This window comes from Homalodisca vitripennis, chromosome 5 (genome assembly GCF_021130785.1).
Source record: "Homalodisca vitripennis isolate AUS2020 chromosome 5, UT_GWSS_2.1, whole genome shotgun sequence".
NCBI classification, from domain to species: domain Eukaryota; kingdom Metazoa; phylum Arthropoda; class Insecta; order Hemiptera; family Cicadellidae; genus Homalodisca; species Homalodisca vitripennis.
The window spans coordinates 94,892,134-94,964,222 of NC_060211.1; the positions used below are offsets into that span (position 1 = coordinate 94,892,134).

Below are 72,089 nucleotides of genomic sequence, written 5' to 3' on the forward strand. Positions count from 1 at the left end.
TTATTAAATATTACTTCTTATTAACATATTAGTTAAGTATAACAATTTAAAACTATATACGTATATTTTGGGTAAATAAATACTGAAAATTTTGGGATTTGTATGTAGGCGAGGAATAAGTTTTCTCTTGTCAAAAACTAATGCAGCCTACAAAATTACCCCAGGATGAGTGCCTATCACATATTTATTCCTTACAAGAATCGAGTTTAAATATATAAATGTCCTCGGATATCGAAACTTTTATTTTATTTTTATTCCGTTTTGCCTCGCTTATGAAAAAGACGACAGTCATGAAAGGAAACCTCTCAGGGACTTTCCTCTATTCTTAACAAGAACAGGCTTTATTTATGCTCCAGAGTGGTGTACTGTAAACAGGTTCAGGAACATTTTTTATAGGCTCTACTTTTTAACTAGTTGATTAGTATTCCATCATCTTATAAATAAAAATGAATCGCTAAATGTGTTGCTAACTGCTAAACTCGGTTTGCAGAACCAAATCGGCTAACTCCTTTTCTTAATATTCGTTAGAGTGTGTACATAAGGTTGTCATGAAGCTAAAAATTTGAAACGTTTGCAGAAATGTTTTACAATTTGAAAAGATAATAACAATATTTACGAAAATAATCCAAATTTAACTGACCATCAAACAGCTGTTGACTGTTCGTACTGCAGTACTATCAGCTGGAGATAGCCAAAGAGACAGAACAAATGGTTTACATTTAAGTTTTAGAAACTATCAAATGTACGAAACAAAATGCATACTCTTACAGTCCTTGATCAGTAGTGTAATGCGAATTGCAAAGATGAAGTTAACAATCTTGTTTTTTCTACAATTTGCATCAGTGACTAGCTTTAAACATATAATGCATTGGAAATAATAATTTAAACGATGTTATAAAACTCACCTGGGGACTTGAACGCTCCATATAAACCCATGTTAAATTAGGTACTTTTGTGTCCCATTATCTTAGAAAGTAATAAAGATACCAACCTGATATTTTTATCACTTACCTATGTGGTCCTATACAAAGCTACTGATCTATTTTTATGAACTTATAACTTTTTTTGGCCAAGTTATGATTTTTTTTATCTAGCGAGTTCAAAATGACCCTGAAATATAGGCTTTTTTTCAGTAAAATGAGGCCTAATAAGTCAATACTTGTTATAATTGTTTCTTTGTAGATCAGTAGCATCATAGATAAGTACTAAACATCCTGTAAAAATTTCAGCTTGTTATCTTTAGTACTTTCAGAGAAAACGGGTCATTTGTGTGAAAAATCAAAATTTTCGGGAAAACGCAAAAAACCAAAAAACTTAGATAAAAAGTATATTTTTCACAATACCTGAGCTCTAAAACCCTCCAGGAACATAATGTTCATCATTCTCCTCTTCCTCTCCAAGAGCTCTCCTTCTTTTCTTCACTCGACTTTCCTTGGTCATCATTTCTGCCGCTCGTTCAGCTTCTCGTAGTCGAACGGCGTCGATCCGCCGTAGGGCCGTCAGAGTGTTTCTTACCAATGTCTGCGATTCCAAGCTCCTGCAGAACCTTCAGTCTTCCTACATTGCCATCATTAAACACAATGACAGCATCTCTGACCCCTACTGCTAGAGTATCTATGCCTACAAACACTTTTTTAGGGATTCTCGTCCAAACAACATTATTGAACGACTCGTTCACATTTTGTGTTTTCCCATGCAAACATTTGCTTAGCAAAATGGGATTGCCAAGGCTTGGTAAATGGGCCTTTACAGCTAGCATTACAGCCTCAGGGATTGAGTTTTTGTGCTTGTAAGCTTCACCTTTAGCTTTGGCTAACTTATATTTGCACCAAGTCGTCGGAGCCTCTGGACACATGTTGTGCAATGTTTCATGATTGTCATCGGTGGCACACTTATGGAAATAATGATGCCCAAACTGCTTTTTTTCATTTTTTGAAGATCATCACAATTGTCTCTTATAGCCTTACCATAGAATCCTTGAAGTTCATCGATAACTTTGTCCGTTAGCCTACCAGCTCCTTTTATAGGCTTGCCATCTGACAAAGGCGTATTGCCTAGTTTTTGTTTCAGCTTTCGCATCCTAGTCCCCATCCTCTTCATTACATGACCAATACACTCTAATTTTTTTTATTTCTTTGTCCCCATATGGTTTTTTTTGATTTTTACTTCTTCAAAAGCTTTAGAGGTCTCCGTCACCAAGAAAATTTACGTACCGTACTTTCCGTTTCACTAATGAGCGACCAAAACATGGTCACTTGCCGCAGCAGTTTTCCATGCCGCCACTAGATCCCTCATAATTTTTTTTTACATAGACTAGCATGAAGCTATTTTTTGAGCTTTCACTTTTTACTTTAGTGCATCCACTAACAAAACTTTTGTCATTATTTCAACATCCAAAACTTTTCCGGTATCCATGGACGTCACGGTCGCATAACCGTTCTTGGAAACAAAGCCGCGTCCTTTGCCAGCTTCCGTCGAATGCTATACTAAAGGTCTGTCTTTTCTTCATTTTCATCAATAACCTTTTTTATTTTCCTCTACAGCAATTTTAGTGGCATTAGCCATAGATTCCTCTGCAACAACCTCTATAGCCTTTGAAGTAACGTTTGTGTAGTTCCTTTCGGGCTGTACTTGGAGATGGTAAATTTAGCATGGCACACAACATTTTCCCAGCTTCCAACCCTTTAACCAATACATCTAAGACCGTAGAAGAACCTAATGTTGGTTTCAAACATACTAGAGTCTTTACATTTATTGGATGTCCAAAAGAAACTTTCATCATCACACGAGGCACAACGTAAACTTAGCCTACTCACCAAACCATAGCGATCGGGTTCATTTTGCGATAAAGTGACCGAGTCCCCACACTGTTTACAAGCAACATTGTCAAACATAGCTTTTAGCAAACTAAAATCTACAATTATGTTCTCACTTGAAACTTCAAACTCATCATACTTAGTGGCACTGCTACCTAATTTCTTCTCAGAAGAAACTGGGTGGCACTACAACTTTTGGAGTAGTAGGCCGAGGCCTAACTGTTGAGTCTTCATCTGGTGAAACTGATGGTAACCTTTTATAAAACCTATTACCTTTATTTGGTACGTTTTTTAAAGATTCCTTTAGGTCTAAGTCCATTATATTATCAAAGATCACTTTGAAATAAAAGTCTATAAACACTGAGTCAACTTCCAATAATAACAAAATATTGTCAGAACAACAAAGTTGCTAGGTTACAAACAATTGACAATAACAAAACAAGCAGACATCTGTCAAAACTGCTAAGGTCATAGAGAAACAAAACCTAAGAGTAAGTAAATAATGAATCAGTAAAATCAGCACTATAAGAAAGCTCAACACTGGATACAGCCGTCAATGGCGTTGCAGAGGCAACTTCAAAAATTTATTTGAAGCATTTAGAAATTTTTTTGAGTGATAATATTAATATCATTGTATTCCGAAAATGTCAAACTACAATAAAAAAAAATAAAAAAAAATAAATGTTAAAAAATAATTTTTTTTTTGTCCAAGTCCCCTTAATAAACAAGACAGCGTAATGTTTGTACACAACGTATTCGATACTGGTAGGCACCCTTCACATTGTGTACAGCATTTTTTCTGGAGTTTAAGGAAAGCATGGGGATTGATACAGACATGCCTCAATTAGCTATACTTTCCTAGATTACAGCCCGAAAAACAATAAGACTCCTAATTAACGTAAAATTTATTATAAATGATTATTTTGAAATGTTGAATGGACTTAGGTTCAAGGCCTTTACACTCTTCCCTTATACCGGTAGCTGAACACAAGTGACGGCAGTACATGTTTTTTGAGCGAAGTAATCTCTTTAAGTTTATGTATGTATATACTATTCTTGATCGGGGGGTAACTAAGTTAAAATTAATTATATCACCAGAAATGTCGTATATCGTAATAGATGCTTGGTAAATCTAAGTTGGTTTTCGGGTTCTATATTCGTATAGTATTCATCATTATAAAAAGGCAAAGTCAACTAATGCACTTGTAAACGAGTATCTTATATCAAAAATAGATTACTAGGGTCGGTAATAGACGCACTGTGACCGAGTTGAACTTTAAAAACAACAGGAAGTTAACTTACACGGTTGTGGTAAGACAGTCTAAGCGTAGCAGCTTCTCGTATGTATCTATATTTTCTTTCTTCTATTTTCTATCGAAACAATACGGCAAACTCAACTTACAGTACTGTACATAGCTGAGACCGGAAGCAGATTACAAGGTCCGGTAGTATACGCTTTTTGGACGAAGTATATTATGTAATGAACATTTGTATAAATTTTATCGGGGCGCGCCAAGGAAAATTCAACTGTTGCACCATAAAATTCATTAGATTGGAAGTTCGTTGATGAAAATTGAAAATTCCTTAGGCTAGACCTACGTATGTACATGTATTTTCTCCACCTAGCAAGGTAAACTCCACTATTGAAACTAGAAATATCTTAGGCCGCAAGTAATTTTAAAGAGTCGAAAGTAGATGCTTTTTGTCCTAAGTTGGTTTCTGTTGGCAACTCAACCAAGATTTTCTTGGTTGAGGTAACTCATCAAGTACGCCACTGGAAATACGAGTACCTTTGACTCGAAGTGAATTTAAACGTTCGGAAATTTAATCAACCGTAGTAAGTTTTCGAGACCTTTTAATTTATATATTTTAGTGGTCAGGACAGGCAAACTCAATTATGGTGTGCAGAAATGAAATAGATTCGAACCAGAAACGCATTGCTCCCACAAGCGTAAAACCCGAAATAAGAACCTATAAAGGTTTTATTTACCTTTTTAGATCTCTTAACTATGGACACTGACTGAAATAATAAGTATTAGGTATATGCCTACCTGGGTAAAATATCATAGACCTACATCATAAATACTTTCACTATGAAGGCTACTCCCCTCATTTTTAAAAACTACTCACGAAGGCAAGGATAACTGCTAGTAAGAGCAATAAATACTTCGGCCACATTTTTAGATGTCTTTGTTTGTAATTGAAACCGATAACTCACCCATGTCATACTATCATTAGAGCAGGTGACGTTGAGTTGCCCAATCTTCTCCGCCAGGTAGCAGGAGTAACCGGCACATTGGCAGAATGGGGTAACTGGATATTAACATGAATGAGAATCATCCATTCTTAGCACGGTGTACAGGTCGAGTGGACTCCATTCCGACTCACAATAGCTGTTTGTTTTTAATTCCCGCTCATAATACTGGAAGGAGTGATTAAAAGGATCAATGTACTGTAGTGGGGTAGTGCGGTGAGAGGCCAGTGCCATACGGCCGGTGTGCCCGGGGTTATACCCACCCTCGCCCGCCACCATCTGGCAACAGTAGCGCGAGTGGCACGCGGCCACTTGTTTGTCTTGCTAATGACGTGTTAGCCTTGTCGATCGTGTTAGCTGTTAGTTGGCCGCCAGATTAGCTCTCTGCGCGGTGTGCCACTGTCTCCCCCCCCCCCCCCCCACCAGTCATCTTGTAGTGGCTAACATGATCGTGACAATTAATAGAGGCTTTGGTACTACGCAGCATGATCCAAAGTCAAGTAACCTTTCCAAAATTTTATCGGATTGGATAAACCTAACGCTGTAATTCTTTAATTCGTTATATAATTTTGGTAAAGTAGACCTGCCCATATATGGTATAAATCCTTCAGAAAGAGGTAATCCATTCTTTCGGAGCTGAATATTTTTTTCTTTCCTTTAGGGAATAGTAAAACATAAAGATACAGAACTATCAAGCATCCCAACTTTAGTAGGAAAACTAAAGTCAAGTTCATAAAAAGTAACCACTAAAGATTCTGAAGCATTTTATTGCAGTTTTTTGTCTTTAGATTTTTTTAACTGACTAGGGAAAAGAAGGAACGTTAAAAACATAGGACTGATTGCCAATTTGCTGTATCCAAGGAAAATTTTTTCGCCAGTTTTCCACTATTTTCGCATACACGAAAAAGGAAGCCCTGTCATGAAAACGATATTTTTCAAATAATATAAAACAATAGTAATTACATTAATTGATACGTTTTAAACCCGTTTTTTAATAAGTTACCCTAAGTATACAATTACCAAAGTTTTGAGGAAAAGGCTTAATATTGATGGTTTAAAACCTCAACTATTGCTTGCTATGATGATAAATGCCCAGATGCTAAATTAATGATTTTGTTGCTGTTATTCTTTATGAAGATTGACTGGATCAACATTGAATGAAGTGATTTGTTTATAGTGTTTAAGTTACGTTTCATTTGTCTTGAAATCTGCAACATCATAATGTTCGTATATTTTACACTTAAAGCAACGAATCAAGAGCTGCGATTGAATCAGTAACGAAGTCCTGATCAAAATAATGTGAGTCAATATTCGCTTGGACGTCTAACAGGGCGATTCAGGGCTCAGATAGTCTGACGTAAAACTCTTTAATCCTTTATTAATCTCATTCTTGTACTGTATATACTTTTGTAAATAAAGTTATTTGAAAGCGTGATCCGACTTTGTGGACTTACTGTATTCCGTGAAATAATTCGGTAAAATAACCTGAAATAACCGTGATAAACGATTTAATTAACAGTTGAAGCAAGCATGCAGGAACTCTAATGTCGAAGTTATTAACTTTTTCTGTTAACACACTCACGACGTAATGTTTAATGAGGCTCTATGTTATTTTTGAAACGGAAGTTTGATTTTGTGTTGACGCTGGATCAAGAATATATACACGTATGCAAGTCGGAGAAGCCTATTTCGTTCACACAAAAAGTAAATACCTATGGCTGTTGTAGTTTTATTCCGGTCTAAGATATTTCTGGTTGCCCATAGCTGAGTTTGTCTAAAAAGGCCTATTTCAGTCAAAAACCAATTAAGATTTGCCTTATAATAATCTTTAAATTTGTAGCTAAAGTTGGATAGTAACTGTGTCTTTTACACTTGTACTACATTAATTAATAATGAAGCACTGCATACTTAGGCCTAATATTTTGCTCAAATTTAAAATTACAAGTATATTTGTGGTATAAAATCCTATTTTATTATCTGGATAACTGCTGTGCTTATCAGTGACTAGAGAGTAGATTAAAATAAGAACTGTTTGTTACTTTTAAGATTATTCCATGCTTTCGATACCATAACACTTATTCTCAATGTTTACAAACATTTACTATCTGCTGATTAAGCCAAAAAGGGAGTTTTCAAGACTGGCCGGCGTATCCCAGAGGGATTATTGAAATAGAAATAAACCTATGTGTTAATTAGGGCTCCTACGAATTTTCATGTAAAAGTTCAATAAAATTAGTTTAAAATAGTACAAATAAATGTATTTTTTTATTTATTAGTTTATAGTTATTTAAAACCCTTCAAAGAGCACACTGGGATCCACAGGGCTCCACACAAGTTTCGTTTTAAAATATCTCAGTTTAGGTCTATCGCTGAAAATTTTGTTATATTTATGTAATTACGAGTATATTTGGCACACACAACGTTTTCAAGACTCACCACTGGCCGCCTTAGTTGCCAGCTTTCAGCTGAGTTATTTGTAATTGGGCTCCAGTAGATCCCTTTATGCCTTTTAAAGGTTAATTATAGCAATATAATCTAACAATATAATAGTGAGAGATATACAAATACAGGGTGCATATCAGAATAATATGTATTGTTACTCGCATTCCAAACATTTTCTTCTATATACTAACTGGATTTAGAGGATAGTTATATTTTTCACACCCTTTTCGTTTCGGCGTATACAATTCATCAAGCAATCTGATAACACCAGAATTTAAAACCAAATAATAAAATATCACTTACAGGAATTTTTGGTTACTTTAATACATTTTTTACATTTGTTTATGGAACCAAATAGTTTTTGTTTTTACTATCCAAAATGATTTGGAATGAATCCTTATTTAACTATTTTTTTTACATTAATAGATCAACAATTACATAATTTTGTTTACTCAAATACTTTTACATTTTATCGTACATTATATTTTCTAAATATTAAATATATTAATATATTGTTTTTGCCTAAATCACACATAGATTTTAACCTACTAATGATAAGAATGTATCATCCAAATCTTCGATCAATGTTTTGGATTAAAAAAGACGACTCGGCTTCTAAGGTAAAGTACTATCCTACTAGTGATTTTACTGTAGTAGTCTGATTATTCTATAAGACAACTCTTACGATATGTATTTAGCAAGATTATTCTTTCAAAAATTATATTTCGAAGGAAAATTATTTATTGGCGTATAATTATCAATTATTACTTTGATACCAAAACTGTACTTCATATTTCAGATAGGATCCACAACTCTAACTGTTTTAGAAACAACTGTTTCTGCATTCACAAACCATTCATGACTGCTACGGATGTGTAATTTCGAGTTCGGTGTATTAGGACAACATACAAACAAATAAATCAAACATTGCAGCAGCGCTATTCGTTTGTGTATCACCCGACCACTTATCGCCAACGATCTACAAATGTTATTCTCCAGATGGGGAGTGCTAGCACTTTTTAAAGGGTCCAATGAAAAGTACAACCACGACGGACACCACCACCTCATTAGGCGATCACAATTGAGTCAACAAAAGACCACTGTTGTGACGGTCGAGACTGTTCATTCCGGCAATTTGGGGGCTAATCTTGCGTCGAGTCGTGCTGCGGATAACCCTAACCCTTGTTCACACTCGAACAGCTGATGAGAGATTTCACCCTCACGCGTGACAGCTGCGAGTCGCTCGAGCCTAATGCAATCGGCCGTGTGATTGTACTCTCTGTCGCTAACAAGCCTGTCCTCTTCTCCACACAATCACATTGTCGCCATAATCAGAGACCCCGCTGTTCGGTGAGTCTATCACCCCGTACTCACTTTCCCCGGCAATCCGGTTTACTAGGGCGATCAGATTTTGCCACTCTCTCAGCGAACCGTACATGAGTAGACGCTGGGGAAGGTCTTCTTTGAAAAATGTAAGGAATCTTGAGTATTAATTGAAATTGTGCGAATCGTTTACCACTTTGAAGCTGCTTCATAAGAAAGAACAAGAATTCCACATGATATTGTACTGAGTTTAGACCAAAACGCATTGAAACATTACCGTTACGTTTCCCGCGTATCTGTTTTGTTTTGAATATTTTTCCTTAAACAATTCATAACTCAAAAACATGTGGCACTTCTAAAATTCTGCATGGCTACTTATCCCACTTACAAATGGCAAAATATATTGTTCTCGGTTTAATATTAGGGAGTTGAAAAAATAATAATTTCCATTTCGATAATATGTCAGCATAAAACTTTACTTAAAATATCAAAAAGCTAACTGAGGAAAATATCTAAGAATTTAATTTACCCTGTTTTTTGTAAAACTAATTTGTCATGAAAGGACAATAGTTTGTCATTATCTAGATCAATACTACCAACAGATTCCCTGAACAGGTTTCAAGATTTTCTGAGTACTTAGCATGTTTTTGGTTGGCATGGCTCTGAAATTAAATGAAGTTATGTGACCCAAGATATCCGATGTCTCATAATCGGTTTTGGAATAGCGTATTCAAATTTAGTAACCATTATTTTATGCCTTTACTGTAGTGAGACTCTCATTGAATCGCATCATTCTTATACCTTTGGATGATGAACTATGAGCAAAGGTATACGTAAAAAATTAAGCACATACTTTTTGAAAACTCGATGTGGAAAAAAACTTTGGCGAAATAAAATTAAAATGCAGATACCTCTAACAAACATGGAGGCTAATTAAAGTGTATGTGTTTTATTGAATAATGCCAGTTCAGGTTAATTGAATTATTGCGAGGAGAATATCATCTGATTTGAACCATACAGCCAAATCGTTCAATAGGCATACGTGACAACAGTAAACTGCAAAGTAAAGTGCTTGATCAATCTTTCCTTAACACAAATAGCTAATATTAATTTATTTATTAATTATTAATATTCTTTTAAGACTAAAAGATAGCAAAATAGCATAAGTAGAATGTTAAATTAGTTTAAATATATTTATACATCAACATACAGTAGACACCAGCACCTATAATTTTAACTAATTATGTACTTGTAAATTTAAGAATTAGTGCTAAACTGTTATAATGACAAAAATACTTTAATTATTCATATTTGTTTTACATGTGTGATTCCCATCAGCAATTTTACATTACTCGGTTTGGCCAAATATTCTTAAAAAAGAAACCAATAAATTGAACTGCATACAATTTAAGGGCCCAAATGACACTCGTGTATGTAGTTTTCCTCGAGATGGCATGATTGATACAGATGAGTGTTCCCTCCATACCATAACAGACTTCGAGGTGGCTTGTAGAATCATCTTACTTACACAGACCACTCAGTAAAAGTGTGTACGTAAAGTCATGTACGGAAAGAATGTGCATACTTCTATTAATAATACTGATGTGATTAATACTACAATAACAAACAATATTTCTTATTAGTATTAAACAATGTAAGAAGTAAACTAAAGAGTAATAAAATTATAAGACTAAACAATAGCATACCGAGGCATTTTTACGTCTTCTTTCGCCTTTCTTTAATACTATTTATTTTAATATTTATACCATAATATTTTCACAGAATAACGAGTTCGTAGGATATTATATCACAAGAAAAGAAAAGATAAATCCAATTATGTAACTTAATTTGTATAACAATTTCTTTTATTCCCTCACAACACATAGCAGTGCAATAAACGTGTTGAAACTAATGTGTTGAAATTAAATATCATATTATGATATATTATGATATTTAGTCTCTCTTTTATACACAAAAAAGTATTTATTTCCCAATAAACAGATTTATATAATTAAAATTGTTTTACTGGACATTGATCATTTGTGTTGTAGTTTTCGTGTTGTTTTGCGATATAAATATGTCAATGTTATTTGCTAAGTATCACATATAGTCTTACTCAACTTTGTAATGTGATCTTGTTTCCATAAATCAATAATCTCATAGATGAGCAAATGTTTTAAATGGCATAATAAAATCAACCTAACATTTCTAATTTTTGAAATTTTGCAATTTTATGTTTAATTTATTTGTAGTAAATTACTAATTTAAAAATTGCTTTCTTCAAAAAATATTATTAAGCAATTAACATTTACAGTTTATTACTACTGTATTCTTTAGCGAATTATTTGAAGCGAAATTACAGTTTTGATCTAACAACTTATCCCTCCACTATTCTCACGTTTTAATCAAAAAATATGTTTTTAATAAGATATTGCAAAGTTTGTATATTTCAGTTCTTGTAATGTGAATAGGCCTGTTATGCAACACATTTAATTGTAACAGTCACACATCTTTCAACTATGAATAATATGAAAAAATTTCTGCCCGCTTTCTATGGGCGAACAAGCACACTACTCAGTACAAGCGCACCATCTGTGAGCGGATTTCTGTACTACACTGCTGGTGAGACTGTTGCGCGCTACCTATGGGAGAATCCATACACTAAAATGGTTGTCTTGTTGAATATTGTACATTAATCATAATTTTTTTATTATAATTAATGTTTTTATAAAAATAACATTCTATATCTTTATTTAATCATTCATAATATATTTAATTTATTCTTATTTTATGTTATATTGTACAATATTTTATTGTAAAAATTTAATGTACGAGTAAATCGGATTAGAAGCCAACTTGCAATAGTGATATTTACACTAGACATGAATATTGAATAAATGCCTGTTATTAAAAGGTTGAGGACTCAAGTTCTAATTATTTATCTTAAAATATTTGCTTTATTTAGTCGAACTTAAGAAAATATACTCGCATATTCTTAATTTTACAGATACCGTACTGTAAAATTTGGAAAATCGAGTTTCTAAGACGATAAAGTGTTAATGATAACCTATAATGTATATTACTGTATTAAATAAGTTCTCTAACATTTTAGGATGGCTTATAGAAGTTCTAGTAACTAACACGATGTTGATGAATAGATAATTAATATAAATCGATGGTCAATCAGTTGTGTAAAACGATGAAGCGTTAGAAACAAAGTGTGGATAAAAATGAGTTGTTAATCACACAAAGAGTGTGTAACAAGTTAAAGCGTTTAGATTGCCACTCTAGCCTGACTATAACTTCTACAGAGATCCTGGTATCTAAGGAAAAAACCTTAACATTTCATAAAGATAACAAAAATATCATCATTACTTAGATAACTTGGTTAAAATCTAGTAGTCTATGGTAGTTTTGGATCCCGAGCAAAGTTTTATATGTAAGGATAAATCTTTCTTTCTTTAAAGTATTCTATCACAATGAATTAAGTAATACTCTGAACAAGTCGAGGAAAATGTGTCACTAAATGTGTTTCATTACAGACTCCAATAGGCTATAATGTCGTCATACATATGTTTATATTATGTGTCGGACTCATCTATTCTAAAACTATGTTGTGTAAAAAATTATAATCAGTGACAGATCTTTTCATAGAAATGGGTACACCGAATTCACAAGCTGTAAATACTGTATCGTATACAGCAGTCAGCAAAAGGTTATCAACCAGCTGAAATGAGTAGAAGTTAGTAGAATAACATTTCACAACATATAAATAATAAAAGGTACTGTATTTTTTAACACACACACACATACATACATACATACACACACACACACATATTTTATTATATATATATATATATATATATATATATATATATTGTAGTAACAATAATCCTTCCATGGTGTGAAGAGTTGATTCAATGCAAATGTTGAGTTAACCACCCTCCTCTTAGTGATTCTGCACTTGATGAGACAATGTGAACACCTCTTCATCTCAATCGACTTTGGTGCCTCTGATTTCGAATTGGAGCAAAGAGATAATTTTAAGCTTCTTGAACGAGTTTGAGCGACTCTTTTGAATCTCTTCAGACGGACATGGACTCCAGATTTCAGGAGTCAAGTGTGTAACAGCGTAAGATTTCAGACCCTCTAATTAATTTGTACCGTTTATTTTTCAAAACGTATGGAATGTTTACAGTGTTTCAGACTAACTGGATCGATTTTGCTAATCTTATATGCCAAAATATGATCTTCGATATGGGGGAATTGTCTGGATTATGCTAATAAATGCACTTTTAGACGTTAACTAAAAAAATACTATCTTACTAAATGATTAATATTTAGGAAAATTCTCCGACTGTGTTATATGGTCTTAGAATTCAGAACAATTTTGCGGTCCAGTATTGATACAAAACTTCTTTACTACACGAATTTATTGTAGCGAATGGTTTTCTTATATCCCAGTTGCGACAGACGGACAGACAGACCTAGGCTCTGCCGCACAAGCTAAGCGCCACTCATGTGTTTAACGCCTCAGTGTTAACATCAGCTGAAGGCCGATGTTGTACCTCATAACACGTTAGGTCCGGGAGTAGGCCACTCACTCTACACCTCCGTACAGGGCGGTCAGCGGCATTCCAACAGTTCCTGGAGTGGAAAGTGAATTGCCTTCCAGACAGTGGATCTGTTATACCTGTACACCAGATGACAATCTGTCAAACATGACAGAGAGGTGTTCCTTAAAGGTCAAGGGCTACCTCACGCCAAACCATACGTAATAATGATAGGTCGAAGCCACAGGTGCAAATACGTTGTCTTTAACCAACTAATGTCTTTTGCCACACACCTTGGGTTTTTCAAAAAATGTTTTAAAAATTGCAACGCGTTTAATACATAAAAATATGTTCAAAACCTTAACAGTTATAAAACATCCGACATATCCTTCTTAAAATCATAACGTCTGTCTGTCCAGGTTTTCCTTGATTCAAGAAAGGAAGCTATTGATCATATTGATTGAAGTCCTTAAGCCTCCTTGAGGTTATATACGAATCACACTCGCTTTCTCCACATACAAATTTGGAAACGATAATAACTCGAGTCAATTCCCTGTTTCCAGAGCAAAATATTGTAATTTGTAAACCCTACAGAACATTTTCCTTGCAATGAATAATTAATTGTGTATTAAAATTTTTCTTAGATTTTGAGGCAATGAAGAAAATTTGAACCAATATCATGGTTTACAGTTTTCATTCCTCCTTCCATGTTTCGGACATTAGGTTGCCGATGAAGCCGGATTTTATACCCTGGCGAAGACTACAGGTAACCGGTAACGAAATTGAGTCCACGCCATAAACCTGTTGTGGACCATTTATTACCTACTCTACCCAATCAAAGGCTGACGCTGAATCCACCGTCAACCCGGTGAACCTACTGACTCAGTGAAGAGTTTTTTTAGACGAGGAGTTAACAAGATACCGTGCACACACTACACTTGAACTACGGTTATTTAGAGATCCCTCATGTTTGTGAGGGGAATAATTAAAAGTTGCATTGACTCAGTACATTACTGTATACCGAAGACGTTAAGAAGTTAGCGAAGTATTTAAAACTTTAAAACTTATTATTACATAATTTATATTAACACCCTAAAAGAATTTGTCTATACTAGTGACTAGTACAATAAAAGATTTCACCCAAGGAACAATATCCTAAAGTTTATGTAAGAAGTTTTGTTAAACCTTGTATAACCATTAAGTAATTTGTTGGATACCTCTAAATTTGAATTCTCATTCAAAATCAAAGTCACGTTGCCAGGAAATTAGCACTAATCCGTAGGAAATAACCGTGGAATAACCAAAACATTGAATCGAAGAAAGTAAAACCTACCCAATAACAAGTACATAAATATTTTGTTTTTCATACAATTTCCAAAATATGGGGTTTTACTTGATAAAAATATATTAATATTTGAACACTTATAATTATTTATTGTTTACAAACCAGATTTTAAAATACTTTCCAAATTGAAGGAAACAGGATTTTTCCGGACATTTGCCATCGTTCAGTGAAACAAGAAAACAGTAAACACTACGTTTCGAGATCTGCAATCTGATCTCTTCTTCAGGTAAAGAACTAACCTAATACATAATTACAAACTAAGTTAAAATAATTATTTTAACTTAGTTTGTAATTATGTATTAGGTTAGTTCTTTACCTGAAGAAGAGATCAGATTGCAGATCTCGAAACGTAGTGTTACTGTTTTCTTGTTTCACTGAACGATGGCAAAATGTCCGGAAAAATCCTGTTTCCTTCACAATCCTTCCATCGTCAAAAATAACATTTAAACAAAGAATTGATTCTCGGTACGGACCCGGAACCAGTAAACAAATCAAAGACCTTGAGAGCTTGCATCTTAAATTAACTAAAACACATTAATCATTTAACTTTCTTGCATAAATGTAAGGTTGAAGACCTTATGCCTATAGGGTTAACTCTAAAAACTCCTTTTCATAGTAGGAAAGCCAGTAAAATTTTGTCTTCTGCTTCTAAATCTTTACTTAAAGAAAGAATTGCATATCATCATCGTGAAAGATACCTCCTCCAATATAGTATTGAGTGTAAAAAAACTGAATTAAAAACACTGATCGGTACAGAATTCAACAACATTCTCGAAAGCATCCAAAATAGATGTATAAAAGTTTCTGAAACAGATAAGAAAAAGAAAATCTCCAAACTGGAAAAAATTAGGCCTAAAAAATGTAATTTGCCTAAGGATGGCAACGTGAATACGGATGCAAATAATAAAAATGTAATCAACCTCTCTTCAAAAATCCTGAATGAAGCGGAAATATCAGTCTTATCCAAGGGTTTAAACTTTTCTGTGCACAAAAATCGGTAAAGGCACTGGATTTCGTAACTGGAATCGAGTCGGCTGTTTCACAGTTACCTGAGGAACAGGGTGACCGATTTCGTTGTGAGGCCAGTCCTTTTACTCAGAAAAATTCCTCCCACAAAACCCAATTTGACAATAGAGGAGAAAAAGGCCAGGTCGATCCTTGGGAAAGACGGACACGGTCAAAATCTTACCTGCCGACAAAGGCAACGCTACTGTGGTACTTGACTCGGTAGCGTATAAAGAAAAGATTGCGGAAACTTTAAATACTGGCAAATATACAGTTTTAAATAAAGACCCGACTGATTCATTGAACGCAAAGTAGCAAACACCTTAAGAAAACATAAAGAATTTTTTTCAGATAAATTTAGATCTAAATTAACTCCTCACCACTCAAAAAATCCCCCATATGTATGGCCTTCCCAAAATCCACAAACCTACCATCCCTCTTCGGCCCATCATTAGTTCTTCGTGATTCACCTTGCAGGAATTGTCTAAAGTCCTCTTGGACATCTTAACGCCATTGGTAGGAAAAACTGACTCTTTCATCAAAAATTCCAGGGATTTCGTAGAGAAGTCAAAATCCCTAAAGTTGACTGAAACTGACAAACTGGTAAGTTTTGATGTCGAAAGTCTATTTACAAATGTACCAGTTCCAGAAACTCTCGGAATTATTAAATCACGTCTCAAAGAAGACCAAACATTAAAGGATAGAACTAAACTTCCCGTGCCAGTAATTATGGAACTGTTAGAAACTATGCACTCAATGCAATTATTTTGAGTTAGAGGGTAAAATTTACCGTCAAGATGAGGGGATGGCAATGGGTTCTCCACTGTCTCCTATTTTCGCCAATATCTTTATGGAGGAATTCGAGCGAAAAGCTTTGGCTTCAGCTCAGTTCAAACCGAAGATTTGGTGGAGGTATGTGGATGATACCTTTGTTATTTTTTCTCATGGAGACATTGAATTAAATAAATTTTTTGAATCACATTAATAGTATTTCTCCTTCCATCCGCCTCACAATGGAAGTGGAAGTCCAAAACAAGCTTCCCTTTTTGGATGTGTGTGTATTAAGAGATAGGGATGTCCTTAAGACAACTGTTTTTCGAAAGAATAACACACACAGGAAAATATTTTAAATTATCAATCCAACCATCAAAAATCTGTCAAAGAAGGAGTAGCCTACTCGTTGTTTGATAGAGCAAAGAGCTTGTGCTCAGATAAAGATGGACTAAAAGAAGAATTTAAGAAAATTGAATCGGATCTCAGAAGCAATGGATACCCTCAATTAGTAATTAATAAGTGCAAACGAACCAGAAGAATCATTCCTGAGTCAGAAAAAACAGATTTGTGATAAATTTTGCGTTTATGTCAATCCCTTATGTGCCGGGATTATCGGAGAAAATTAGAAGAGTAGGTAGAAAGTACAACATTAGAACCGCGTTTAAAACACACAACACTCTTAGACAAAGTCTTCGTAAAAACAAAACCAAAAAATGGCACACAGGATTCCAAAAACTGTGTTTACAGTATAAAAATGTAGCTGCAATAGGGAATACATAGGCGAGACAAAAAGACCACTAAACGTAAGGATAAAAGAACACAAAGAAAACACGAGAAAGGGTTTCACAGAAAAGTCAAAAATTGCACACCATTGTTGGTCCGAAGACCATCATATGAATTGGGATGAAGCCCACATAATACACCGGGAACCACATTTCTTCAAAAGGAAATTAATTGAGGCAACATACATTAAATTGGCAGACCAACCAATCAGTCAACCATCAGTCGAGATTAGGCCGCTTTGGTTGCCAATTCTAAAAAATGAACTAAAGAGAAAACCAAAAGTATCAAACGGATCGGGTAATTTTGTAATAAACCAATGTCGGAGTCACAATATGGTTTTAAGATAGTTCATCTCGCCTATGAACCAAATTAATTAACCGAAAGGGCCGCATTCCTGGTTCCCCTTCCCTTGTATTATCCGCCAATCTTGTATTTAAAGACCAGCCGTCACGAATTGCCATTGGCTAGTCCCTCCTGGGTCAGTCCGTACGGTGGGTCAGTAGATCGGAGTGAAGACGCATTTGTGATCCTGTTTCCGTATTGTTTATCTTTTAATGGATTAGCTGTATGTTGTATAGTTTTGATATTATAAGTGGCATGTCTTTTAGTGGTTAGTTGAAGTTGACAACCAACATGTAGGAGTTGTGATTCCTGCACTTAGGCGATGCCACACACGCTTTAGTAAAAGATTTGTTTATTCACCCCCCCCCCCCCCCACCCCCCCCCCCCCCCACCCCCCCCCCCCCCCACCCCCCCCCCCCCCCACCCCCCCCCCCCCCCACCCCCCCCCCCCCCCACAGTAGCAGTAGAAGTTGGATAAACTATTGTTCTTTAGAAATCATAACAAATAAGAAATTAATAAACCACTGACTAGGAAAATTGAGGAGTACAAAGGAACAAACTTCCTAAAGACCTGAATGATCTTACCTTAGAGATCTCTAGGGTAACCTCTAGAGATCTCATGCTGAACAAGAGTAATATGTGGATATCCAACCAATGTAAAAATGCTGATATCAAACAAACCACATAACTTAAAATTTCTGAAATTCTGGGATCAGAGTACCCAGCTGTATTACAGCTCTACATCCACTACTGAACTATCACTTACCGTCAACCACCAGTTGAGTACCCTCCACTGATATATCACTGATAAATCGACCATAGGTTGAGTCATACTTCAACAGGTATGCCATATAATCGGTTTTCATGTATTTGTCATTGATAGCAACAATCTGAAATTGACGAATACATTACTTTTTATATGTAAATAACTTGTCAATAAAAGCAAAAACTGAACTGTTTTATTCAATCTAACAAGCAGTATGTGCCAAAACCTAGAACTACTTACACAAATATTCTGGTGAATATGTTAATTTGTCTAACCATTTCAATTTTAAAATAAATGCCAATTAAAGTAATTACTATAAAATGTACATTACTTTAAATCCTTGTAATTGTAGCAAACTCTGAGCCTAAGAAATATTTCAATCAACCAGAATTGTGAGAAATTTTCAGAGAAATATTATTTTAACAATTATAAAGTTTAATACTTTTCCATAAAATTATTTAAAAACATGATCAATGTTTATCTGTTCATATCAAGATAAAATTTGTGAAGGTTTCTACAGGATCTTATCACATTTTGACTATCAAAAATTAACATATAGGCATGTTTTACATATTCTTCCTAATGTTCATATATCATATGTTACCTCCAAAATAAATTTGTAATATTACTAGTAGTAGGAAACACTGTTTAACAAGTTTAACACCTTTCAAGTACCCTAATAATATTAGACATTTTTTGTATTTTTGATTCCTGGAAATGGAAAATAGAAAATTTAACAGTGTAATTTTTTACATGGATTCTAACACAAACATAGCCTTATATATTTTCTAGAGTTAATAATTCTGGACATAATAACTATGACAAAGGATTTTACCTCAAGGGGACAGCCATGTTCCACTGCAATCCTCAAAGCTGTGCGCCCAATTCTACCAAAGCCGTTGATACCAATCCTAGGCACACTATCATCCTTGTCTCCTGAACTACACTGATCCTTTGGCTTTGGCTTTTCTCCTGAACTACACTGATCCTTTGGCTTTGGTTTTTCTCCTGAACTACACTGCTCTTTCTGTCTAGGCTTTTCTCCTGAACTACATTGTTTCCTTTTTCTTAGACTTTTCTCCTGAGCCACACTGCTCCCTTCTCTTTGCCTTTTCTCCTGTACTGCATTGTCCTTTTTTCTTAGATTTTTGTTCTTTACCACCACTGCATTGTTTTGAGCTGAAATGCATTCATAATATTATGTAAGACAACTATAGCAATATGTAACCAACAATTGAATACATATTCTAAAAGAAATGCAAAAATTTACTGTCCACTATATAAAAACATTCTGACATTATGACAACATTTACTGTACAATACAAATGAGTGTATTATTTCTCATTTATTTTAACCAATTTACAATTTTTTATTTTTAATAATATGCTCCTCTTTGATAAATTCCATCCCAAGGTTCCTGGTCCATGATGGGAAGGAAACCTTAAAACTCCATGGGAAAACTTTAAGAACAGAGGTTTCAGAACTGAGTGGTTATTGTTGTTACTTTTAATTAGAAGAATTGTGACTCTTTAGATGTTAGAGTAATACCTTTTTAGATGAGTACAGCTTTACACAGAGTAAATTACAGAATAATGCTATCTAGTAAGACCCTAACTGAACAGCAGACACTAACCGCACTGATATTGTTAATGGGGATTAACCCTGTATTGTACATAATTTTTGTTATCAAAAACCATGAAACAGTCTATATGGGTATAAAACTGAAAAAAGTATTTTGTTTCAAGGCTGTTTCTAAAAAGTTGACTTTAAAAGTTGACTTTAAAAAACAAAAACATTCATATCTAATTGTTATAAAGGTGTACACAAAATTTTGGATAATCAAATTGTAGCAAATTTAACTGTGAAAACATTAAAATATAACGAACAGGATTTTGAAAGTAATTTTATATTCATTAGATTTTCAAACGAAAAGTGTTAGGGATTAGTAAGTAGCTATTTATTTTATCCAGTGACTATGTGCCATTATCTTTATGACGATGGCACTTTGGAAACAACTGGGTATTCATAAAATGTGACAATGGGCACTTTTGAGAGAAGAAAACATAATCTGAGGCTATGAGAACTACTTAGATGAGCAGTGTGATTGAAATAGTATGTGTGTGTTATTAAGGAGATATCTCAAAACTGAATTAATATGCGAATGGGTTTAAAAAGTATCAAAAGCTCTTTTATTCTCTTCACTCCAAAGATATATATAAATTTCTTATTCCAACTAGGTTGAGATTTGGTCCTTTTTATTTTTTTCAAATAGGTAGTTTTATGTTATTTTTTTAAATATCTACACTCTTTATTTTTGTTATCATAATATATTCTGTAGATATATTTCTGGCCTGGTTTCACACCAGGTATGACACTCAAAGGGTTTAAAATCACTTGAGTTATATTCCTGGAGTGTTGTATGATATTTATATATGATAAAACTGCATTTTTCTTCATTTGTTAGTGATCAGTTAGAGATAGGTATAAAATAGGGTATGTGGTTTATCTCATTTCTACACAATAATAGCACATGAAGGTTAAGGTTACCTTTTGAATCTTGAAGGAGCAGTACTGATCATCAAGTTTGGTTTCAAACCCAGTCCTGTACATGATTTGAGAGTTAAAATATTCAATAATTTAAACATTTTCCAAAAAAATTAAGTTACTTTAAAATTTTGATATTACATTACTGTTATAAAACAAAAATTTTAAGATATTGTAAGTTGTTGTTAACAGCTGATTTCTAAAACAAACTATAACAATAATTCTGTTGGGAATTACATAGTTTGTAGGTACAGTATTATAATGAAACATAATTGAATCAAACTTCTTTAAATCTCCTTAATTTACATTACAATATAAACATTAATCATTACTTTTAATACATATTCAACAATTTGTCTTGTAAAACAGATATTTGATCTAAGAATTTTAAATTTTAAACAGTATTTTAGCAACATATTGAGGTTGTTTTATACAAATGAAAGTTCTAACATCAAAATTAAAACTATATTCCATAAATTTAACTCTCTAATTCTGTAAAACTATATATTTTATTGAATTATAAGTGGAAACTTTATTTAAAGTGCTTGTTAAACTTGCAATATGATGCTTATATGCTTCATTGAACCTTTCAAATCCAATTCTATTTCTAAATTCATGAAATGTATGTTAACATGATACCATTTTTCAAAAAAATTTTAAAACATTTACTTTTTTAACTGTTGGGTAAACCTTTTATGTCTAATAAGATAAGATAATTGGTGCGACAATATCATCAACATTGAGCCTTGAGGGTCAACTGGTTGCTAACTGCTGTAGAGCAAACTCGGCTTTTGGTTTTATCATTAGAACATCTAAAGATGTTCTCCAGGAACATTGAGGACTTTGTATTTCCAACTAGTTCATCCCCTCCTTGGATACTATTCTTTGGTCTGGTCACCCTACTAAATCCTTGACATGCGGCTTGGCTTCTGGTATGCTCTTTTAGTGCCAGGCTCAAGATCTCCAACTTGATGCTACTGAAGAAGATTGTTACTGTCCCAGTGGACTCATCTGAATTATTGGGGAGAATTGAGTTCTCGTACCTACGGCTGTCCAGGAAAACTAATCTTTTAGAGAGGAGATTCTACGCAACCCAGTACTCATGGCAGCATCGCTTGGGGAAAACCTGTCTGATCATTTTTTGCTGTTTGAGATGATTTTTAAGAAAAATCTTAATAAATTGTTCTCACTTTGGAGTTGGTGACACTTGCTCAAACATTCACAGGCACACCTGTTCACAAACTTACACACTTGGTCACATTCAAGGACACACACCCACTCCCCTGACACACTCAAATGCTGCAACTGTCATTCATTGCTATATATTTTGTAAGTTTTTAATATCATAGTTTGTATATTGTTAATGTCATATCAATTATTTTCATCCTTTACCCTTACTGGTTTTTGTTTTCGTTCTTATTTATTGTTATTACTGGTTTTTTAACCCCATACATTGTGTCTTATTTTTTTATATTTAGTTGCTCTTGTTATTAATTATATCCCTTTTAATTATGCTTAAGGAATATTAGATTGCTTTTATTCTATACCTTTACTGTTATTTTCTTCTATACCTCTCTCACTTATTGTGTTGACTTGTACGTAATTCAATTATTTATTATCTCTCATTTTTTTTGATTAGTTGTGGTCTTTAATTGATTTAATGATTGGGTTTTTCATCTTTTATATTATATGTAGTTCTTGAATTAGATGAGCTTCAATATATTGTAATATTAGTTAACCCTAGATTACTTATGTGTCCGTAAAAATTACGACTCGCCGTTTCCAAAAATGCTGTATCTAGACAAATAGCGCGCCCCCCGCCCCCCCACTCCTAGTACCTTCCTCCCGCCAGTAGACAACACCAGTCGCGGAGTGGCACGCCAACCTGGTCAGTTCTATCATTACGCATTATATCTGTCTCGTCAATTTGACGACACTTAAGTAGTAACGTAACTTTTTTCCCTGAAAGTTGTTGATTGTTTTTATCCTGTTAGATTGGTTTTATTTCATAGTATAACGCGTTTTAGCAGTAATTATTTGTAGTTAATTTTAGTAGTTAGTTTTTCCAAGTTGTAAATATCAGTTTTTCATAACCATGGGTGATGAAAATGACCGTGTGAGTGCACAAATAAGGAAATATTTAGAAGAGGGATAGTGATCCTGACAGTGAAAATGGTGGCAGTGAACAAGAAGATATTTTAGAGACCGATGACGTGGAAAAGCACTGACGCAGACGACACGGATGCTGATGAAAACTTACCAACCTCCACTACGGACCGGAAGCGAGTTTACGTGATGTGAATCGTCTGATAGTGACATTGAGGTTCAGTCGGTTACAAGTAAAAAACGACGTAGGCCTAAAAGTTTACCTTTACGTCAATCATCTGATATACGGCCCAGTACCTAAAACTAATTCACTAGACCTACCTAATACCGACTCTCCAGCTAACTGCAGGTAGCTCAGCTTCTCCTGATGTTCCTCCTAATGATGACTTACTTAGGCCTATACCAAACACACATAATAAAACTCCGAAACGTTGCCTAGCCCCCTGAACGACCTACACCTGACCAACCTACGCCTGGTCAACTTATGCCTGATCAACCAATTTTCTGATCAACCTACGCCTGATCCACATCTGTTCATTCCCCTAATGCCAGACTTATCCGAGCTAAGAATGGGCATGTGTGGAACACTCGACCTCAGCCTAACAATACTCGAACACCAATGAGAAACCTCGTTTTCTCAAGACGAGAGGTTGTTGTGTAATGCCCGTAACTCTATTTTACCCTTGTCTTGTTTTATGGAAATTTTTGATGAACATATGTTTCAATACAGTTTGTCAGATATACCAACGAAGAAATTGAGCGGGTGAGTAACAACTACAATGACCCTACAATAAATACCATTCAACCTACTAACTTAGATGAAATGAAAGCTTTTGTCGGACTCCTTGTAAACTCTGCATGGAGCAAAGACAACCATCTTGCTGCAAGAGAGATGTTCGACAGTGAATGGAGTGGCTCCAGGTACAAGTGTGTAATGACTTGCGATCGTTTTCAGTTTCTAATACTTTGTCTTAGATTTGACGACAAAGCAACGCGCAATGAGCGCAAACGCACTGACCCTTTTGCTCCAATACGAGATGTGTGGGAAGCATTTTATTTTGAACTGCCGAACAAAGTGTAAGCCAGGCAGCTACGTAATGATTGATGAGCAGCTCCTTGCGTTTCGTGGGAAATGTCCTTTTAGGATGTACATTCCTAACAAGCCCGCCAAATATGGGATCAAACTTGTATGTTGCTGTGACAACACTACATACTACATGATTGATAGTGAACCATATTTGGGAAAGAAAACTCTCACAGGAAACCAGCTGGCAGCTGATTACTTTTTGTGAAAAAGTTGACAAAACAATCATCCACGGCTCTAACAGAAGTGTAACCACTGACAACTGGTTCACGAACATCAAGCTGGCAGAGGACTTGTTGCAGGATCCCTTCAAATTGACAACTGTTGGGGTGGACAATCCGTCTAAAAAAGAAAAGGTGTCCCAAGTGAGCTTGGAAATCGAAAAGATAAAGCCTGTAGAGTCATCGATGTTTCTCTTTGACCGAGAGAACAACTTTGGTTTCTTACAAACCTAAACGAAACAAGGTAGTAGTACTCTTCTATCTACCATGCACAGTGGTCCGACACTTAATTCCAACACAAAGAAACCTGAAATTATCCACACATACAACTCAACAACAAAAGAGCAGTTTGATACGCTAGACAAAATGTGTGGAGACATGTCATGCAGTAGAAAAAACCCGTCGATGGCCCCTCTGCATTTTTTTATGGCATATTGAACATTGCCTTTGTGAACTCATATGTGATTTACTGCATGAACAATCTTCGGCTGGGAAACAAACCACTCCAAAGAAAAGCTTACATGAAGCAGTTTGTGTAAGGAGCTAACAGAACCACATATGAGATCGCGCCTTCAAATACCTCAACTGAGGAGGAAACACTCGAACTGAAATTTGTGAGCTGCTTGGAATTGCAGTAGCACCACAAGCCCCAAGAGCTCAAGGAGCCAGAAAAACATGTTTTTACTGTCCAGCTGCCCTCAGAAGAATGACTACTACATATTGTGTTCACTGCGGCCATCCAATATGTGGACAGCACCGGGCCGTATGCTGCTTAGACTGTGACAAATAAGTACCCAATGAACTGAAAACCTAATGTTTATTAATCTACCTAAACAATAAATACAAATGTAAAAATTTTTTACAATACCAAATAAAGTAGTCTCCAACTTGTATATTTTGATATAAATGTTGTGTTTAATTCAATATAACAATTTTCTTGTATACAACATTTTTTTTTCAAACCCTGTATTTTGAAAATGTTTGTCAAATCTAGGTACGAAATGAATTTTTTTTCACAGGATGTGGCAATGATAAACCTTTCAAAATTTTTTCACCAAAGCTTTAAGAGTTGTAAACCAACACAGGAATATTTATATAATTAAAAAAACATGTTTAAGGCCTTATATAAAAAAAATATATGTGAGTCGTCAAAATTACGACACTTAAGTAATAATGTAACAATAAAAAGGCTTAAGTAAATCTAGGGTTAAATTACTTAGCTTCAAGATCATTATCACTGTTATTATCTTTTCTGTATCCATTCTGTATAATTTTGTTTGTTTAGCCCTTTTATGTTGAGTACATTGTACATTGTCCAAGAAGACAATGCAGGCTACACATAGTCCTCACTAGTCTTGCTAAAAAAAGACAAGTAGACTACTGTAGCATGCTTTTGTTTTAATATTTATTAGCCAGGAAACATGAAAAATCATGTTTCTCTATGGTAAAGTCCTATGACCTTTCTGCAAATATTTTATGCAGTTGTGGTGGTAATATAAAGTCACCTACATTTTTTTTATTGGATAACAGCTGTTGCACAGGTCACTCCAGCTGTGGCGTCAGACAGGCGATTGTGTTGTGTATTTGTGCTTTTTTTATCCTTATTTTCCAACCAATCAATATCAAAAAGAGTAAGAAATGTAAACAAGTTGTTTTCTACAGTAGTATTATTGTTTGTTCTTATAGTAAACTAATGGTAAAAAAATAAAACAAAAATCACAAATTAAACAAAGGTTTCTTATTTTATACCCGATCAAATTATTTTAAATTAGTATTAAATTTGTAGACAAGTTTATTGTAAAAAATAGGATAAAAGATTATATGTATACTTTTTTTAATACTGTACATATAATTTATTCATAAAACATTTGCATTTTCCCTATTTTCACCCTTGTCTTCTTTAGTACAGCCTTCAGAAGAAGAAGTCTCTTCAAAAGTGTGTACTAGAAAAAATTACAACAATTTTCATCATCCTAAAAGGGTTAAGCCATCCTGATGGTACTGTCGTAAATTGTTACTTTAAGTAAAGTGGTGTCAAATGTTTGTATGTAAATAAATAAGTGTGTACTTTTCTTATAATGCCATGAAACTGATAAGGTAGAGTTGTTGGCGAAACTGATGAAGTCTCAACTCCACTGTGTCCGGTGAGACACAGACAAATTAGGCTGGTCTATACCAATACTATTACAGCAGCTGACAAGTGCTGCTGGAAAAAATTATGAACTTTCACTAGAACAAAATTTTTATTTTTTTTAAACCTACGTAAATTGTTAGGTTTATTTGTTATAGTGCCTACAGACCAGAGATAATTCCAAGATTCACATGCAATTTACTAACAAATAAAAGTATTTTATTCATTAAACACTTAGCTATAATAAATGTGCTAATTGAAACTGGTGTATTATCTGCCCTTTTGCCAAAATCAGTAATAAAAATAAATTTGGTACTTCTGCGGCAAATGCCTTAGTCCTCGTTATTCTTGTGCACTAGTCAAGATCGTTCAGTGTGGAGCCTTAGCAAAAGTGTTAATGCTCCTTTTTTATTAAAAAGTACAAATGTAAACCATCATAAACAAATAATTCATACTATGTTGGTTACAATAATAATGGATTGAGAATAACTGTCTAAAAAACATGTGTTTTAGTAATAAGCTGTTATAAACTAAACAAAATTACTCTCATAAGATTAACATTGGAAATATTGGAAGTCTTTGGGACAGAGCCCAATCATCAGATGTAGTAAATCCACTAAAGGCATATCTACAGTGAGCTTTCGATTGACATAAAATAAGTTTAAACAATAATAGTTTTAAAAACCAACTAGTTTAAAAGTTTGTTTTATATTCATACAAACTCAAGAAATTGTTTTAATGATATTGAATAAATTTTAACGGCTAATATAATAAATGTAACAAATTTTGTTTTATGTAATTTGTAATTTTTTTTTTTGTAGACATGTAAGTAACAGAATATTATCAGCTTTTCAGATAAAATTTCTTCTTCATGATAATTCACATTTGAAAAGATTGTTCCTACAATCGGAATTCACACTTCGGGTTCCCAAGCGGCACACTCTCTAGTCATGGTCTGCTCAGATGAGTCAGCACATACGAATATAAGCTCTGGGAGTAAACTGTGTCACCCTTCAATATTTTTGGTGTTTCACCTCCAAAATAATCTTGATGTTTACTTTATGTGTTATTGTTCTGTACCCTAATCCTCCTGCTGTTCCTACTATTCAGAGCTATAAACCTTTATACACTTTGTTGTCACATATGGAGTTAATTAATAAGTGATCTAACAAAAAATTAAACCCATCAAACAATAGTACATTAAAGAACCCTTAAGGTAATAAATTGTTTCTTTATTTTAAAATGCTTTGACACCAAATTACATAAACTTGTATAGAAGTTTTATCCACATATGTAGGTACAAACATAACAAAGAATTTAATAGTACCCAACTCATTGTCATAAACAAACACGAAAGGCACATTTGAGCAACAAAATCCAAACAGAATACTTCAACAGTAGTAGGTATGATAGTGATTGTTTCTTCAACATGTTCCTTCTGCATGCATAAACTTAATAAGATCAATTACTCTGCATGTGTATCCATACTCGTTGTCATACCTGTAATGAATTATGAATACTATTAGACAAAACATTTCATCAAACTTTAATTTTAACTTACTATATTATTGTATTAGTATTTTATTAATTATTTAGATTAAGATTTACTGTAACATATTTTTATTTCAGTTGTCCAAGTTTATATTATTTAATATTACTATTCAACGTATCAGACTTAAATTTTAACTAAGTAAGTTTAAGATAACTTACTTTACGACACCTACTGTTTGTATATAGGTGTCCTCATATCAGGTGACCTAGATTTCAGAAATTGGTTCAGGATATACAAAAATCAAATTAAATATATGTCCAAAAGTGCTTTGTTTTCAATCAGTCTGTTTGTATGTCTCATATAATAATATTTTGATGTTTAAATACAATTTAAGTACTGAAATTTTTGAAGGTATTCAAAATATGTTTAATCATTCAGTTATACAAGAAATCAGTAACATTATGTTTTAAGATCTGCAAATCATTTTATTATTAAGAGCCTGTTTTTGAGATAGTGAGCATGGAGTTGACACATTTAACATATCTGTTGTGATTCCTAATTCTTGACTTGTACATGACACAACCAGGGCCGTACTCAGCTTTGGGCGGCCCCGAAAAGATATTCGGCCGAGCCTACCACCTGTTCTTCGATACAGTCCTCCAGGCCCGTTTTACACCCTACCAGCGGCCTAGGCACAACGAAGAGTTTGCGCCCCTTTTTATACCCCTGCCAGCTGACTACGCCCCCCCCCCCCCCCCCACCACCCTACCATAACGCCTACACCCCGTAACTTTAGATTTAGTCTGAAATGCCAGTTTTGGCTCGTGAGGTACTTTAGACTCTCTTAACTCTCCTTTACAAATTATTATGATTCTTTTCGAGAGCCTTCCCATTATCCACCACCTATGGACCTGCCGTGTCCCGGACTGGCAACCGGTAGTTGTGAGGTATCTACTGGCCTCCGGTGGGAATGCGTGTAACATACCTCACGGCTTCACGGACCACCCACCCTCCCTTCTTTACATTTGAAGTATTTACATTATTTACAGTATTCGTGTAATCACATTTTCTTTGGATTATTTTTGTTTTGTTGGCTTACAACTAGACTGACTAGAGATTTCATACAACAGATTTATTTTTTTTCTGGTTTTCCGTGTTTGCAAAGTCGTCAATAATGTTTTTTGTAGTCTAATTTTAAAGTAATGTCGTTTTGGGTGCACAGCAACAATAACCCATTAAGCGTTTCATCAACCATCGATGATTTAATTTATGACTTCACTCTTTTCAAAGCTGTAACACTATGTTCATAGTCTTGCACATCAATATCGTTTCTGTATTCTTCTCCTAACAGTTTAGCTTCACAAGCCACCTCTTTGGAATTTTTCTTTTCTAGATTTGGTAAGATCTTAAATCTTGTGTCGTAATTTTTATAGGCCTCCCTTCTTTTTGCTGAGCTACGAAGCTATGTTGTGTGAACAATGGCAATAAGACACCCCAGTGAGAAATCTTTCTCAAGGAGATGTTTCTTCCATGCTTCTGTCCTTCTTTTCATCGGGCAATAACTTTCTTTTTTCTTACTTTGACATATACAGCTTCTTTTTTTTTTCTGCAAGTTTCAATGCTTTGGACTCGAAATCATCAAATAAATCTATCTTTTCACTCAAAAACGAGGATAGTGGTTCAAGTTCCTTTGTAGCACCAAATAGGTCTAAATCTTGAATTTGAAGAGTCTTACTTGTTTTATCAACTCTCGAGAATTTCGTCCCAGATCACAGTTAATAACGTGGTTTGGAAATTTCCAAGTGTTTTTTAGAAAACCCAGCGGCTGTGTATTGTGTTTCTGGTGTCTGAGTATCGTCTTTATTTAGCTCTTCAAGTGCATCTTTTAATTCATGTTGACTTATTTTGTAAAGCTCGAAGGGCTTCTTCCCCAGCAGACCATCTTGTGTCCACTCAGGGGTTTTAACCATTAGCTTTCTCTGATCTTTCTTCAATTTTTCTTCGTTATTCTTTTCAATATGACTTTTTAGGATGTTCCACCTGTAAGTGGATGCCGAGAAAAAAAGCATAAAGTCCTTGTACGAATGTAAAAGATTTTGTGTGTTATCTGGACAACACCTTCTCGGCAGCAAAACACACAGCAAGGTTTAGTAAGTGAGCTGCACATGGTACATAGTCAGCAAGATCATTTTTGCTGTTAACCCTTGCCTGAAGACCTGAGTATATGCCCAACATGTGTGATGCATTGTCGTAACTTTGTCCACGACAGTTTATCGACATCCAGCTCAAGTTTCTCAAGTAAACTGAGAGTTGCTTCTTTCAAACTTCTAGATTTGTGGCATACACTTGGTAAGAGTTTGTATCAGGCGTTCGTTAGCGCAAGCATTGGGCAATGAAACAGACCGAAGTACTACAGCCAATTGGTCTGTGTGCGACACGTCAGGTGTGAAGTCTATGATTAAAGATAGATAGTGAGCTTGCTTGATTTCATTTAACATTTATTTTGTTTCAGTACACCTTTGCTTATAATCTCAATAAATTCACTGCAAATGGCAGACGAGAGGTATAAATACACTACCTTAGCTTTTGTTACCATGTGTCGCTATGTGTTGGGCGAGAAATGGATCAAATTCACATATCAGCTCACGACAGCCTAGAAAAAGATGTTTAATGATGGTGCATGCAGATACAATCACGGCAATTTGTTTTTTTCCATTTTTTGCGCCCCCCCAAAAATGCCAATTGCCTAGCGCACTAGGCACGTGCCTTACCGTGCCTATTCGGTAAAACAGACCTGCAGTCCTCTCAAATAGCCATGTTGTGGTGACCTGGTAAATTGTATAAAAAAAACCAGTCTGAGTACGAGCCTGATCACAATGCTCTGAAATTATTGGTTTATTCTTTATTTGAAGTTTGTTTTTGACAATGAAAGGATTGTGAAGGAAACAGAATTTTCCAGACATTTGTCATTGTTCAGGTGATTTTTTGTATTGGTTTATGTTAGCCTAGATTGTAGTTGTGTGTTGTTACGTTAGTTATTCAACTGATGAAAAGATCAGATTGCAGATTTCGAAACATTGTGTTACTAACTTCTTGTGTCACTGAACAACACAAAAATGTATATAAAAAATAAAGTAAAAGAAATATACTTTTCAAGATCAGTGACACTTCATTACATGTTAATGTCATATAATTTATCATTGCCATTACAAATGAGTAAATTATTTACCCAAACTATTTAATATAAATATTTAAATTCTAAATATTCAGTAAATTCCTTAAATCACCTATAAATAAAAACAACATTACATTACAATTTAAGTATATATAATATTGATAATTACCAATTAATTTACTTGAACCTTATCAAAGAACCCCCTTATTAAGGGGAGAGGAAATCCCTGTTTGAGTTGCCTCGTTTGACACCTAGAAGCATCGGTCCACCCATTTGATGATGGGTACACTATTTTAATCTGAAGATTAATACACTGAATACAAGTACTACCGGTATGAATAAGGTCCTTCCCCTTTACACAAATATTTCGGGGATTGTTCATTTAATCTCTTTTTGTTTTTCATTGAACATCGTAGTTAAACAAATAAAACTGAAATCAATATCTAACATTTACAAGTCTTTATTACACTATTTTTTCAATGGTAAACAATGGTCTCTAAAAACACTATTTTGATTATTATACACTTAAGATAAATAACCGATTTTACTTTTTTGGTCAAATATTGTGATTCTTTTTAGTTTTGCCTATATTATATGTTAAAATTCAATAACTTAAAACTTAAAATACTTATGAACAAAAAAGTAGTATTGATGATAAGAAAAAAATATAAAGCACTTTACTTTGGTATAAGAATTTTTTAAAACAATAAATTGCTAAACTCAAACACTTAGTAATATCTCCAGAACAATATTAGCTTACATTTAAACAATCCATAATACACCTAGAATAATTAATAATTGGTCTTATATTGAACTCAAATTAGATTTATTACAACATCCAAACAACTTACCATGCTATCAACTTAACGAAATTATCATTGAGAGCCAGACTAGCTTTGGCATCGTAGACACAAGAGTAGTGAGAGCTAATGAAGTCAGAGGAAACAACTTCATCATTGGTCATATCAATGATCCCCATCATTGGTCCCTCCATAGCTTCACACAGTACACATTTTATATCGTCCAATGATGTTTTTTTCTTTAACCTAAACACAATAATAACAGATTACTAATAAATGTAAAAGTTTACAGTGGGTAGAATACCATTTTTAGGGGAATACATTATTTTTTTGCAGTTGGAAATATATGAAGTTTGAAGAACATGAAAAACATGTTAGTAGTTAGGAGATCCAGGAAATTTTAAATATAGACTTTTAATTGTAAATAATAAATTTTTGTATTTTTCCTATCTAAAAGTGTTTAAATGTCTATTTGTAAAATATAGTTTGTGTTTTTTTGGGATAGGTTCCCTGTATTCTCCTGGCCACAATTTTCCTGTGAAAGGATATATTGAACTAATTTCAATCTTCTTGGGGATTCCACTCTTAGTATTTAAAATAATAATTAATTAAATTAAAATGTTTATTTTTCAGTTTTCACTTTCTTATTTGTACATGGACATATTAATATTTGACTACAATTGGAACAGTTTCCAAGATAGGATCCTTTGGAAACTTACGTGTTTTATTGTAGACTCTGAGAAGTGTAGTTAAACCCATGATCACACAGCAAGACTGATGGCTGAAGTCAGAATTAATAAGGGTTGATATGGTCTTGGGCAAATTAGGCTTGCCTAATTAAAGATTTTCATATGAACCCTAATGGTGGATACTCCTCAGTACAAGTCCATTGGATGTGAAATAGCTCACAGTACTGTTGTATGACACTTTCTCATAGGCAGTATGTATATAGCTCAAGTAATAAAATATAAGTAATGAATATGGCTGGCATTTAAAAGAGGTGCAAGTTTACCACCACACCAGATGGTAGCATTTTGAGAATAGCTGGAATAAAGCTAGAAGATAGATAAACTGACCTGCACGTCAAGTCGACAAGAGAGACGTTTGCAACTGGGACTCTCACAGACATTGCTGTCATTTTACCTTCCAAGTCCGGCAGCACCTTGGCTACAGCCTTGGCTGCTCCTGTTGATGATGGAATCATATTCTGCAGAGCTCCTCTACCCACTCGCCAATTCTGGTTAATTGCCAAAAATTAATTACAACAAAAACAAATTACTTAATCTTAAACACAAATTATAGCGTGGAAAATCACTCATGGTAATCACTCACTTATGATATGTGTCCACCTGTTCCCCGACATCAATATTTTTATGTTAAATTTACATCATATTTTATGAACCATTTTTGTACCAGATGTCGGGTGCAAGTGTCTACCTTTTCACCGGTTGTATATAGTAATTTATTAATAAACTAGTGCGGTACAATATTATTTATTGGTATTACAAAAAAGTACAAAAATGGTACAAAAATATGATGTAACTTTAACATAAAAAATTAATGTCGGGGAACAGGTGAACATACATATGATCACATATGAAACATACATGTACATATGATACATATGATGATGCTATTAATTAATAATGAGTAAAGTATAATGAGTAAGTAGTAAAGTATTTTATTTTTCAGTTTTTACTTTGTTATGCATGGAGAGATTAAAGAATAAAAAATTATTATAATGGGTACAGAATTAGAACCAAGTATTTTTGGGATAATCATAAAATTGTTACATGTTGTTACCAAAACGTTTTGCTAGAAATATATATTTTTAATAATCATAATTTTAAAGTTGAATCTGCTGTCATTAATATGTTGTTGAATGTATTTTTAAAAAAAAACCCTTTCTCCACTGTTTCCAGTACATCTATGTTGATTGGTTGATAGGTCACTTTAATGTCCTTATATACTATTTTTGTGGACAGGTTTCATGACTTGTTCTTATAGACACTTAAATCTGGTGTCATCTATTACTTGATTAGTTAATATACTAAATCTCTCACGTGTTTAGGTTTTTAAATTTTAGGTTTAGGCAGCTAAAATGAGATGTTTCCAGAGAGAACTACACTTCATATAACATTAGGAAAAATAAGTAATATTCTTGTTAGTTCATGTTTTGGCACACAATTATGTATAGTAGAAGAATCGTTTTGTTTAATATATAACCTATGTAACCATTTTCAAAGTTTTATTATTTTATAAACACTTTGTATCTTTAATATTAAAAAAAGAAGAGGTCAATCAGCTCTTGTTCCGCTATTAGCCATGGACAAATCGTGGTACAACTTGTACCACATTATTGTTTTATGACAGGGTCACACCACTAGTTGTGTTTGGCTAATAGGCTGTACATAGAGCAATGCCCCATCCCAGATGAGACACAAAACGTTGACAGAGCTGTTGCGGGGTCTGAAAACCCAACTAGTTGTACAGCTATTTTTAGTTGACCAACTAACCTTCTAAAGCTAATTAATAGTCCCAATTTGATACAATAAGCACAACAGTACCTCAACCAGTGTTACAAGGGATTATACCTCTAGTTGTCCACGGCTAATAAACCACGTGGCCGTGGTTCCACGGTGGTGACCTTATAACCACGGTTTCTATAAAATAACAGTTTGGCAACAAAAAACAAAAAATATATATCCATAACGTTGTCCAGATAAGTGACACATCGGTTTTTGCTGGGCTCAATGTGGGTTCAACTAGAAGGTATAAACCATTAATAATGTTATAAATATTTTATCATTAAGGTACCATCACACCACATGTTGATCAAACTTTTATATTTTTTGACCACAATTTGAATGTACATTGGAATATTTGCTTACACTTTTATATTTGTGAATGTTCTTGCTTTCTGGATAAAATCTACACTTTCCTAAATATATTTCATTATAAAACAAATTACCTTTGTGGCAGGTCCATCTAATGTTTTTTGTGATGGAGTAATGCTGTGTATAGTTGTCATGAGCGCTTCAACTATCTGAAAATTCTCATGCACAACCTTTGCCAGAGGGGCAAGACAGTTGGTTGTACAAGAAGCACAAGAAATAACTTTCTTGGATGAATCATATGCATCCAGGTTTACACCGACCACATACATAGGTGAATCAGAGGAGGGGGCAGTTATCACAACCTTTTTAGCCCCAGCTGCTATGTGAGCCTAAAACAGCAAGAATTATTTAGATAGACAACTTTCTACAGTTATATTTTGGGTAGGTTATTATAGAAATCTATTAGAATCATCCTCGCAACAGAATGTGTGGGGCATTATTTGCATTTTTCCGATCATGGTCTTCAGAACCCAAAACCACCGTACACCAAAAATGTATATATGTACATGTGAATGGACTTATGGAATATAACACAACCTTATGAATACCTTAACTGCTGTTTATTTAATAGATTCATATCAAACTTTGTATAGCGACAATATTTTCACACAGCTTGGATCAGTATACTAGCCAGGCTTTACCAATACAAAGTTTCAAGATGATGTTCATTCATTTACATGTGTGCAAGATTTTTATCTTAGCTATTTTCCAACAAAAACACAAAATGGCACTTATAAATATTAAGCAGTTTTAATCAACTTTTACTTTTACGTATAGGCTATATATATCTATTAACATTTTAAGGTGTCGACCGTTCTAAGTTTGGAAAAGAAATTATTATCTCAATTAATAGGCATCATAGAACAAAACAAAAGTATGTTTAAGATTCTCAGGTTACTTACAACAGTATTTATTCCTATATTATATTAGGTTTCAGTGTAGCGGACATACAACATTTTTAGAAATACAGAAAACATAGTTGGAATACAAGCATTATACCTAGGAAAATAACATTGAATTATTACAGATTACAAATATGACTTGTAAATAATTGCAATCAATCTGTGTTACAATATTGCACATCACTCTAAAAGTAAATCGGCTATATAAATTATGCAGTTTATTGAAGAGTCAGAATTGCATTATTGTTTGATAGCATTAATTGTAGTTGTTAGCTGTTTTTAATGATTTTTTACATGTTTATATTTATTTTGTATAAGTGTTCAACAATATATGCCATCTCTAAGATGTAATGGCTAAAAATGTCAAAATAGAATGTTTCTTTAATAATATTTTACAGTGAAGTATTTTCTATTATTCTACATTTTGCACATTTTATAGCTTAAAACCTGTACCTGCTTATCTCCTATAATCCAAATCCAATGCCATAAGTCATTACACATAAAGCATGCATGTTATCTTGGTAATTGTGTTTTAAGGTTTTTAATATGTTTAAAATAATTATTAATTACTGAAGTTAGTTTTTTCTGAAAATTCATTATTAATTTGCGAATTCAATTTATTATTAATTTCTAAACCTAGGAGTTTTACTAAATTATTATATTTTTAAGTTGGTTATTTGAGAAAACTAAACTGAAACATGTTTTGTTCATGAAGTTACAGTAGACTCTAGTACTTGAGTTCTTGACACATACATAGACAGGCCATTTACCACAAACCAGAGACTGAACCTGTCGAGCCACAACACCACACATAGGATCACTTCCTAGTTTAATCCAAACCAGTCACTAAGAGATTAGACCTCTTGAACCACAACACCACACATAGGATCACTTCCTAGTTTACTCCAAACCAGTCACTCAGAGACTGAACCTCTTGATCCACAACACCACACATAGGATCACTTCCTACTTTACTTGAAACCAGTCACTCAGAGACTGAACCTCTTGATCCACAACACCACACATAGGATCACTTCCTACTTTACTTGAAACCAGTCACTCAGAGACTGAACCTCTTGATCCACAACACCACACATAGGATCACTTCCTACTTTACTCCAAACCAGTCACTCAGAGACTGAACCTCTTGATCCACAACACCACACATAGGATCACTTCCTAGTTTACTCCAAACCAGTCACTCAGAGACTGAACCTCTTGAGCCACAACACCGCACATGCGATCAATTTCTAGTTTACACAAATCATTCACTTGTATTCTCACAGGCTTACATCTATAGTGAAATTATAATTGATTTTATTTGTACCGAGCTAAACTGCAAGAAACATTCAAGCAATGCCTTGTCTACAGCCGTAATGCTTCTTTTATTCCAGTGTATTTCAGTTACGAGTTTATCTTTTAAAATGAACTAAAAAGATTGTTATATTTTAATACAATTTACTGATAAAATAAATAATCAAGTACAAGTTTCAACAGTTGTAAATCTTACCTGAGCTTTTTTTGCAGTTGTATATTTACCACTTGATTCTATAACATAATCTACCTCAAGGTCCTTCCATGGAATGTTTCTAGGATCTCCCTCACTGTAAGTGCATATAGATTTACCTGAAATGTACATATTAATGCTTTGTCAAATAATTATATTGGTAACTGCTTAATAGATACAACATTAATTATACCAGTAACTATAATTGCACTTGTATCATTGAAATGCACTAACCACCTTTAAAAACGTTTGCAGTAAATATTTTCCTTCATACAAAATTAGCAAGTTTATCTATATGTTCAATGTTACTCTCCAGAAATTTATTAAAGTATATTATATGATAAAACTGTTGAAAATCCAAGAGTTTGTGTGTTGCTTTACACAAAAACAAATTAATGTTTTTCCTATTACATAATTAATAACGAAAGATTTGGTGGCAGTGGCAGTAGAAATTTCTACCCTACAAGGGAGAAGAGAGGTAATTGTTGCATCATCATACTTCACAAACCCATCTTCATCCAACTCACCATAAGAAGTCTAAAGACTGCTGGAATACTACAGATGATGTGAAGTAACACTCATCCTCAGTTCAATTGGCAGCGCTCAATAACGCCCACCGTATGAGTATCTATTGAGGCATCTTTGTCATAAACATGAGAAGTAAGGAACTGTTTGAGTTTATCATCGGATCCAACCTCGAATTAACAAATAAAAAGGGTTAGAACCCACATTCATTACCAAGGTTGTGCAAGAGGTGTTTTTAAAAATACTTGTATCACCTTAATTAAAGGCCCAAACAATATAAATTTAGTTAGGTGCCATGTCTCTCATGAGCCTTATTGTCGGAGCATCGATTTGTTAAGTTCAACTTGAATGTGGCTGCAAAGACAAATTTGACATATAGTGTTTCTAGATCAACTAAGTAGTATCCCCTAGAGGGAGTCCCTAGCACAAGAGTTACTAGAGACAGATCCCTATCAGAAAAATGAAATTGAACTCAAAAGGTCGGCTCAAATGGTAGAAAGTGCCATCATACATGTCTAAGAGCAAAAGTGCCTTCTTAGAAGCAATAGGCATTCCTTGGTGGACAAAGAGTGATAAGAAACACACAAAAAGGAAATGAGGACAGCACTCAAGAAAAATCTTTTCAGTAGAAAGGGTTGAATGGGCTGTTGCTTCTTTTCTCAGCCCTTTAAATCAACTGGGGTGAATGGAATCTTGCTAGCACTATTATATTCTTGTAAATAATTTAATAACCCTCTTTAGAAGCATGTCCTTTTGGCTATATTTAAAGGAACTGGAGAACAGATTGGATGTATTTATGTAGAAAAAAGGTAGAGACTCGTCTCAGACTAAGCCTTGATTATATATCCTTCTATAATCAAGGGCCTGTCATACTAACCTAGTCATGATTAGCATAACCTCCTTCATGGTGAAAATCGTGATCAAAATTATAAATAGACACATAAGGAATGAAACCTTGTCGTATGACCAATTCTACTTCCTCAGAAAAACACGTAGTAATAATAAAGCAATTTCCTGATAATAATAAATAATACTTTTTATTGTGTCAACAATTATAAAAATTGCATACAATCGTCAAATTAAATTATTTTGAAATATGTTACATCTATTTTAAATTGCACTCATTCATACCCGTTCATACACTGTCCACATTCATTCCTAAGACTCATACTTACAGCCATACATTTTAGAATCTTCTAAATTTTACCACCAGAAATAGAGGATGATCCAATTACTTTAAATTTCATCCCAGCGGCTCATCATAAACTCTTCCACTGAGTAAAACACCCTCGACACCAAAAAGTGTCTCAATCGAGCTTTTAAATTTTGTTGGTTCATTCAAATTTTTGATTTCATCAGGGAGCCCTGTTGATCAGCTTAACACCAACCTTCGGATGGCAAACGTTTGAATGCGGCTGTTCTGTGCGGATGTAACCGAAGGTTGTCCCTGCCTCTTGTCCCGTATTGATGGACGTCCCTGCCCCGGACCAACTCGCACTTAAATCGGCAGTACAGGGCGACATCGAGGATGTAGAGACAGGCAAAGTTAGCAATCCAAACTCCCTTAAAGGCATCTCTGCATGAATTTCGGGATTTCAATTTTGAAATGATGCGGACAGCTTTCTTTTGACTTCTAAATACTCGCTCAAATTTGTATTTTAGAACAGCTGCCCCATAGCCTCAACCCGTACGTTAGATGGGGGTGTACAAGGCCGAAGTAGGCCATTTTTTAGTACATCCCTGGGAGCAAAATTTTGAAAGGTTCCGTAGAGCATAAATGCCGGAAGAAACCTTGAGCAGGTACTTTCAATGTGATCGTCCCAAGTCAGACCTCGATCAAGGTACATTCCGAGGAACTTGGTGGAATCAGTTTCCTCTATGAGGACATCGTCCGCCATTACAGCAGCCGCGATCCTCAATCTCTCTTTGCCGCAAACAGAAATTTAGTGCATTTGATTTGGAGTTGTTGGTCCTCAGATTTAATTTAGACAAAAACTGAATACATGAATTCAGTTCTAAAAAGGAAATGATTTCTAATTCATGTTTTGTTGGAGCTTTAATACAAAGCGTTGTATCGTCAGCATACTGGACCATTTTCCCTCTCAGGATCGATGAGTTCAGCCTGTTGACGTACACAAGGAACAAGACTGGTCCAAGTATAGATCCCTGTGGGACTCCATAGGCCATTCTAACTTTTTCTGACAGGGAATTCGCAATCTGCACACACACTGGCTTCTATCCCTGAGGTAAGACGAGAGCCATTCATGTGGCAGACCTCGAACCCTCGCACGTCTTCAACTGGTACAAACAATGTACCATGATGTACACAGTCAAATGCTTTGGATAGGTCTGAGAAAATATGCTTAGCACATGTTCTCGCTTCTCCAATCCATCGACAACTGTTTCAAATCAGATTTGTGACGGCATCGATAGTGGATTTGTTCTTTCTGAAGCCGAACTGTTCATGACAAAGAATTTTGATACCTGCCAAGGAACAGCTCAAATCTCTTCAGAAAAACCACTTCAAAAATTTTGCTCATGACCGGAAGGATTGAAATGGGGTGGTAATTTTCCGCAAGGCAGGGATCATCTTTTTTGAAAATGGGTGTGACTTTCGCTAATTTCAAAAGGGAAGGGAAGATGCCTTGAGCGAAAGACAAGTTGATCAAATTTGTGAGTGGTGTCAAAATATGCTTATAGCAACGTTTGAGCAGCCACACAGACATGCCGTTAATGTCACAAGATTTTTTTGGTTTGGATGTAATCACGCGGGACACCTCCTCCTCACTCACGGGAGACAGCGCCATTGATGAGATCGGTCCCATCGATGACACCTCAACACAGTTGGAGCCTCTGAATGGTGGGCCAAACGTAGCAACGGAGGAAAAAAAAGAATTGAAACTCATTAGCTACTTTTAATGAATCTGTCACGAGTTTCGTTTTCGATTTTCAGTTTTGGTGTTTTTAAAGTGTTTGAACCAGTAGGTTGGGTCGTTGCATTTTTGATAAATGCTCCAAGCAGTTTTGGAAAAGTTTTCGCAATTGCTAAGTTTGTTTTCAACTTCCGTGTTTTTGCAGATTTTATAGTTTTTCGATATTGGCTCTTAAAATTTCTAAAAAAATGCTTTAAATTGTTTCGTCGTCTGTGCTTACGTAAATCGAATGATAGAACCTCAAACGATCTCGCAAATGAAGTATTTCTTGAGTCATTCCAAGAGTTTGTTTTCTTTTTTTTCACTTCTTTGATATTTTTAAAAGGGCAAGTCGTATTCAAGTAAAAAACTAAGCGGTCGTGGAATGCCGAAATTAAGAAAAAGCTGTTTTCTACGCTGTCAGAATGATTTAAAAAGGCCCAAGTTTCTTTTGCTAAGGACGAGTTGAAAAGCGCGATGTTTTCAGACCTTCAAGTCTCTTTTGAATTTGGATGGAGGAATTTGAGTCCGAGATGAGCAATGACTAATAATGGTCTCCTGAGCGAAATGATCAGAGATGGCCGCGTTGATTACAGTGACCGAGGCGTTTGGGATGTTTGTGATTACGTTGTCGATGGCTTTACTCGATGTGGCGGTTACTCGTGTTGGAGTGTTTATCGACCAAAATCAGCCCGAAAGAATTAAGAATGTCCCGTAGCCGCTGGGTCAGGGGGTCGGTGTGGTCTAAGGCGTCAATATTGAAGTCGCCAGTTATAATGAACTTGATCTTTTAGACAACTTTAAATCGAGTAATTTTAAAAGATTTTCAAAATGTTCAAAGAATGTGTTGCTGATGCCGGATTATTAATATGTCTGAGTGCATAGTAAATAAATACTCCTTTGATAAACAATATTTCGTATCCATAGAAAGTAGAGATACAAAAGTGGAAATACAAAAGAGCCCTACCCTATTAAAGGTGTTGTAAAGATTTACAATGACAGCTCACACCTAGACTCCAGGGCAGGGTTTGATGTAAATGGACCAGGAGTCAGATTAGCAATGAGTACTCTAGGAGGAAATTGGCAATGAGCCTGCTCCTACAATAAGGATCTAGTAAATGTCTGGGAAAAGAGGATTAGATTTGAGATTTGGAGAATCAAAAATATTTATCTCTCCATATCCTAAAGGGTGGTCTAGAATCTTATATCTAAGCAAAGTGGATTCACAATTCAATACTTAGAATGCTAACAGGACATGGGCCCTACTTTAAAATGTCTGATGAAGGTGAGTTTCAGCCAGATTGCAGAGAGACAAAAGAATCAGCGAATATATGTCTAAACTGTCCTGCTATTTGCAAAACCAGGAAAAAATATTTAGGAGCTTATCTCTTGAGCCCAAAGGATATCAGAGACCTGGATTCCACAAATCTAATTGGCTTTTGCAGAAACCTTAGGTTTAAGGGTTAAAGGAAGAAGGCGCAAAGGTCCATTTTAGAACTAAGTGCAGGATTTTAGAATCTTTCCCTCATGTTCAAAAAAAAGATAATAGTGCACTATTTTTAAAAAAAAATTTTTAAATATAATAATTGCAGTTCAGGTGAAGAATTCAAATCTGGAAAATTAAGTAAGTTTTTAAAAGTAAAACCTGATTGCATATAGTAGATAATAGATCATTATTTTTCCATAAATATATAGTTTTCATATAGAGTAAGTTGTCAGTAACTTCAATAATATTAAAATTAAATCATATGACATTAAATACACTGTTTACTTAAAAATCATAGAAAATCAAGGAAAAAATATGTCACATTGTAATATAATAGTTTCAACCTAACAGCAATTTCTTATTTTTTGTTAGTGTTATACAGTGGCAGGTTTACCAATAGACTCTCACTACACTCAGGCCTATTTGTCTTAAGCCCAAAGAAAGTGTCTATAAATTTTATTATAAACAATAAATTGTTGTTTTTCTATCAAAAAGTACAATATAACAAGGTTTTGCTATATCTTTTTAATATAAACATACTAGAGATATCAGAACAACTATAAACCCAATTATTATAAACCCAGCAACAACTATTACTGTATCATAAACAACATGCTAGCCATCAGAAAGCTCAGTAGAGAAATAAATTTTAAATATTGCTGTACCTACATCACATATTTTTATTTTTGGTAACTATAGGTAGTCTTATTATTTTTTTTATTAAATGAGCGTTTTGCTTCTAATGTGTAGCTTAAGCATACAACATTTTTCTAACTTACAATACACTAACCTTACAATAGCAGAAAATTCTTCAAAAATAATATTTACCATCCACAATCATTTCGCTCCCCTCAACTGTCACATCACCCACAAATCTTCCATGAGTCGAATCATACTTCAACAGGTACGCCATTTGATCTGTTTTCATCCCAGGGTCATTGACTGCAACGATCTGAAACCTGTCAGTACTTAGTGAAATGAAGACTTTAATTAAATTTAAAATTAAATATTATTTATTATTATTAACAACTAGTTGTTTATATTTGAATTGGCTAAACCAATTACTCTGGTATAGGTGCAGGAAAATATTATAAGTTATACATGCTTATGTGAACCGCTTTATTCCTCAGTGTTTAAATAATTAAATTAGATGTATAATACATAAAATTGATATTAAAATTAAAATATTTTATTCTACAAAAATAATAATACAAATTCAAACTTATATAATGTCCTAAAGTTTTGATAGTATTCTCATCTACAAACTGTTTGCTATTACCTCAAGAGGACATCCATGCTCCACAGCTATTCTCAATGCCAACCGTCCTATCCTGCCAAACCCATTGATGGCAATCTTAGGTGGACAGCCGTCTCCTGACCTGTCCTCCTCTCTCTTTCCTCTGCCACCACTGCTACATTGTTTATCACTGAAATTTAAATGTTCAAACAGAAACACCTGATTACATTTTAACTTAATCACTACATTTAGAACACTTAAACCAATACTTAAAACTTTATTTTTGTGAGGCCTTTCGATTACAACTTTAAGATGAGTCTCTTGAAATACAAGATATACTGTATTTTATCATACTACTGTTTTATTATTATGCAGAGTAACAAAACTGAAATACAGTTTTAAACAAGGAAAAATGTAACATATTTATCACACGGAATAATACCACGTATGTTTCTGCAACTTAAATTGACAGAAGAATAAAACTTTAGTTCACAAAATGGTCCATCTGCCTGTTATTTTTCAACAAATTTGGTCCGAATCCAAGATATAGTGAAGAGTAAAGAATGTCTTATTTTACTTTTACGGGACATGTCATTTTAACCTCAGCATCATACCTAGTATACAGTCATGGTAAGGTCACTTTCAGGAGAAAAACAAATACCGTGACAGTTCTACAGCTGTATTAATATTCTGAGCAACTATTTTTATATCAGATAGCAAGTGGAAATATTCTAGTCCATTGATGTGACATTTTGTCTCTTGAGATGTGGATACCAGATTAATAATTTGTTTTTAAATAGCAATTTCAGCAACATTAGACAAAGAACCAGTTACAGCTTCTTGGCATTGTTGTGCTCGTTGAGAACGGTATGTAACAATATCTGTGTCTTAGGTATGATGAAAATGGGGTACATTTTGTGTGTCTTTTCCTCGAGACCATTTATTTACTGTTAGTTATTGTAGATTATTCTCAGATTCAGAATATTTTAACTCACTTTTACTTACAAAATATGCTGTTCATTTTAATTTATTTTGATCAATTTACAAATATAAACTTTTTAATAAAATTAGACATGCAAATTACTAAGCATGGTTCATTAATCCTGAACAGGACTACTACAGATAGTCATGTATTAACTTAAGAAAATACGGTAAAAACAAAAAGCTTACACTGCTCTCAATGACATGTCTACCACATAAGTCTTAGTGGTGGAAAATGCTCAAAAATTTACTTAGACAAAAGAGAATGAAAGCTTTATTCCTCAATAAGAAAAGCATTGACAAATTTTTACTCTTGGAATCACAATTGTGCAGGGGTAACATGGAATTAAGTTAATGCTGCAGATACTAATGTTAATGTGATGTATTTAAATTATTTTATTTTGAAAAATAAATTTTAAAGCCAAATATTTTGATTTAGAAAAAACTAAACTAAAATATTTACAAAGCATTGCTTTCAACCTAACATACTACTTCATACTGTTCTAGACTCAAAATATTTAACTAAGAAAGCTAAACATGATGAAATAATTATTAAACCAAAATTAGTAAAAAAAACCCAAAGTTAGGTAAAAGCTTAAAAGATTTAAAACTGTTATTGAAAAATACCTTTTAAGTCTTGATGAAAGAATTGACAAAGTTCTCATTGTTTTGATGGGTTTTGATAACTGAAATAACTTCAACATAGTGTATCACAATTAAATTTCAAATAAAATCACTTATAGGTGTTTTCAAATAAATTATATGGTGCTCAAAATGTCTTTATTTGTTTATAATGAGCCTTGACTGATTTATATTTTACTTAAAAGTTGACAGACTTGTACCATATGTTTGTTTTAAACAAAGTTCAAAACACAATGGAATAATATTAAAAACAGCCTTACACCTTATATGTTTGGTTGTTAGTTTTAAATTAATAAAAAGTTTGGTGTCAAGTAAAAATGCTGATGAAATCATTTTAATAAGTCCACTGTACAACATTAATTCCCAATTTCAGTAGTTTCTTTATTATTAGTAGTAACTTTCCTTTGTTTGAAGGTTATTTTTGACGATGGAAGGATTGTGAAGGAAACAGGATTTTTCCGGACATTTGCCATCGTTCAGTGAAACAAGAAATCAGTAACACTACGTTTCGAGATCTGCAATCTGATCTCTTCTTCAGGTAGTAGTAACTTACTAACTCCATATATCAATAACTTGTTACGTAATAAAAGTTGTTAACTAATCTGTACTAACATTATTTCCACGGTGGTGATATTGGGACCTAGAGTACCCAAGGTTTGATTCATACGTTGAAACAAATTTTGAAGATATTAACAATTGATTCCCCATGAGAACAAGGTTTTATTCTATTTGTCTCTGTAAATATCTACTATTATTCACCACCTGTTTTACAACACTAAAGTTTCATGAGAAGTTTTTATGTTATGTTCAAACCAGAATCAAAATTAGGTATATTATGTTTACATTTGAACAGAAATTTTTATTAGCAATTTAGATTTAAATAAATGTATGAGCATTTAAAGATAAAAATAATATATTACATTACATATCATACTTTCAAGAACCAGTCGCCATTCAGTAGAAGACTTCAGACGTAGGATCAGTCATGGCATGAGTAGAAATCCTAGCCTGGAGCACTTGTTTTTGAAAGTCTGGTACCGGACCCACCCCTTCCAGTTGATCTTAAACTGGATACAGCAAAAAACAAATGTGTCGCTTACATCTGGGCAACTTCATGGATGTCCAGAAGCACCACATCACTACCCATAAATGTTGAGGTATTGGGGAAAAAGAGATGATCACTATGTCTAGTTTACTGAGGATGATAACCGTTGGAGTAGTTGGAGCTTTCTCACTGTTAAAGGCTTTGCTAATCTAATATTGGGGTAGTACCATCCCCTGCACATTTTAAACGGAAAAAGCAGGAACAGAAATACCCTTCCCTTTTTCCAAGGTAACACACTCAAAATATAGTGCCCACTACATCTCCACATGATGGATGTAACATGGGATCTCAACAGAAAGCATTATCTACCCACAATCTTATCCATTCTAGATATCCTGCCACTATGGAAGCAACCAAAAGTTCTCTTAAGGTTAAAGTGTAACAATAGATTTCCTTAGCTTATTGTCCTAAGTGAACAGGAGTTTTCTGTACTGATTTATAGTCTTAGAGAAGTGGGCTGAGAAAAACTAGAAAGGTAACTGATATCAAAAATATTTAAACTTCTGTACTGAAACAAAATTAAACTAATTCTTAATAATTACATAAACTACCTATTTGTACATAAGATTATTTGTATTAGATGAACAATTTTACATGGGTTCTGCAGGATAATACTATAGGGTGTGGATTAATAGATTTGTTATTGAAAGACTAAAAAATAAAGATTTTTGTTTTTAGTCTATTAGTTTTGCTCTTAATGAGGGAGACTGACAGTTGTATTTGCTGTATTGGCATGTGGAGGAGTAAAGCTTACAATATTCTCTCCAATCAAATATTATTGGTTTTCTCTATGTAAAACTTTTATAAGCCACTTGAAGTGGTTTTGCAGTACTTTATTAATATTGCTTAAATCTTCCTTAACATTATTCATCTGTTCAATCTGTGCCACTAAAGTTTTGCTATTACTGTATGCTTTTCCAGACTTTAAAGACAGAGCAAAGGATTGATGATCTATTGATTGTGCGAATGTGTTGAACATAATATAATTTATTAATGTTAATCATCTTTCTTGATACTGGCATTCCTTTTAATAAAACTTAACGTCTGTATGTGATTTATTTTGCAATGCCAGTAAATAAATAAATATATTATACATACATATACAAGGTGTTTGAAAAGTATGGGTACGGCTTAATATTTTAAAAACCATAGGAGATAACATCTATAAACTTTGCACAGTGTCATATGGCTATGTAAACTATTTTTCCTTGCTATTACCATGACATGCCAACCATGGGGGGACGGCCCACAGAGGAAAACATGGAAATCTTAAATGAAAGCTTGGGTCGAGTGATACCTCATTTGAAAGAGCTCACTTAGTAGAGTTGAATACCGCAAACCGCATCTCAAAAGGTTTATCCAATCAGAAATGGCGGGTTGTTTTAGGTACACATTGTGAAGTACATTATGCGCTGCCATTTCTGACTGGATCGTCGTATTCTGATGCGGTAAGCAGCGTTTCACTCTACTAATGGTTTCACTGATTAGTATTTATAAAAAATAACAAAAAAATTTAATTCAAAAATTAAGTGGTAAGGTAACTATTTCACCAACAAAGAACAATGGTAGAACTTAATTAATTCATAAACATAAAGACGACGAATTCATTTTAGTTTTATTTATTGTGTTATAAATTTATGACATAACTTGCTAATTAAAAAAAGTCAGTGAAATCACATCGGTTATTAGAGTGAAACGCCGCGTACCGCATCAGAATATGACAATCCAGTCAGAAATGGCAGCGCATAATATACTTCACAATGTGTACCTAAAACAACCCGCCATTTCTGATTGGATAAACCTTTTGAGATGCGGTTTGCGGTATTCAACTCTACTAAGTGAGCTCTTTCAAATGAGGTATCACTCGACCCATGCTTTTATTTAAGACTTCCATGTTTTCCTCTGTGGGCCGTCCCCCCATGGTTGGCATGTCATGGTAATAGCAAGGAAACATAGTTTACATAGCCATATGACACTGTGCAAAGTGTATAGATGTTATCTCCTATGGCTTTTAAAATATTAAGCCGTACCCATACTTTTCAAACACCTTGTATATAGTAGTCCATAAAATATACATTTAGCCTTTTATCATTGTTAATTTATAAGAAGAGTGGTATTATGTATTTATTGATTTTGTTAAAAAGTTCTGTTGAAATGAATTCTGTAATAAGAAGCGCATATATGTAAAACAACAGATACCTAACTGTTATGAATAAAAATAAATATTTACGATAAAAGGATTAAAATTTGAAATAATAAAATTTATAACGTCAAAATATTTATTTCTTTGTGTTTTCCTTATTTTCCAACTGAACTCAGTAAATCCTTCAGCAATATCCTTTCACAATAATGCATGTTTATGTTGTTTATCATATTAGACCTTCACTTAGCAAAATTAATTTATTTAGTGTACCTTAATTGTTTTCATTTTTCGTCAATTTAAATATTATGACATTTACTGGATATGGAATGAGTATATTGATTTAGCAATCTTTACTACAACCAGACGTACACCATAAAGATTTCTTTCTTAAATCATGTTGTTTTCAAATTGTTATTTCTGGGATTTTGTACTATTTCTTGTCATTTTTCAAAGTTGTAAAGTGGTTGGAATTTTGCCATCAAAGGTTAATGGAGAAGATTTCACAATTGGTGGAGTCATCCAAACAGCATCTGGTAAGTGATGTACTCAGGTCCGTACTCAGACCAGTTTTTTCATACAATTTTAGTAGGGCCCATCACACTTTTACAGGGGTAGGTGGCGGTACATGACGGGGCCCGGCTGAATATCCTTTCTGGGGCCCGCTAAAGCTGAGTACTCCTATGTTATTCAAAATATTATCACCCAATTTAGATGTATTTATAATCTACAATATTGAATAAAAAAAATCTATGGTAATGTAACTTATTTAGTGATTACAACCTTCCACCAAAGTTACAAAATTTTAGGTTCCAGATTTTAATCTCTTGAAATTGATTCACATTGCCCATGTTTATGATTAAAGAGTAATTAAGAATCTTAAATAAGATTATCACTACAGCTACAGATGTGTAGGACTTAGTAGTTCACAGAACTATCCCAAAGGGAGGAATTTATTAAATTAAAAAGGATAAACTAATAAATTTTTTATTAATTGGTACTTTTTATATGAAGTATTTCCTCATATCTGCCCATCTTTTCTTTTTATCACTATTTTCCATTTTAACTACTATTGTGTATTGTGTGAAACTATTCATGTGCAGTTGGTTTTGTCTCTAAAATATAAAGTTTTTTAAATAAGATTTTTCCTGCGCTGTGTTTAAGATAGGTTTAAGAATTGAATACACAAATAAAACTAAATCCATTTCAACAATTTTAAAATCAGAAAAACTGTTACAAATATTTGAAAAAAATTTGCTAAATTACATACATATAATGATTGTGTGTGATATAACAATTAACAACAAATTGTGAGAGAGAAACAATAAATGCAATAATCAGGAATCAGAAAACTCTTTATTCCATAAACATCAAGTTTAGAAAGTGTGTCAGTACATAGTATAGAATTATACTAGGTGTGTATATAACAATGATCTACAGTGGGCGTCGCCTTTGTGTCTAAGCCCTCTATCTCATGAACTCTTTGATGCTGTAGAAAGTGGTGGTCTTGTATTCATCCAGTTATTGGCTTTATCTTTTCTTAATATCGTGGATGGTCTTGAATTCCTCTGGTAGGTTGTTTGTAAATTTGGCTCCATTGTAGAGTGCTTCTTTTCAAAGAGTCTGCGGCAGTGTATTGGTAAGGTGTAAGTGGTTGCTCCTCTGGTGAAGTATGAGTGGATATCAGGTCCTCAAGATACAAAGACTCCCAATACATGAAGAATCATTTCCAAGATGTAGAGCGAACTACTATAAGGATTTTCAATTCTTTAAATGCCTCACGACAGAAGTCTAAAGGTCCCAAGTATATCATGGTTCTGATGGCTCTCTTCTGCTGGACAAGCACTCTGGATATTGTGTTAGTGGAGTTACCCCAGTATATGAAACCTTAACGAATATGTGTTTCAGTTAGAGAAAAAAGTTTTTTTTTTAGTGTTTCAAGGCTGTCAGATATGCATTTTAGCCTTTCTAATCATAAACCCCAGAACTGATATTCCCACATACTACTTGTAGGTTCCATGACAAATCTGTATCTATAGTTACACCTAGGCACTTGATTGAAACTGCTCTTTGAACACCTTACACTGCAACTATGTCATCCTTCTTTTTCCCAAAAATCACCTGGGTTCTTTTTTCCTCATTTACTGCCAAGATGGTTTTATGACAATAATCAAGTGCAATGTTCAAATCAATGAGTTGATTTTTGAGAGCTTCTTCATTTTCTCTTCCTCTTATAAATACTATACCATCTGCATACATTAGCAATGAACAATGTTGGCTGAGGTAGACTGTCATAATAGGTCCCAAGGTTGAGCCTTGTGGAGTTCCCCTAGTCATCTACTGTTAGTTTGATCTGAATTTCTTTATTACTCCTAGTTAACTTAGGTTATTTCAACTACTTGTGTCCTGCAATCTAGGTTATTGATAATTGAGTGGAATGTTTATGATTTATTCAGTTGGGTACTTAAAAAAAAACAAACTTATTGCAAAATTATCTGATTTAAATAGTTGAACTTTACTAATATTGACAGTACAAACTGAATTTATACTAATAATAAATAAATTAGTACAATTCTGGAGAAACTAAATTTTGTACCCATTCACATTAGAAATTGGCAGTGGGTGATTTAGTTTTATTTATTCCTTCTTCTGGCTAGAATCTTTGAAGAGAGTAAATTTATTATTATCTTGAGACAAAATGTTGGTCAGTCTAACCAGTATAGGAGGGAAGTATCAAACCCTTTAACATGTTGACTGCAGCAGATTCCTTATGGCCTTACTCAGTATAGAACGTCAATGAAGGTGTTAAAGAATCCAGAAGATTTGTACATATGAAAAAATTTGAATTTGCTATGATTTTAAACATTAAGAAAGCAATTCATCCAATTTAAACAAATAAATTCAGTACGGAAGTAATTTAGAATAGATGTTTTTAATTTGAAACCCATTATTTAAAAAAATCTAAACAGTATTCAAAATTCTCACATGTAAAATCAAGTATTCTGTATTCTAGAAGTGTTATCATCTATTTAATCCTTTTATGAACATATAACCATTTGACATACTAGAGTTAGTAATAATAGAGTATAAGGGGCTGGAAAATGTCTTCTGTCCGATTGTCTCTTTGTCTTTACACAGGATATATTGAGAATGAAATCACTTACAATTTTCATGTAACATCAGTAAAGCTTGTTACACTACACTAAGTTGATATACTCCTACCTTATATTATTATTGAACAAAATTTAAAAAAAAAAACTAGTTAAGGCTACTATCAATTTCAGAATAGCCATCAGTTAATTCCTCCTTTGTACTGAGCGTATCAAAGACTATCACTCGAGGGGCTGAAAAATCACATTTTTTTAGTCTGTCCGCATGATTATCTTTAAAACAAAAAATCCGACTTGAAACTTTGCATGAAGCTTCGATTCTACACAAAGAACTTGGAGTTGAATGATAGTGTATGCTTTGCATGGAATTTGGCAGAGCATTAATGAACATTTTTATATTGGCCATATAGGTAGTAAATTTCTAAGCAAACTGAGTACAATCATATGGCATTTTAACATATGGCAACAGCGAATACCCAGGATCAAAACTAGGTTGGGGGGAGGGGCAAGCTATGGTCGTTCAATTTGTAACTTGGAAAAGGTGAATAAAACCAAACTTTAAAAAAATATTTATAATTATAACAGTGTTTTATCAACTATTTTATTACAATTATTTGCTAGAAAAATATTTTAATTCTAGCTACATGTCTCATACTAGTATACTTTTTCTTTGATTTATAGAGAACTAAAAATTCTTGTTTCAATCCAATCCTGATTTTCTTTGAAGAACTTCCTATAGATGCTCATTAAACACAACCTAGACAATCTGTCCTCTCTCATTGTACTTCTCAGCCACGTCTTTACCCTTCGAATGGTACTGGAAAATCGTTCAACAGTTTGTTTAAATTTGTTCAAAATGATAAATGAACGTCTTATTGCAAGGAAAACACATCAGCCTCCTCCAAAAGTGTAGCCACTTCAATATCCTTTAATTTTTTTCCTGCTAAATCCTTCTTTAACCATATACTATACCACAAAAGTAATTCTGCAGAGAAATCACCCAACTCGTAAACCTCCATGAGACTTTACATTTTTCCAAAATATTTTGAAGTAACTTTTAGGATGTATGAAAGATGAAGATGGGGTAAGGCAAAAGCAGGTATATTTTCGTTTCAGAATCTAACATTCAATGATAAAGTTAAGGAGTCAAGATAAGGAACGATCAATGAATGTCTCTGATAGTCAATCACAGTCTCAGATGGTGGATTACTTCTGTGTATTTGCTTTTGATCAATTCATGGAACTGGTAACTTAACGCAGACTTTTTCCGCAATATCATGTTATTTTGTATTTAATTCATCAGAAACATTTGCAATTCGTTGTCAATCCTTCTTGAGGACATCAAGGATTTCACCAACATCTTTCCTCGCCATACTCAAATCTACTTTTTTTATTTGATAAAACATTCACAACGGGTTCCAAAATCGCAGAGTCCTTTCCAACATGACTAAACCTATGACGGAAATTGGTTTAGTAACAGCACAATGCAATTGATAGGCAAATTTTCTTGTAGCATAGTTTCCTTGAACTGAGGTTCTAGCACATTGACTATTGCAAGGAAACTGTCTTAAAAAATAATTATGCTCTTGTATTTCTAAGAACTTTAGGCCTCACAAGAGTCTTTCTTGATATATTATGAGCTGAATTCCTGCGGGGTGGTGACTCACAAAAGAAGGATATTGTATCCTTAACCTTTGCAATTAAGTTTCTTATTTATGGTAACTTACTAGCATAATTGACCACAAGATTTAGTTTATGGCTTCAGCAATGGAAAAGTAAAGATTTATTGTACTTTTTTTAAATGGTCTCTACACCACCTTTTTTTCTAGACATCCTAGAGCATCCATCAAATCCAAATCTAATACAATTCTCTGCTGAAAAAATGTAACTATGTAAATAACTCTTATTTGCGCTAGTGATTATAGGGGCATCTTGAGATGTCAGTTTAATATAGCCACTTTGATTTTTTCTTGATTCTCATCATAAAACAGCAATCCGATTGAAAGCTGTTCTTTTCCAGCAATATCTGCTGTTTGATCGGCAATTAGAGTGTAAGTTGTTTTTGCTTCTTTACATCTTTCTTTGACAACTTCACCACATAATCTCAATTTGAATTTTCCCCAGTTCCTACTTAGTTTCTAAAAGTAACACTTTAGTATTGAAGTTATGTAAAGTTTTCATTTAAAATTTTATTTTTTACATAAATTGAGAAATTATTTAACTTATCTTTTTGGAACCAGTTTCTTACATCTATTTAGGCAGCCCCAGTGTACTTCAAATGTAAATAAGAAAGTAAACTAATAAACTATAACTGGAATAAATTCAAGTTATACCACGAATACAGGGTGGTGATTATGTCAGTTCCCCATAAATTGGAATATTTTGTTTCAATAGGTTGGTAACAATGTTACGGTGGCAGCAATACGGAGTAAGTTCATTGTTGTTTGTTCCAGTGGCAAGTGTAAAGTTATGCGCCATCCCTATATTTGGTTGTTAAAAAATACACTTAGTAACCATCAACTGATCAACTAGTGGCAGGCAGCTCAGTATACATAAAGACAAGGAACTCACTGAACTGAGAGGAGGGTGAAGACTCTTCTATAAGATTTCATTTTCTCTCATTGACTGGAGCCTGTAGACTTTTTTAGAGCCCGATGGAGACCTCTCCCTCTCTTGAATCCCACTAACTGGCTGATATAGGTTTCTCTATCAGTTGCTAGGTTGCTCTAGATCAGTGTTGTAAGATGTACAATAACAATAATTATCCTATTTGTAGAATTATTTTTCTGTTTTCTTACAGAAAATTATTGTGTACAATTGTACGATAATTTCGATCAACAATAAAATAATGATAAATTAGGCTAATTTCATAGTTTTCAATACTGTAAGTATTTTTTAATTATTAAAATAGTTATTTCATAGATTTAAATAAATTTCAGTAACAAAATTTAATAACAATTTATTATAATTTTGCTTTTAGGGGGCAGCTGCCCCCCCTTTGCAGGTCCTTGTGTGATTTGCATGCATCCTCAGTAAATCCTGTTACGCTACACGTGTTGTAGCAAACTCCTACCTTGTTTATTTATTGCCTCATTAATTGAGTAATGTTTTATGTTTTCAGGTATCCAACACGATTGGACTCCTCATACAATCACCAATATATTTGGTCTCATCTATACTGGACTTATTCTATCCATATTCAGTCTTTGGTTACTCTCAGTCAACTATTTTGAAATCGATGATGGCTTCATTACAGAAATGCTCCCCTTTATCTCTGTAGGTCTTGCTCTAGTCTGTGTTTCTTTATTCAAAAGAAGACAGTCTACTGTGAAATGTATATACTCTGCAGCCCAAATATACTGCCTAGCACCCCCATCTCTAAAACCTTGCTGGTTCATTTTCTTCTCAATGACTCTCTACTTGTTGGGAACTGCTATTGTCAACTCAGAATTTATTTCCAACTTCCATTTCTCTCTAGTCAAACGTCTCATTATTCAACTCCTAATGGTGCCCTCAGTTTCTGCCTGCTTCTTATTCTGCTCCTTGTGCCTTATCGGTGAAAGGGCTTACAGAAGTATAAATCTACAACTGCAACAGTTAGCTGAATCCCAGCCGTCTGCTACCAGCACCACCCAACTCGACATCTTGATGTATCATCACGAAAAGTTGACCGATTTTATGGAAGAGATCAATGACTGCTTCAGCTTCGACCTGGTTATTTTTTTGACTGATTTCATTTTAAATTTAATTCTAAATTCTTACAGATTATCTTGGAATAAATTTCAGCAATTAAGTTCGATAATGTCATTTTTGATACAACTCTTCCTGTTGGCAACACTTCAGCATAAATTTTTCCTGATTTGTAGTTGCAGCCAACAAGTCAGCAAACAGGTATGTAAGTATTTTATATTTATCGGTTCAAAATGTTGTATATTTAACTTTATAGCCTATTCTTTACTATGCATTTTACATAAATATATTAAGTACTGAACAAAGTAGGATTTCTTTTCCTGATGGATTCAAGTTCTATGGGCATCATCAAAATTCTCATCACCTGTAATCATTATTCCTTTTCTCTTAAGTGATGGAGTGATAAATAGTGTATGAAAAAAATCTATTACAAACAGTCTTTATTCTGGATGTTTTACTGGAGTATTACTCCTCAATATGGGAGTGAAAATCTTATATATTCCCTTATAAACGTTAATTTTAAAAGAGAAAAGAAATTCCTGGTAACACACTCCAAACTCTTCTAATAAATTAAATTTGTGGCTAAATCCAACTTACTTAAAAAAGGATTTTTTTTTAATCTCATTGGAATAATCATGGCAAATTATTCTGAACATTTATCCTTTGGTTAATCTTTTTAAGTTATACATGGTACATTTCCATAACCACACAAAATAGTAACACTATAAATTATTTTAATGAGATATTCTGATAGAGTACAACAGAAACAATTTTTAATACGATTGTCTCATCTAAAACTTAGACCTATAATTTGATACTGTCATAAAATAATAATACAGTGCAATCTCGCTAATCCGGCAGTATATCGGGATTGGTAGTGTCGGATTACCGAAATTGCCGGATTAATGGATGTATGGGTACAAACGTACGAAAAACATACAAATGTACATTGAAATTTATTAGAAACCAGTTAAAGTATAGTTTAACATAAGTAGAACGCAAAAGTACAATTGGAAAATAACTAAATACACAATAAAACGTAATAAACAAACAGTGCAGTATGCCTAATCTGGCTGTGAAATAAACAACGGAACGATACAGTACAAAAAATTTGAAAATCAATATGTAAACTTACCGCCGGATTACTGGACGTGCCGTATTAGCGCACGGCTGGATTATAGAGACTGCGCTGTATAATGTTGAAGAAAATTGCCACAATATCATTCATTATTATTTATACATTAGTTATTGTTTATTATTTTTCTAGGTTAAGTTAATGCGTATCAATCTGCTCAGTATACAAGTTCAGCAGCTCAACAACAGAGATCCAATCTTTGAATCTATGGTAAAATTTTAAATATACAATATTTAACACTATATTATAATGAAGCTTTATCCAAGTTAATTATGTATTGTGTACTTCTTTATAACATTGTGTACCTTAGCTAGTAAGATATTGCTATTGATTAGTAAGATATTTATAACACTTTCAGCCCAAGCAGTCTATATTAATCTGTAAGAAATGTAATTATCTTGACCTGCTATACTTTTGAGGCTAAGAGCATTAAATATTAAATGAAAATAATGTCCTGTATAAGTGCACAGTGTCATTTCTTGGGGAAATCTTCAAACCTGCATTGCTTGCTGTGTCAATCTTGCCACATTTTCTACAATATATTCCAATATGGCAGGCTTCATTTTATGAAAATATAAGAACTCTGATTCTTATATCCCATCTCTTCATGTCTTTTTCTAAACGTAGTAAATATTTTTTGTAAGTTCATTATTGGTGATGAATGATTTGAAAGGATAACAGGAATATGAATAGCTATTAGCAGAGGATTAAAATGTTCTGAAAATATCTTCGGAATAAAGTTGTCAAAACTATTGTTTGGTATCAATTATATAATAATGGGTCTGGTCTGGTAAATAACTAATTGTTTATCTCAAGCTTTATTACTATAATGTTTCAAGATGTTAAGAGCCTTTATTATAATTTGTGATAATATTACAATTGTTATCAAGTAATTACTTAACAATTTCAATAATATTCAACCTTGCTAAAACACTATACAATCTAAAAATCTCCATCTATCAATAACATATATGTGTGCTAGCTAACAAATTAAGCGTTGTATCATCATTAATACCAGTACTGAAGGAATATTTTTTATAGTGTCCATACTTATACCTGTACTGTCGTACTGTTAAATTAATAACTAAACTCATGTTTCATGGAGGTTTGATTATAGAAAAAGAGCAAGTGAGGCAATTTCAATTGTTTACATTACAAGCATTAATTTCTCTTTTTTACAACTTGCCATGAACTGGATTTCAGCAATCCATAATTAATCTTTAATTGAGGCAATGAGTTATATATAACATAAAACTAATAGTTAGAGCGTCTTAAAACTAATTATAACTCTGTAATAAATCAACTGCAAATACCTGTTTCAGTTAACAGAGTTTTGTGAGGTTGTTGATGCAAGACCGGTTGTCATTACCGCTGCTGGATTCACAGAAATCAATTTACCTCTTATATTTAAAGTAAGTAATTCATAATTTTTCTTCATTTTCAATTTATTTAATATAAATTAAATTTTGCATTTAAAAATTTGTATACAAAGTAATATAAATATTCAAACAGCACATTTTATTGTCCTAATTTGGTGCTACTTTGCAACATTTATTATTTCTAATTTGTTTACGACAGGATTTGAGATTTTATCATTCGACTGAAACAATGGCTACTGAACTTGTTATTTCTAACAGCACTGTAGCTTGTTTTGATATTGGGTGCCAACCTCAGAATATACATCTTAACATTAGAGATAGAACCACTTTGGGTTTACTCCCTAAGAACAATGTTACGGTACTCACTTCAACCACTTACACCTTATATTTGGTTTTAGAACTATGGAAGATAATCTTTAAAGATAAATTAATATGCTTCCAATCACCTTTTAGCTTTTCTTGTAAAATATGTAGACCTAATTTTTAAATGTAAAACAATGAAGTACCGGTACAATAGTTATTAGTTTTAAATATTGGCCATTCAGAAAAAATCTCATAAGTGTTTGGATGTGTGTATACGATTAAAATTAAACTTTCCTGTAATTTTGTAACCAAACATTAGTGCTTAAAAGTGTTTGAAGTTTAACATTGGTCTTAAATCATTCATAAAAATGTATTCCTCTTAGGAATTTGTTTTTATGTATAGTAAAATCAAGAAGACCGCAAGTGCAGCCATACAAAATCTTCTCACTCAAAAACAAAGCTAAACTATATAAAATTTCTCCTTTACTTTTGGTCATAGAAGTTTTAAGTTCTATTTCAAAGGTACGGCTTCAGCACATCTTTATTAGTTAACAGACATCCTTATTATTATATTCAAATATTTTAAAATAATAATGGAATAAAATGTTCCATCAATGTGTTGTTCCTCATTACAAATTGGAGGCGTTTAAAGGATGCTCTGATTCTTATAGTTTACTGAGATTTCTAGTCCAAAGTAAAAGTGGAAATTACCAATACAAAATAATGGAAAAGAAATCGTGAGACTGACCAACAGAAATGACTACTTCTTATAACACGCTGTGAATATATATCTTGAAAAAGTATGTTTGCTCATTATTAAATTTTTATTTTTTATATTTAAAATAATATAAGACACTCAATTCTTTAATATAAAAAGTTTTATCTTTCTTATCAATTTTGTAATTATTTTTTTAATATGTTTTACATTTTACATATTACAATCATCAGTGACTTCTAAATATGAAAGTAATAAACATTTATAACTTTTCATTATTATCGTTTATATTAATTTCTATAACTTGGTGATTATAATTTTCGCTACAATCTTGTTTTTTTTTTAATAATTACTCTATTTTTATTCCCATTATACTCTAAAAAATTATGGGTTTACAATAACTGAAATAAGAAATAAAAATTCTGGAATAAAATCTTGCTAAATATCTTGCAAACACAGCATCTACTGTTGTTCTGTATCTCGTTGTTCTTATGTGTTTATAATATGACATTGTTAAATTTAATTAAGTTTCTTCAGCAAAGCGCATTAAAATCAGTTTTTATTTAATTTACTTTTTATGTGAAGGTAAGGTAAGGCCTAAGGTAATTGAGTAAAGGATATAATTATAATCGGTAGAAAGACTAATTTTCTTCCATGATTAAATTTCACTAAGGCTTTGTTAGCAAGAAAAGATCTAATCAATTTATTTTTAATCCTGTTTTAAATCTTATCAGGAGGAAACTAGTAGTAAACTGGAATAGGAATTAATATTAACCATGTTGAAATTCAATTTAGGATCTGATCAGCTTTAAACACTGCCATTAAATTATGCAGCAAGTTGGATACAATTTTACGTTGGATTTGATTACATAAATTAGTAGTTCGTAGATTTATTCAAACCAATATTTTACTACGTATGTCTTTTAGTCTTTTTGCAACGATTTCAAGTTTTTTAGTGTATTAAAGACAATATAGCTACTAATAGCAGAGTATGAATTGTTTTGTACATTTTGACAGCTTTTAAATTGGAGCTAACCTAACCTGAAAATTCTATAACCGAGGAAAGTCTACAGAATCAGGAATTGATACATCCAGTCGATATTTCGAACAATATTTACATCAATAATAATATGATTGAACTGATAGAAAACAAATCATTATAAAACACTACTAGATTAGAGAAGTTTTTCATTATCTTCCTTATCATATATCATGGTTTATGTTATTGTGATTTATATTTCCCTTCCAATCTTTCCTAACAGATTTTTTATTTATTTTTTTTTTTTTTTACTTTTTTTTTTTTTTTTGACTTTAATTTATTTACAATCTGTTTATATACAACAAACAATAAGTAAATTTGATGATAAATCTTAAGGACATGGTTAATCAAAGTTCATTAACCTTAATTAACATAAACATTTAAGAGATTGTTCATCTTTAAAATCGATCAGCTAAGTTTAAGAAATCATGTCTTTTTAGCCGAAATTGATGGTCACTGTTTGTCCAGCAGATTAATAGCCAAGTAGTTAGGATGAGAGTTTAATTTGTTTTGATACTTGATGCAGAACTTTGGAATTTCTTCAGTAACAAAAGGGATATTCGTGTCTCTGTGAATGACTTCATTACGAACATACCATGGGGCCTGTAATATCTTTCGGAGAACTTTAGATTGGAAACGCTGTATAATTTCAATATTTGATGTAGAAGCAACTCCCCACAGTTGAATTCCGTACGTCCAGATGGGCTTTTAGAACAGTCTTGTACAACAACAGTTTGCTTTCTATTGATAAATGGGATTTGTTCCCAAAAAGCCAATTTAGTTTTGAGAATTTTGGAATTTAATTGGAGCCTTTTGTTCCATATGTGTGGTTTCCAAGTCAGCTTCCTATCGAGATGTACACCCAGATACTTAGCTTCATTTCTTTGAGGAATTTGAATGTTGTTTAAAAATACTGGTGGACAGGTGTCATGTTTCAAGTAAATGTGACGTGAAACAGATTTAGTTTCATTCACTTTAATTCTCCAAGTTTTAAGCCAAAACTGTGATAGAATTTAAGTTAGTTTGTAGAATTTGTGACGCTACAACATGGTTGGAGTGGGATGCCAGTACGGCAGTGTCATCGGCGAATGTTGCTGTCAAAGAATTTTGATTAGTTGGAATGTCTGCAGTGAAAATTAAGTACAGCACTGGTCCTAATACACTTCCCTTGAGGTACACCAGAGTTTATTTCTTTCAGATCTGAAAGACAATCATCAAACTTGATTTGAAAATACCTTTCGTTCTAAATAAGATTTTATAATGTTGTAAACAGTGTGAGGTAGATGACTTTTTATTTTAAATAGAAGCCCTTCATGCCACACTTTGTCAAAGGCTTGACTCACATCGAGAAATTGCTGCAGAACAAAATTTTCTTGATTCCAAATCTTGCCTTATTATATTAGCTACTCTATGGACTTGTTCGATAGTGGAGTGGTGCTCTCTGAAACCAAACTGATGATTGGGAATTAAATTGCATTCAGTTATAAAAACCTGAAGTCGTTTTAAAAATAACTTTTCGAATAATTTAGAAGGTATAGGTAGTAGACTGATTGGCCTGTACGACATTACTTCGTTTTGAGGTTTTCCTGGCTTAGGAACAACAATAAACTTGAGCCACCTTCCATTGTGATGGGAAGTATTCAAGCCTCAAAATAGCATTAAATACGAAGGTAAGAAAGAGTATGGCTTTCCTAGGAAGCTCTTGTAGTATCTTACCTGTTATTAACTCATAACCAGGGGCCTTTTTGGGATTAAGATTTTTAATCTCATCATATATTTCAGATGGTTTAAAGGAGCCAATAGGTAGTGAGAGTTGGTTAGGTGAATCAAGAAACTCCCTTACAACCATGTCTATTATCAAAGTTGTTATCTACAGGGTATGGTTTGAAAACATTACTAAAATATGCAGCAAACAAATCAGTTTCTCTCTGTTACTTTTCGCCCAAGAACCCATCTGGTTTAGATATTGGAGGAAATGGGCACTTGCGGTTTTCTTTGTGCTTTTTGTTACTTTCATAAAGAATAGTCTGTTGCTTCAGTTGGGGAGAGATTTGAAGTGAATTCTTGAAACCATATGTTTTTTAAGTTTTTAAGCAAAATCTTTAACTGTCTTGATGCTCTGTTAAACATTGTTTTATCTCTTACATTTCTAGAATTTTGCCATATTCTTCGTAAGCGACGTTTTTGAGCAATGTGCTGCTTAATATATATTGGGTAATTGATATTGCCACACGTTGTATTATTAAGTTCAGGCGTTGCACTCCAAGCAGATTTCTGAACAGTATAATTAAAAATTTCCACAGCGTTGTCTATTCCTCTCTTGTTTTAAGTGATATATTAAGACTTAAACTGTCATTTAACGTTTCACGAAACTTCACCCAGTTTGTGCCTTTATTCGATAAGGACGGTGCCTTTTCTTTCAATACAAATGATGAACTTATTGATAGGATGACCGAGAGTGATCGGACGACAAATCACAGAGATGAAACAGCCTCCATATAGTTTAGGAGAAATACCTCCCGTAACAAAGAAATCCAAGAAGATCTGGAATTTTTTGTTGGGATCTGAAGGCCAATAGGTTGGTTCCCCTGTAGATACGTAACTCAAGTGATTGTCATTCATGCAATTTAACAAAATTTCTACCTCTAGGGTTAATCAACCTTGAACCCCACATGACATGTTTGGCATTAAAGTCACCACCTGCTACAAAACGAGGCCCTAAAGTTTCGAAAAATTCGTTGAATTGAAGTTTGGTAATATTGTGCCTCGGGGGACAGTAAACACCAGAAAATGTAAGTGGTTCCCATCCAGTCCTCAACCACTATGCTTGTAGCTTGAATATGATCTTCTTGAAATCTAGGTAATTCATAATGTTTTATTTGTTTTCTGATTAGCACAGCGCTACCTCCATGCGCCGTATTGTCAGGGTGGTTTGTAGAATAAAAAGTAAAATTTGGGATTTTGAAAAAATTTAAGTTTGTAAAGTGGGGTCTCAGAAATTAACATAATATCTATTTTGTGTATTGAAATAAAAAAGTTGAATATCTTGGCCATGTCGGGCCAAGCCATTGGCATTCCAGAGTCCAATCCTATAAAATCTATTCATTTTAGTTTTGATATGACAGTTGTCAATAGGTTAATCAATGTACCTATTTGCTGGGCTTGTTGAGACATCATCATTTCGAACTTATTTAAAAATCCATCAATTATTTGATTCAGATTGTGATTTGCTTCTACATTTGATTGACCTGATGCCACTCTAGCATAAGATAAGGTTGGTGATACTGGTTGAGACTGATTACCTGTTGAATTTTGAGTACGAACAGATATAGGTCTATCTACTTCTCGATCTTGCACTGGAGGAGGATCTTTTTTTAACGCTGGTCTTAGAGGTGGAAAAGCCTTTTTCTTAATATCTTTGTAATAGAGAACCTTTATAGTTGGCTGGGTGCTCCACCACACACATAATACACATTTGGGAGGAACATTTACAGATTTATTACAGCTGCTAGTATCATGATCTGAGCCGCATTTTACACAGCGGTTTTGGTACCAGCAGTAAGCCTTTGTGTGCCCATATCTTTGACACTTTTTGCACTGCACCACATCATTACGTTTGTAAGGGGGCTCAAGTACAATTTTGGCATTTAGTAGGAATTCAATTTTAAAAATGTCTTTGTTGTTTGATGCTGGCTCTAAGTCTACAAAAGAAATTTACAGTGGATCTTTAGATTTGCTACTTCTAAGGTTCGACACATTCCTAACTTTGTGGTTATAAGCTTCTATAGCTGTTTTAATTTCCTGGGGTTCCGTAGAGAAGTGCATATTCTTAAGCACTACTCTATAAGCTCTGTCACCCTTTATTTGGTATGTATGGAAGTTTACTTTCATGTTAGTTAAATGTTTGACTAATGCGCGGTAGGCTTCAATAGTATCAGTGTTAATTTTTACTTTATCTCTAGCTATGCATTTAAATGAATATGACTCTTTTTTAATTACTTGTTCAATGTTTACCATCATTTTACTTATGTTGACAATGTTGGGGACAAAAATAGGTGGAGGCCTCACCTTCGTCCTACATTTGTCGTCATTCATCGTTTCTTCTTCAGAGCCTAGGTTGGCGTTACTCAGCATTTCAAATCTGTTGTGCAATTCAATAGGTCTAGCAGTTTTTGCAACGTGCTCTGTAGGTCTACAAGGTTTCTTAACATCTGAAACGTTGGCTGTTGACAAATGTCTTTTGTTTCTTAGTTGTTTCGATTTGCCACTCGTTTTGATTATTGACCATCGACATTAGAAATAGTTTTTCCTGAAATGATGTTCATTGTTTGCTTATTAGAACAATAATTGTGATCATTAGTTATTGGTATCAAAATCCAAAACAGTTTGAGTTGTTTGTTTGAAGGGGCAAATTTTAAGTTGTCCATTACCTTCTCACTTGAAAAACTACTAATAGTAAAACAAACACTGAAAACAATTAAAGTTAACGGGTAAGGTTAGTTGTAGGAAAAGTACTGGAAAAAAAGATTACGAAAAAAAATCTAAACATTTTTATGTAAATTATGAACAAAAATGTTTTAAGAACTGTTTTATATAGTTTTAACCACTAATTGGGTTTAAAAAAACTACTTTTTTAAATTAAAATAAAGGACACAACACTGAAACAGCACAGCTAGATTTTTTTATTAACATCAACTTTTTTAGTTCAGATCAGATGTTTATATAACAGTCTGTTTACGTTTCAGAAAAGCTGTCATTCTACTTTGAAAGCACGCGTGACGCAATACAAAGTTTTACATCCCTGTGCAAAAAATACATCCATAGCCCGCCAAAAAGTTATGTTTTATAATGTAGTACCAAATTCTTGCCATGGTTAAATACAATATCATGTTTTCCACAATCTTCATTCAAGGAATCTCCTATTGATTAGTGACAATACTTGCCACATTAAAGTATGGCATTACTTTTAAAATATTGTATTCTTGCTTAATTTTTTAAACATACGCACACTTACGGAACTCCAAAAATAATTGTATACAACGCTGAAGTGTAACACTCAGTAGGCTGACACAGTTTCTTTTTTGTTTCCTGGAAAGGGGGATGTAAACAATGTTTTTGCTGTATGATTATCTACATGTAAATTTCTAATTATCAATATTAAATTTAACTACAGACTTGAAATTTTTAACCTAGCAAAGCCTGTTACACGACATGTTTTTGGCGTATTCCTACAACATAGTATTATCTAATCTACAACGGGTTACAATGATATGGTTTGGCCTTTATAAAGATTACCTTTGTCTCAAAGCCAATAAGTTACATCCCAACTTGGGAGTGGTACTGATGTATACCAATGGGGATATCTTCCTTCAGACTACCTTTATTTTTTCCATCATTGTTTTCAAGTTCGTGTTAGTGCATCCTTTTCTGATAATTCTTCTGATGATTACATTTTGTATTAAATTTTGTGGATATCTTTTACAATTTCTGCAGTTAATTATTTAAATATATCTTAGATAATATGTCTTCGAAACATTTAGTATGGATAACAATGGAATTACATTTGGATTGCCTGTAAGATTTTGCTATGGTTAATTAAAGCCACTTGATTTATTGTAATATGACCTTATTGGAAATGTTTCAGCTGATTGGAACAGCAGTGATGTATGCCTCCGCTGCCCTCCAGTACTACTGGCAAGATAGTTACACAAACTAAACTTGTTGATGCACTCATTAATATGAATTTTTAGAATTTTTTTCAGTTCTTAACTATGAAGTACACTGTAATACCTTCCCACCCACGAATAATCATATTGATAATTGTTTGTTCGAACTGCAGTCCTACTGGTACAATAATATCAAAATTGTAATATATATTTATAATAGACAGTATTGATTGAAAAAAAATGAAAGTAAAAACCATTATTAACAAGTCCAGTGAACATAAATATATGTATTATTTGACATTTATGTGTATAATGAATATTGTGTATTATAAATAATATCATCATTATAATTATATGTAAACATGAGCATCTACACATTCGTTTATTTTTGCTTGCTTCATAATTCCATTTCAGCAGAGTTCGTTATGATAAATACATATTTAACTATCTATAAAACATGTTCATGTTTCCAATAACAATAAAAGGAAGTAGAAGCAGATTAAAAAACAAAAGTGCATTATTGTAAAATGTAACTATACTCAGCTAGCCTGTCACTATATCTTGCAAAAACTGTCTATAAAGTGGTACTTAAGGCACATGTTTTAGTTACTATTTGTATTCATGCAGCTACGATATCTAATAATTAAGTTTTGACATGCACCAAAATGTAATATAAATGTTAATCGTTGTCACCGTTTGACAGTGTTTTATTAAGTGATAACATTTCACTACTTATAAATTAGTGTTGTTGGGATTTAAATATGGATATTAAAATTATTGCTTGATTGCGCGATTACACTCTTTGATGTGACTTATTCACATAACTGAGTTTTGACACCAATGAGTGTTTGTAGTTTGTTTATTTATTTACTAATTAAGTGTTCTGTTTGTTTACTGTGACTCTTTACTTCAGACTCCAGATAGGTCAATGGGGATGTTAATCTGGGGGAATGTAGTCTGGGAAAATCCCAATGGTTGCAAGACAGATAGTGCTCCTAGCTCACAGCGAGCTTTTGTGCAGTAGGGCAGGTGAGGAAGACTAACTTCTTGAATATTTGCTTGGAGAGGTCAGTGAAGTTCGGGTAGTTATGGTAACTAGGGAGGGTCGTCCAACATTCCCCTAGGTCGTATTGTTTAAACTTTGTTATTTTAGGCAATCTACATTACGTTTTTGTATATATCAATTTTTTTTATTTTTTTGCATGAATAAAATACAAATAACTAATAATAATTAAAAACGCTTTATCGACAAGTAAAGGTTAAACTCATATTCAAATAGTCTCGTGAACTTCATGCAAACTGTAAATACCCATCAGACCTAACTATAACGTAATTGGACCTAAATAATAGTAAACTTGGTGCTGTTTTTATTCCAAGAGACAGAGGTAAATTATTTATGAAAAAAGAAGAGAATTATATTTTTGTAAATGTTTAGATTTTTGTTTATATTGTTCTAACTATAACCTGGAATTTTAAACACATTGTTAATATTAAATACAAAATTAATATAATGTTAAAAACTGATAAAGAGTGAGGTGATAAGACACTATCTAGCCAAAAACTATCCTCTACAACTCTGTCATGGTCTGGGACCCCAGACTATCCAAAATACCATGCACAACAAAAATTCTTTTGAAATTCCGAAGAAAACCTTTCCCAGAAACTATTTGATATCTCACCCTTGACTTAAATATACTATCTTTGACCGAAACCTTCACAGTCTCAGTTCAAAAGTCTAATTTATATCTGAAAAGACAGCCAAATTGTGCTTATTTTTACTTAAATGAAACCACGGGCGTCACCGCCATATGGGATATGGGGGACGCGTCCCCTTCTCAATATTTGAAAAGTCAGTTTTGTCCCCTCCCCTAAATGTCATAATAAATTTAACAGAAATCGTAATATTTTTTAAAGTGTATAAAATGACACAGAAAGCGCGTATCCCCCCCCCCGATCGGTCGCTGCCAGCAAGCACGGTGCTCGCTTGGCTCGTCGCCGTTCGGGGCTCTGCAGTCCGCCCGCACTGCTTATACCTACGATGACCATATTTTGTGACATGACATCCAGGAAATGTTTATTTGATGTTAAATTGTACAACGAAATTAGCCAACTGAAGATGAAGTGGAAATGTAAGTTTAGATGACGAGCCGGTATACAGACACATGACATTGCCGCTGGTCTCCAAATGGTTTAAATACCCAAAATAATATAACAGTCATTCAAGTACTCAATAAATTCAAATAAAAACCAATTAAAAAATATTCCTTAAAAATATGAACAATTATGTAAGGTACCTTTTATTTGTACTTGTTGGAAGAAGACAACTTGTTTATCAGTGCATTTTCTTTATTTTCTCAAACATTTTAATGCACGATTCCCAAATGTTCATTTGAATAATTAATAGAGCCTTGACAGACATCGGACATCGAAATATTTTCTGAAAGCCAAAACTTGTTAATTAAGGAAATTGCTCTTTCAGCTTGTGCATTCGTGCCTGGAAGAGAAACAACAAACTCACACATTTTTTATATTTGAAATTGTTATCTCCATTTCGTTGAACATTCCATCAGGTGACGTGTTGGCGTATAATCCTTTATCGATGATAAAGCTCATAAGAGAACAAAATCTCCAACTGACATTTATCAATATACATATAATATAACTCTTCGTGTGTATTTGTGCCCAGCTATCGGTAGAGCGTTAATTTTCTGTATTAAAAAGAGTAAAATCTTGCCTTAGATCCAGAATGGATGAAGAAAACTGAACTCGTTGGCTCTTCTACACATCGAGGCGGAACATTTGAACGGCGATAAAATAAAAGTTAAAGACTTAATAGAGGAGTTCGCAGTGATTAAAAGTCCGAGGAAACCAATGCAAAGAAACCAAGTAAGAAAGACTGCCTTAAGAAAGAATCATTGATACGTTGGTTTGTTTTTGTTAATTTGTATTAAAGTATTATAAGAATACATTTTTAATTTTGTAAAAGTATACACCTTTATAAATGTAATTAAAATATAAATAAAGTAAAACGGCGTTTTTATGAACACCCGTTTATGAACTCGTTGGATTTATTTTTTTATTTAAATAATGACTGTGACACATGGGGCATGTTTCAAGGGGCGGGAGTCAGAAGAGTGCCTAGGGGCAAAACATTTATAAATCCGTCCCTGCAATTAGTATTATCTACAAATTATGCATTCTTATGTATTGTATTAAATTCAAGTACAATAAGCAATATAAAAATTATTTATTATATATATATATATATATATATATATATATATATATATATACACACGGACATGCCGAAGACTGAAGGGCTTTGCTGCAAATGCCCTTAAGAATGAGTAAAACGGAGATCCGTACAGCTCGAGGACTTTAGCTGCGCGCGTGATCTTGAGTGTGGTGATAGGCGGGAGGGGTGGCGGAGTACCGTTATGCGCTCCGTCCCGAAAACATTTCCTGTGACTCATTGGTAAAACCCTTCTTTCAGGAATTGTATTGACCCAAATAACTCATCACTCTCGCTGAAATCAGACTGTTTTGTGACAGTGCTGAGTTTGGTGGTAGATTGTACTACGCTTTTACCGATAATGTCTGTTGAGTTAAAGTCAAACGTCAAAGGTAGAACTATTCATAGTCAGGCTCGCAAAATTGTGAGTAATGTTTATACATTTATGAAGGAAGAGGCAGAACTAAGGCTCTTCAAAGAACTGCTGCAGCAACTGGAGAGTCAGAGCAAGTTGTGACTCGAATAAACAGCGAGCTTAATAAGTTAAAGGTTAGTAACCTGTGTGAGTCAAGTTTTACTACGCCAAACAAAAACCGTTAACGACGTAGAACAGTTATTCATTTGGATGACTTCGATAAATGTGTAGTGGGAAGACTAGTGTACAATTTCCATATTGAAGAACATCGAATACCGACTGCAAAACTATTGAGGGAAGCGCTAAGGTACACAAAATAAATTTCCAGAGTTGTGAGGAAAGTTTGAGGTGGGTATTAAAGGACCTGGGATTTACTTGGAGAAGGACAGTAAACAATAGGAAATTATTAATTGAAAAGTCAGAAATCCGAGAGAAAAGGATAACATACTTGAGAGCGTTGAAAAATTGTAGGGAGCAAGGACGCCCAATAATTTGTTTAGATGAATCTTATATACTATCGTCTCACGTATCTAACCAAACTTGGTCGGATGGCTCAAATGAAGGGTTACACGTGCCGATTTCCAAGGGCGATAGACTAATAATTATCTATGCGGGTGAAGAGAAAGGTTTCGTGCCCAATGCTTTTACCGGTTGGAAAGCAAGCAACCATAGTTGAGACTACCATGACAACGTGAATGGAGACATATTTATGAAGTGGATAAAGCAAAAAGTGTTACCGAATTTGGAACCAAATTCAGTACTCGTAGTCGATAACGCGCCCTACCTTAACATATAAATTGAAAAAGCTCCTACTTCAAAAAGTAGGAAGCAAGATATGAAGGTGCGGCTTTCAAAAAACGGAATGCCATTCTGCGACGATATGTTTTTCTTTACCTGAACTCTGCAAACTTGTGCATCTATATAAACCAATGCATGTCCGGTAAGCCTTGTAACTATTCAACTAGAAAGTCATGACATCTTACGGCTTCCGCCCTACCACCCAAACCTTACTCCCATAGAGTTAATTTGGGCCGAAGTCAAAAGTGATGTGGCTATAAGAAATACATATATTACTATGTCTCAAGCTAAAGATCTATGCGAAGACAAGACACCAAATATGGGCGCAGAAGAATGGTCAGTAAAGTGCAAGCACGTAGAGAAAATCGAAAAGGACTATGCAGCCACAGAACCCCATATTGACAATATTATAGAATCCCTCATTCTCACTTGGTTCGGATACAGACAGCAGTGACAGTGACCCAGAAGAGGAGGACAATTTGAGTGGTATTGAAGAACTCCAATGAAAAAACAATCATTGTAAGTAACATTTGTTATTAGAAAATTATATTTATTCTAGCATTTTAATTAACTAAATATTATTGGAGTTATTGTAAATTAAATAATAAGACAATACGAAATAGCAATAATAGGACCTAACGTTGTTTTACGATTCTTATATGTTGTTTAACGTGTTTTTGAAAATAACGTATTTGTCAATACTAATCGGCATATCGAAATCGAGAGTATAGACTGATGTTAAAAAGATTATTGCGCCTTAATCTCAGCGGCTAGCACGTAAACGCAACCCGCCACACAGATGGCGTTTATTTGTTGAAAGGGTAGTACAAAAAGAACGCATGGAAAGTCAATAAGTTAGTTAATTTTAATCACACCAAAATTTTAATTACAACAAACAATTATCAATCAACCCAATTTGAGAGTCGGGTGTTAACAATATTATAAAACACTTAACTAATTTTTTAAAAATAACATCGGAAAGATGGCGTCCTCTTGCATGAGTACACATTAGAAGTCTCTCTTCAAAGTTTTCCATAACTTTGTTCAAAGTGTCCTGTGATACAGCGGCAATTTCTTCATTCATTGCAGCCTTCAATTCTCCAAGTGACCGAGGTTTACGACGGTAAACTTTAAATTTCAGGTATCCCCATAAAAAGAAGTCGCACGGCGTCAGATCTGGCGAACGTGCAGGCCAATGGAGATCATCGAAACGCGAAATCACGTGACCAGGAAACATTCCTCGAACGACAGCCATAGATTGATTACTCGTGTGGGCTGTGGCTCCATCATGTTGAAACCATGTTTGTTCCATATCGACCCCCAAAGCTTCAAGATTTGGCTGCAAAAACGTGCGTAGCATTGTCACGAAACGTTCAGAGTTAAAAGTGACAGTTTTATCACGCTCTTCAAAAAAGTAAGATCCAACGATGCCAATTTTAGAGACCCCACACCATACTGTAACTTTAGGACAATGCAGTGGTTTTTTATGCATTTACTGTGGGTTGTGAGCTGCCCAGTAGCGGCAATTCTGCTTGTTTACTTGCATTAAAACATTATTGTCATAGGTATCCAACGACATCAAGCATTCTCTCGCAAAAAACTCTTCGTTCGTGAAAGTCACGTTCATGGAGCTTTTGAACAATCATTATCTTGTAAGGGTGGAATTGTAACTCACATGTCAGGATGCGCTGTAGCGATCGACGTAATATCCCCAAGGTCGGAGCACGCCGTCTAGTCGAGCGGTGTTTGCATAACTGTGGCTCTAACACGTTCAACATTTTGCGAAGTTCGCGCCGTACGAGGGCGACCAGTCAATTTACTCTTCAACACTGATCCTGTTGTACGAAACGAGTTAAACCAACGAAGTATCGAGTTGCGATCAGGTACCGAACCATTATGCGCGACATTAAACTGTAAACGAAATTTTCGTTGAACAGTGATGACAGATTCATTTGATTTGAAACAGTGTTCAACAGCGAACACGCGATGCTGCACGTTCCACCGCTCCATTGCTACTAAAACTGGACGCTCCAACCAACAAAATGGCGTCGCTCGGCGGTCATTGACCACTCCCCTCCACTAGTACTACGTTACTCAAATCCATGCGTTCTTTTTGCGCCACCCTGTATTAATTGGGCTCCACGAGCACAGCTTAATTCCTCCAACTGTAAGATTGCTGGTTTTATATCAGGTCGTTGATTATTTCTAAGCCACCTGAACAGAATATTCCGTTTCAGGAAACATTGTGCAGGAAATGTAGCGATGCTGATGAAACAGCTGAGCATGTCATATTTGAAAGCTCGGCATTACAGAG

The 72,089-nt window shown here is 33.8% G+C and overlaps 2 protein-coding genes across 3 annotated transcripts; one reads left to right on the forward strand and one right to left on the reverse strand.

The window, feature by feature from the left end:
- Positions 1-27,703: 27,703 nt before the first annotated feature.
- Positions 27,704-45,232, reverse strand: LOC124362542 (glyceraldehyde-3-phosphate dehydrogenase-like). Of its 2 annotated transcripts, none has more exons than XM_046817144.1 (8): positions 45,034-45,232; positions 43,468-43,615; positions 43,017-43,140; positions 37,269-37,384; positions 34,931-35,185; positions 33,036-33,196; positions 32,011-32,205; positions 27,704-27,992 (listed from the first exon to the last, which is right to left on the reverse strand). In XM_046817144.1, exons 1-8 carry the CDS (start codon positions 45,108-45,110, stop codon positions 27,917-27,919), a joined length of 1,152 nt encoding a protein of 383 aa, XP_046673100.1. In that variant the 5' UTR covers positions 45,111-45,232; the 3' UTR covers positions 27,704-27,916. The 2 variants fall into 2 exon arrangements, with proteins under 2 accessions (XP_046673100.1, XP_046673101.1); XM_046817145.1 differs by having other exon boundaries at positions 43,017-43,147.
- Positions 45,233-54,670: 9,438 nt separating this feature from the next.
- LOC124363557 lies at positions 54,671-65,380 on the forward strand. The gene is made up of 3 exons (XM_046818810.1): positions 54,671-55,294; positions 56,361-56,438; positions 65,309-65,380. The coding sequence occupies exons 1-3, from the start codon at positions 54,812-54,814 to the stop codon at positions 65,378-65,380; spliced, it is 633 nt and encodes a 210-aa protein (XP_046674766.1). The 5' UTR covers positions 54,671-54,811.
- Positions 65,381-72,089: the final 6,709 nt, after the last annotated feature.

Bases quoted from the DNA above. Each gene is read 5' to 3' on its own strand.
- LOC124362542 (XM_046817144.1), bottom strand. From the start codon at position 45,110: ATGTTGAAGTTATTTCAGTTATCAAAACCCATCAAAACAATGAGAACT. The intron at 43,141-43,467 runs GTAATAGCAAAC...GACAGGTTTCAG, and splicing joins AGCATGGATGTCCTCTTGAG to ATCGTTGCAGTCAATGACCC. The intron at 33,197-34,930 runs GTAATTTGTTTT...GCAATTAACCAG, and splicing joins TAGATGGACCTGCCACAAAG to AATTGGCGAGTGGGTAGAGG.
- LOC124363557 (XM_046818810.1), top strand. From the start codon at position 54,812: ATGACTCTCTACTTGTTGGGAACTGCTATTGTCAACTCAGAATTTATT. The intron at 55,295-56,360 runs GTATGTAAGTAT...TTATTTTTCTAG, and splicing joins GCCAACAAGTCAGCAAACAG to GTTAAGTTAATGCGTATCAA. The intron at 56,439-65,308 runs GTAAAATTTTAA...GAAATGTTTCAG, and splicing joins ATCCAATCTTTGAATCTATG to CTGATTGGAACAGCAGTGAT.